This window comes from Talpa occidentalis, unplaced genomic scaffold (assembly GCF_014898055.3).
Source record: "Talpa occidentalis isolate TD23 unplaced genomic scaffold, MPIMG_talOcc4v2.1 talOcc4.3, whole genome shotgun sequence".
Classification (NCBI taxonomy): Eukaryota; Metazoa; Chordata; class Mammalia; order Eulipotyphla; family Talpidae; genus Talpa; species Talpa occidentalis.
In genome coordinates, this window is record NW_023603184.1 from 36,682,871 (window position 1) to 36,754,959 (window position 72,089).

Sequence of the window (72,089 nt, forward strand, 5' to 3'; positions counted from 1 at the left end):
CTACCCTGGTGGTGCAGCGGTTGAGTGCTGGGCTGCGAAGCTGCCCGCAGCCTCTGCAGCGCCAGTTCGATCCCCAGCCACCAGGAGAGGGTACCACATGGCACGCAGACCTCTCCTGCTGTCCACTGCTCCCCTCAGCAGTGTACTTCGGTCCTTCTGCCTGTTCTGCTCCCCGCTCTGGCTCTGGTGAATTCTCTCACCCTCCCGTGCTTCTGACTATACCCAGTCCTTGTATAAATAAATAAATCTTAAAAAAAAAAAAAAGAAAATGGACTTTATCATTATCCTGAGAGATATTTTGTCAAAAAGATTGTAGTAATGACTTTATTGTCTTGTTGGTGATGCCACAGAATAGGCAATTTTAGTTAATGGCATTATTTATGTTATCAACTCATCAAAAATTTTACATTTGACAGTTATCAGTAATAAATTAGCCATGACCATTTAAAGATAGATTTGGCTAAATTAGCTTCACTCTTTTCCTGTTATTGACTCTAATGCATTTGCAAAGTTTCTGATATCATCAGCAGGCCAGAGTTTGGTCCTCGACAGACAAAAATGCCATCAGAGTCAAAGGAATGTAAGGATAAACTTGGAAGGATAAACTCAGATAACTATCAGGCTGAGTCAGGATCCTCAGGACAGTTTTTAATTTCACAGTAGTTGGCTTCACAAGATTGCTCAGCCGTTGTTCACAGAACTAGAAGTAACTACTCAGTGATGAACTGAAGAGGAACATCTTACTGTGTTTACTTGGAGTATTGCCAATGGCTCTTTATGTTTTATTTTCTGAATTTATAAATAGCAGAGGGTCTTTCTCTTTCTTCTCCAGTAAACTATGGAGAAGTCTATTGCAATCTAATAGACTATGCTTTTGTAAACTAAAATTAAGTGTATTAAAATTAACTTGATTTTGATTGAATTCTCAGACTTCACAAACTTTATTGAGTAGCCATTGGTTTTTATGACAATGTATTATTTGCATACATGTATTAGGAATCTGACCTTATTTTAACCAAGAAAATTGATAAAATTGGTTATGCAACCAAGGATTTTCCTTGAATGCTTTGTTGGAGAACATTGCTCATTTAATCAGATATTCCCAGCCACATTTGGTGATTGAAGACTATTATGGAACTAACGCCAACAAAGCCCTCTAAGGAAAATTGTCCTGGTTTCTGGTATAGCGGTAATAAGGAAGGTTGCCTCCTGACAAGGGAGAATCCTAGAATGCTTTACAAACTTTAAGAAAAAAAATATTGTCTTAATGTACATGTACATAGAGGAGCTATTGATGAACAGAGTATCTGATATGAACTTCTTAGCATAGGTAGAGCGTATGAAGGCTTTAAATGCCTTTAGAGACCTTAAATTGAGATTCCAAATGGAAACTGCCAACACTGAAATTAAAGAAGGCCCTTATGGTAATTAACATTCTTATTACATGTGTGAAGATAACAAAGCAAAATTGGAGAACCTTATTTTGTGACCAAGATTTTTTCACTGAACTATTTTATTAAAATTGTAGTCACATTGTAAGGGAAAAAATTGTTCTCCAAAGGAAAACTTCTTTATGTGTAGTCTATCCTTATAGGTTACCTGATTTTAATTATGTGCAGACTAAGTATTAGGTTGCCCGAGATAGTTTCCACTCTGTATACTGCATGTACAAATAGAAATTAAAGCCATTCATGTTGTAGACATGTAAATAACTTCTATCAGGTGAAATTTCAATTGACACCCATCCCACATTGTAGAAGAACCATATTTGTATCAGTTGCAAACATTCCAATCCTGATATGAGGTGAAAGATGAACATTTCCCTTTTGTGGGTTTGCCTTTGAATGTATCCTACATTTGCCTACTTCCTTCATTAAAACGAAGTTAAATGAGATATTTAGTGCATGCTCATCTCATATCTGTGTGAAAGACATGATTTTAACCTTTTTATGAACATTAATCTTTATCATGGCTTATATTATTGCACCAAAGAGACAGACTATGTGCACAGATAAGGCACTAAATAGAGTTTCCCTAGAAACCTCCAAGATAGGAAGCTGGATACCCTGAAAAACTTAAAAAATGATACTTCAATGCATATAACAAATGAATGAAACACTTGATTTTTTTGTAAACTGTGTATGAGCACAGAGTGTGTTTATGTGGGGGTACACATTTGTAGGTGCCACTAAACATCTATCTCTATTTTAGTTTCTGGGATGTATATCTTATATAGGTCAACATTGTGTGTTGAAGAAGGATATTTAAATCAAGAGGCAATCATCAGTCAAGGTTCCCATGACATTTTGTTAAACATGATTTTTAGGTGTGTCTAACAACTGTGATTCCAAATGAAATTAACATTTGAATCCATGTTTTAATAAACCATTTGCCGTCCCTAATATGGGTAGGTATCAGCTAATCAGTTGGGGGTCTGAATAGAACAAAAGAGTAAAGGATTTAAGACTTCTGTTCTTCCAGAAGATTATTTGAGTCAGATTATTTGAGTTAGCATGTCTTTATTTGCCATTGACATCCTGGTTCTTAGGCCTTTGGACTTGACTGAAATCTGCACCATTACCTCCCTTGGTACTCAGGTCTTTAGATTTGCACTGAATTACACCACCAGCGTTCATGGGTCTCCTGCTTGTAGATGACAGATTAGGGACCTTCTCAGCTTCCACAGTTGCATGAGCCAATTCTTATAATCACTCTCTCTTAATATATTATTGATTTTGTTTTATTGGTGAAACTTAACTAATACAAAGGTATTGACAAGATCAAACATAAAAATATTGTTAATTCAGATATATCTATCTTAATTTAATTGATTGATGACATCTATAATTTGAACATCAGAGCAACCATTTTTCTCCAGAATGGGAGATAATTGCTGGACCAGGGAGTCTGGAAGAACAGCACTGGTTTAGAGTCTTTTATGTCTCCAGAGTCTGTAGCTAGCAGAACTTGGGTGCATTTTATTAAGCATGCAAGTAATTGTATAATTATATTATATTTATTTGGGATATATTTAAAACAATTTAATGCATAAGAATTTAAATTTGGTGCCTTTTGTTGTGAGTTCAAGGTCCTACTATGGAAAATAAATGCTATATGGGTCAATATGTAGAAGCCCTCTTAACCACTTATATTGCACCATAAAATGAAATGTTATTCCACCATAAAAGAATGAATAACTAATATATGCTACATCAGTATGCTGAGTGTAAAATTAAGTCACAATTTACCACATAGATTATTACCTTCATAGGGAATTTTTGTGAAAAGAAAGAGAACAGGTAAATCTATTGAGCCTGAAAGCAGATTAGTGGTTGCTTCAAACTAGGTAGAGAATATGGAGGAAGGTAACAGTTAAAGAGTATGAGATTACTTCTTGAGATAATAAATTGACTATTTTGATGGTTGTATATATCTATTAATATATTTAACTGTATACTTTAAATGGTGCATTTTATAGTACCTAAATAATATCTCAGAAAGGTGTTAAATTTTCAAACAAATATAACAATACTTAGCAAACTAGATTCCTGAATATTGTTTCTCAGAATAAAGGAATAGAGGAAAGATATACTATGTCTAACATTAATCAAGAGGAATTTAGGGACTCTATATTAATTTAAATTAGCATACTTTAAAATGAAAAAATATCAAAGTTAAAGAAAGGTATTATATGTTGATTAAGTGATTGTTTAGACAAGGAGATATGCAGATCTTAATATCTATGTACCTAGCAACAGAGTAACAAATAAGTAACTGCAATAAGCCTAATAGAACATCAAGAAGTAGACAAATTCATTATGGCAGCTGAAGCCTCTCACATCTCTATTTCAGTAACTGACAGATCAAAAGCAAAAGACGAACAGAAGCCTAGGTCTCAGAAGTAGCTAGACTACGCAGATTATGAGGGTCTCTGTAGGATTCTAGATACAGAACCAGGATATTTCTTGATTATTTGTGAACTCTCCAAATCTGTTCAATTATTTTGACTCAAATTTGCTTCCTTTTATACCTCTGAAAATGTTCTGAGATTCATTTATTTATCATTTTCTCTTGATAGAAGTCTTTTTGCTGGGAATATTTTTCTCTCCCAAAGAGAATATCAAAACATGCATTTAAATATTTTCATAAGAAAGTCAAGAGCATGCGGAAATATTATTGATGTAGACTACAGTATCTTTCACACTAGACTAGTTCGTATTGAAATCTAAATCTTCAGAAACTGAGAACTTGACATGATATAATGAATAACGTCACTAGATTATTGATTAAATGAAGCTTTCAATTTCATGACAATTTACTACTGATTATTAGAAGAAAAGTCACAGTTATGTTAAAATTTGCCTAACATGGGTTTAGTGACCCTATTTACTCATATGTCAATATGAATACAAAATAGAAGCATAATTTTTCTATATAGTCAAAAGATAAGGTCCTCTATATTATAATTGATATTTATATCTAGTATCTTAAAGGTAAAATATTATTGTAATATTTAAATTCAATAATCTGTAGCAATATGAAATACTATCATAAATATATATTTTACCATCTCCCTTATCTAAATTTTCTGTTGCTTGAATTTCTTAAGGATTCTGTCATGAATCTGCTTGGTCTTGACACTGTAGACAATGGGGTTCATGAAGGGTGGAACCAGCAAGTAAACATTGGCCATGAGCACGTGGACAATGGGGGATGCATTTTGCCCATAACGACGGATCATAGAGAGCCCAATCATGGGTGTATAGAATGTGAGCACTGCACAGATGTGGGAAATACAGGTATTGAGTGCTCTCACCCTCTCTGTCTTAGAGGCTATACTCAACACTGTGACAAGGATGAGGATATATGAGAGAAGGAGGAGCACTGAGTCAAGTCCCATAGAGAAGATAACCACCATGAGGCCATAGATGCTGCTGACCCGACGGCTGGATACAGTAGTCTTTATGAGATCCTGATGCAAGCAGAAAGGGTAGGAGAGAATATTGATAGCACGATATTGAAGTCTCTTTAGGAGGAAGGAAGCTGGAAAGACTAGAGCCAAAGCTCTTCCAGCAATAGCCAAGCCAATCCCAATGATTACACCATTGGTTAAAATGGCTGCATAGCGCAGGGGCTCTCGGATTGCTACAAAGCGGTCAAAGGCCATAGCCAACAGCACAGCCGACTCAATAATTGAGAAAACATGAATGAAGTACATCTGAATGAGGCAAGTATTGAAGGAGATCTCCCGGGCATGGAACCAGAAGACGCTGAACATGGTAGGCAAGGTTGTAGTGGATAGGCCCAGGTCAGTAAGTGCCAGCATTGATAAAAAATAATACATTGGTTGGTGAAGGGAAGGCTCAGATTTGATGATAAAGAGAATAGTAATGTTTCCTGCAATTGAGGTGACATAAATCAAGAAGATGGGGAGGGAAATCAAGCCATATCTGCTCTCAAGGCCAGAGAAACCTGTCAAGAGGAAGCGAGGGTACAGGGAAGAGCTATTGAAGACGGACATTGTACTGATGGAAGCACCTTCAGTCTAGGCCAGGAGACAAAAACATGGAACAGTTAGGATAACAGTCAATATCACAAGAGAAAGCAATGTTGTTTCATAAATTGTTCTTTGTTTACTGTTTTCAGTCTTCCCTCTGCTCATTTTACATAACTAGTCTTGTATTTATGATTTTACCAAGTAGCATATCCCTTTCTTAATTGCACATTTATAGAGAACATGTTTTACAAAAGGAAATATAGTGGTCCTAAAATATAGAGTAAAATTTTAAAATGCCTTCAAATACAATGTAGTGGGTAGAGAGAGCTAAATTAAAGTATTTAATACATAGTTATAAAAAACGCAGAAAGAGATAGCTAATCTGAACCAAGGAGGTTAGAACTACCTCACTGCAGGTAGTTCTCAAGTTAAATTGCCACTATATCATAAGAGGGCAACAAAAACCTGTAATGAGTATTATGTGCTATGACTGCAGAGAGGTTTTAGTATTACAAATATAAGTAAATAGAATTAATCAAAGTTATAAGGTAGAGTGGCTCTTCGGGTGTTTATTGTATCATTAACAATAACTGCCCTCAATTTGACACTTGCACATGATTACTTTTTTCCTTCTTGATAATCTCCCTCAAATGTTTCAATAGTTTTCAGAGTCTCCATCCTGCCTATATATGCCAGTTCTTCCCTCTCCGATCATTCTCTCTTACTACAACACATCATCAAAAACTATTAGCTATGGGCACAAAGTGCTCTGCTGTCAGTGGCTCCTATTCTAGAGTCACAGAAAATCTGATGACAACTGTCATTCACTACTCTGCTGCTTTAGACAGCTCTAAACTTTGATTATAAAAAACTAGGAATTGTATTACATTGTATAATCTGTAAGAGAATAAAGAAATATATCTAAAATGCTTGGCAGAGTTTCTGCAACCTAGAAGATTCTTTGCACTTAAGTAAGACAAAGTGTTGATCAAGTTGCTGAAGTGGTCACAATCTTAAGCGCATCACCAGACCAAGAAACAGAGATCCAAAAAGCAGGTATGACCTGCAGTGCCCAAGGAATCCCTTGTAAAACTGTGGCCCTTTAGGGCTTCTCTTGAGAATTAGTTTGCCTCCTCCTTTTTTGGATCATAATTTCACTAAGTGTGTATGATATAATTGAGTGAGATAGGGGAGACAGTCAAATCATCATTAACATTACTGCCATAATTATTCAGCAATACAACTATTACTTAACAAAGTTTTGAGGATCAGAGATTTCAGTACATGGATTCCCATCAGACATACTATGCATACCTGGAGCGTGTCTACACTGGCATCTCCTCCCAGAGCTCTTCTGAGCAGTCTTTGAGGATGATGGTCTGGCTCCTTTGGGAGAATGACAATTTGAACCTATGACCTATTCTGTAACATTGATTTCACATGAGCAATGAATGGTCTCTCCTCTTGGCTTTCTCTACCACTCCCTGCATTCTTCAAACATACCAGATACCAATCTCTTACCCACTATTCTCACCTCAGAAGCCCTCCTTGAGGCATAACTAAGCATTCAGATGTAGATAACCATTCATGCTGCTACAGGTTGGCTTGAGTTTCGGTGACCAGAAGTAGAGATGTCTTGAAGGTAGCCACTGCAGATGGGCATAAGAGCAGAATAAAAGGCGCAGTGGAAGCAAAGTCTGACAATTCTTCAAGGAAGCATAGATATCCCGAGTGAGGCACCTGTTTCTCTTTTCAACTGCAGATCTAGCCAGGCTCTTTATCAGAGCACATCCTGTGCCTTAAGCACTCTCAGCTGTCTTCCCCTCTGGATTAACCAATTCTCTGTGGGTTTTTATTTCTTAATTCAGCCTCCAGGGAGGATAAATGAAGTCACTGCCAGAGAGCTCTTTTCTCCTACTGAAAGGGGATGATGGTGGTCAATTTCCACTCTCAGATTCCAGACTTGGTGACCGTGAGAAATGTCTCTCAGATCATCATATGGAGAAATAAAAGAGACTTAGTCAAAATAGTGTACCCAAAATCACAAACTGTGCTTAGAATAATGACAAATAGCAGTTACTAGCTGTCATATGCTGGTAAACTAATCAGAATTTCTAAACTATACTTTTCTCTTTTCAGCTATGCAGCAATATACCCACTATGTTGAGGTGTTGTGAGGAACGCTACATTTATGGAGTGTAAATTCACTGCTCAAAGGTAACGCTTATTATAAGAATTATAAATGAAAAACTATGAAATTCACATACATTTGGCCCATAATATTCAATGCTTTTTAGGAACACCTAATATACACTAATAATATACACTGATAAACAGCTAATAATATACACTGATAAACAGCTGAGCAATGCTAAGCTGTTTTTTAAAACAGGAAAACCCTGCAATTAGATGGAAAAATATCTGAATTTTATATCCTAATATAGGGTAATTCTTAATTTGCTTGATTAGCTGTTCAAATACATCTTTTTGCTGAACCAGTTTGTTAATTTCTATTTATTTATTTATTTATTTATTTTTATAGGCACAGGATTTGGTGCAGTGGGAAATAGAAAACAAAGCTACTTCCCTCAAGATACTTCTTCAGGCTAAAGCAAAACTTCACTCAAATAAAACTTATACTAGTATCTAAGATAAGCACAAAGAAAAGAGGAAAAAACAAAAACAACTAGAACAGAGAATAATTGCTACTTGAGGTATATTCAAAAGTTCTAACATATGGAAGAGATTAAAGAGAGAAGAAAATGACATAGAACAAATACTTAAGAGACAATGGCCCACAAATTTCATCTGGAATATATGTTTTGGAAATTATCAGAAATTTTATGTCTTTTTTGAAATCCTTATTTAAAAGTTTTGCAGAGAGAAAAACATGAGTCCAGATATTATTTTTAGTGAATCATGTAAAATACCTAAGGAATAACTGACACCTTAGCGTGTTTCTAGAGAAAACAAAATGAGGGAATCACTTCTTACAAAGTTTTCACAGGCAAAGCATAACCTGTATTTCATAGCAGAATATGGAATCACAGATTATGAATATTTTTTTAAATAATAAATTTTATTTTTATATTCCCCCATACAATTGCAAAAGCCCCATTATGACCCCAATCCTTCCCTTCCCGCCCCCACCCCCAAAAAGTGTCTCTGGTTCATAGTTTTTTGTTGATTTTGATTTTCACTTTCTTATATTCATTTTCCTGGTCCCTTATTTAAGTTTTCTAGATTCCTGCTATGAGTGAGACCATCCGGTATTTTTCTTTTCTTTCTCGCTTATTTCACTGAGCATGATCCCTTCCAGCGCCATCCATGTTGCTGCAAATTGCATGTGTTTATCTTTTTTGAATGCTGAGTAATATTCCATGGTATATATGTACCACATCTTCTTGATCCAGTCATCTATTTTGGGCATTTGGGTTGTTTCCAAAGCTTAGCTATTGTAAACAGTGCTGCTATAAACATAGGGGTGCAGGTGTTCTTTGGAATTGATGTTTCTGTGTCCTTTGGGTAAATACCTAGGAGTGGAATTGCTGGATCATATGGAAGCTCTATGTTTAGTAGGTCCAGAAATCTCCACACAGCTCTCCATAGCGGTTGGACCAGTTTGCACTCCCACCAACAGTGCAGAAGAGTTCCTTTTTCTCCACACCCTCGCCAACATTTGTTGTTGCTAGTTTTTTTAATATGTGCCATTCTCACTGGTGTGAGATGGTATCTCATGGTAGTTTTGATTTGCATTTCCCTGATGACAAGTGATGTTGAACATTTTTTCATATGTCTGTTGGCCATTTGCATTTCCTCTTCAGAGAAGTTTCTTTTTAGCTCTTCTGCCCATTTTTTGACTGGATTATTTTCTTTGTTGTTGCTGAGTCTCATCAGCTCTTTGCAGATTTTTGTGATCAGTCCTTTATCATTAGTGTTGGGTGCAAAAATGTTCTCCCAGTTGGTGGGGTTTCTCTTTGTTTTTGTTATTGTCTCTTTTGCTGTGCAGAAGCTCTTTAATTTGATGTAGTCCCAGCTGTTTATCTTTGCCTTCACTATCACTGCTTTGGGTGATGTGTCTGTAAAGATGTCTTTGATGTGCAAATCCCGTAGTGTTTCGCCTATGGGAATAAATCTAACAAAAGAGGTAAAGGACCTATACAAAGAAAACTATAAAACACTGTTAAAAGAAATAGAAGAAGACACAAAGAAATGGAAAGACATCCCCTGCTCATGGATTGGGAGAATAAACATTATTAAAATGGCCATCCTACCAAAAGCAATATACAGATACAATGCTATTCCAATCAAAATCTCAATGGCATTCTTCAAAGAAATAGAACAATTATTGATGAAATTCATATGGAATCACAAAAAACCCCGAATAGCCAAAGCTCTCCTGAAAAAAAAAGAAGGGAATGGAGGCATCACACTCCCAGACTTCAAACTCTACTACAAAGCCATAATCATCAAAACTGCATGGTATTGGAACAAGAACAGACATACAGACCAATGGAATCGAATAGAAAATCCAGAAATAAACCCACAGATTTATGGTCAACTAATCTTTGACAAGGAGCAAAGACTATGCATTGGAGCAAAGAAAGTTTGTTCAATAAATGGTGCTGGGAAAACTGGGTCGCTACATGCAAAAGAATGAAGCTTGACCACTACCTCACACCATACACAAAAATCAACTCAAAATGGATTAAAGAACTAGACATAAGACCTGAAACCATAAAATACACAGATTATGAATATTAAGAGCCAAAAGACTCTATAAAATTGATTACAAAATCAAAAACAAAATATTAACAAACCTAACCCAGTTATTTACACACACACAGAGTGTAATCATATTGGATTATATGATCACTAACAAATTTAGTCAAATAGTTTTTCTTGTTAAATTTAGATTATCAAAACTTATACCCTTTTTGTGCATTTAATTCAAGCATCAAAGTTGTTTTACATGCAAAAATCACACAATGTAATTCATTATAAGTAACACAGTGCTAGTAACTGAAAAGGAAATCATTTGCTAATGCACATAGAGGAAGAAAAATATATGATTAGTTTACTACCTATACTTAATAAAACATATTAACTTAGAAAAAGAAGATAATATTCTTGCTTTGCGTAACTTCTTCAACTTTTCCTATATACCAACAATCACTTTCCTATATAAAACAATGAAACAGTAGAAACTGTACTATAGTATAGTTCTCTCCCTGCCAGACTCAGCCCACCTGAACCTCAGAGCAGTGCTCCTTCTTCCAAGCCTTGTAAGGCAGTCTCTTCATTCCTGCCTTGACCCACCTACAACATATAGGTATATTTCTTGCTTGCCATGGAAACTGAGTAAAGGTCTCTGGCATTTTGGGGCCACAACCAATATTTGCCAATGAATCTAAACTATGACTTGAGGAGGAGTCCCGCAACTTCAGAATGATTCCTCTTGAATGTTCTGCCTTAACTTTGGGGGATTATTTACAGTTCTCTCTACCCCTTTCAAAGTGCATTCCTTGGTAAAGTTAAAAAGTATGTGCATTACCTAATCCTGTTCAGATTGGTGTGTGATTTCTGTCTCTTGACTAGACCCTAAATTATGTAATAGGCAAGAATTTCTCAAACTGAAAAAACACTAAGAAACTAAACTTTTAATTTAGACTTAATTAAAATTAAGAACATTTCTGCACATCAAAATATACCATTGAAAGAGTATATATAAATGTATATGATGTTGTAGTACATATATTTACCAAAGAATTATATTCAAAGAATGTGACTAATTCCTAAAAGTAACACTATGGAAAAAGAAAATATTTCTCTCTTAGTGAGTTTTTTCTATGTTCCTTAGTGCAGAGATTTTCTGGCTCAATGTTTATAATGAATAAACTTCATTTGTTCCTCCAGTGTATATTAGGTGTTCCTAAATCTTGAAGTCTAAACCTAAAAGTTATTTTAAATCCAAATCACAGAGGTTGGGAAAAAGTGAATTATTTTAGAAATTACAGTTTTATTTAATAATGCCATTTGAAATTTTGACACAGACAGCATAATAAGTAAGAAGTATTTGGTTCCATGTATATATGAACTGTCCTGTTCTCAACTAAGGCAAGTGAGATCCTATAAGACTCTTTTCTGTCCTTTCATTAATGACCTAGAGTATAGGAATCAGTGTACTGAATTACTTCCATTCTCCCAGGTCTATACTGGGCTTTAACTCATACTTTAGATTTAGAGAGTCAAAAATCATGAGTCTGTCTTCTTATATTCTTTTCATTCCATCTGCCTACAAAAGAATGTCTCTGAGAATTTTATTTCATCTTCCACTTATATCAAAGTTTTTCTGGAAATCTCTCTCCTTCGGATGCTCTGGAAAGCAGAGAGTGAGATAAAATTTAGGTGAAATATGTTTAATAAGGAGAGTTATCCACATAAGTACTTCAAAAGAAAATGAATGGAACTAAAATTGTGAGAAGTCAAGCTCTGAATTTTATGGCTTGGGTGGCAGCTTTGGTCAACACTTCACAGAGTCTGGAAGTTTAAATTGTTCAACAAAATTATTCTGAGCTGACTCCAAAAAGCTTTTGCACCTCAATGGCTGATTGAGGATCACGGCCATGGACAAAGTACATTTCTGAAGTTGAAGCAATTCCTGAAGGAGCTTAATGTATTAGTCTTTCCAACAGCTCTTCCAGCAGTTCTGACTCTAAGCTCTTTACTGAGGGGGGTGCTAGGCAATGCCCCTCCATGTGTCACAACCCATTTCAGAGTCCTTTCAGTCCTTTACATGAGATAGTTTGGGCAAGACTTAAGTTTCTCCTGGACATGTGAGAGTATTACTAGTATACATGATCTTTCTACATTCTTTGTTTTTCCTCAAGCTACCTCCTCTTACCATAATGTCTTATGTAGTGTGTGCTGTGCTGATAAGTGCTTAACAATCAACTCTTGAGGAATTTTTTTAAAACCCTGGCATGTCTTATGTTGATACCACTCTTCAGCTTGCCCACCCCTGGTAGAAGAGATGTGTGAGGCTGGGCAGGACAGGTGGGGAAGCAGTCTAGGACTCGAGACCATGGGTATACCTGCAGGCTGCCCTCACAGCTCAACTTCTAAGAAACAGGCTATATTCTACTAACAATTGCAACAAGAACTTATCAAGGAAGAAAAGTTAAGTACCTGCCCCATGCCCTTAGAGGCCTTAGCCTTGATTGTCAAGCCCTGTTTATTGGGGAAACCCAGTGGTAATGACATTCTGGTGGTGGGAACCTGAAATAAGTTCTGTAACAGAGAGGTGATTAGTGCTAAAATAATCTGTTCATTCAATAAAATTGGTCTTTTGCTGCAAACAGAAAAAAGAAAAAGAAAAAAACCCTGGCATGTCATATTTGCCAATTTCTGCTGTGTAAATACCCCCATCACGACCAACTTCAAATTATCAATGTGACATACTAGAGCATGGAGTTGGACCAACTTACACACAGTGACTTAAGTAAGTCAATAGAAGCCAGTCTCAGCTCGCTACTTTCTTCCCCACTTTGTCCAATTGATGAGAACAAATGGACCCACAAGGCACACCTGAAGTGCCAACTACTCCAATTCCTAGTTCTTAAATCCTCAACTAAAATTGACCATTCTTTAATAACAATATTATACTGTTTATCTGTTTCAATGAAGCATCTGTTAACTTATTTTTACTAAACTCTTTACATGTACATCTCTAGTATTAAAATTGAATCATTAATGTTAAATGCATGTGTTCTTTTGATTATATAGCCACAATATTGAAAGCAATAACTGCCACAATCCTTATTTAATGTTTCTCTCTATTTTTTCTTGAATGAATGAATAAGCCATGACATTTACAATTATAATTATTTTGTAAGTACTCATGAGGCTGGCAGAGAACTGTCCCATTGTGACAATTTGGTATGGCAGTCATTACACAGTGCTGACAAACTGTGCAATATCACAAAGAAAAAGTGAACATATGTTAACTAATAAAATATCACCAAATGAAAGTATTTGTGTGATTCATCTTAGTGACAAAGAAAAAAGTAATGGATTATGAACAATAAGGAAACTGAGAAAGAGCCAATAATATTAATGATCCATACAGACATGTAGAACAAGAGGAATACATATTAGATGATGAAGGTTGATAATTGTGCACAATTCCCAGTCCGTTCACAGATCAAGATCTGAAATCCAGAGAACAGAAAATCTACACATTTGCCTAGATTTTTAGAAATGCACTGTTAGGCTTTCTTGAGCTATTCCAGGTTGTGTGTTGTCAGTATTTGTTGGTAAGTTGAAGGAGCTGACAGACCTTCAGCAACAGTGGGAATAAGGACAAATCACTGACCACTAGACGAGATGAGGACTTAGTTCATATCCAACAGTCACAGAAGTATTTCAAAGTCTTGCCAGAAACTAAAGTTGCAAACTTACCCTATGAAATCAAGGCTATTTTCATTAACAGTATGACATTTTAACATGATAAACAAAATATGGGCAAGTCTATTAGAAAATGAGAAAGATGGAGATTTCTTGAGTTTCAGATCATAAATATAGAACATACTATAGAGAACATAAACATAGACAAGTTTATATATATATATAATTATATTCCCTAAGAACAGTAACTACTATTATTCTCATTAATAAGAATGATTTAATAATATTAAAATTTATAGTTATAATAAAATTATTTTTTCCATATATTATCTAGTGTACATCTCATAATGATCTTAGGAATAGAAAAGGCCATACTTATTAGCACAACATGGCCAAGAAAACTCCAAATTTTCAGTGCCGATGATTAACTGAAATTATATATCTAGAAAGTGAAATAATTAGAAATTTAACCCAATGATCACACCCCAAATATTTTACTTCTCATATACTAAATTATTGTTTCATTGGGAAAACTGGAGGGTAGAAGATATTTAAAGCCTTCTCCCAAATCTAAACTTACGGAGAATTCCTAGACGAATCTGCTTTGTCCTGACACTGTAGACAATAGGGTTAAGCACTGGGGGAAGAAGCAAGTAAATGTCAGCCATAAGGGTGTGGACTATGGGAGACAGGTGCTTCCCAAAGCGATGGACCATTGATACCCCAATAACAGGCACAAAAAAGATAAGCACCACACTGATATGGGATACACATGTGTTGAGTGCCTTTAGCCGCTCTTCACGAGATGCAATGCCCAGCACAGCATTCAGAATCAGGACATAAGAAAGAAGAATGAAGAGAGAATCCACACCCAGTGTGGCGATAACAACACACAGCCCATAAACACTGTTGACCCTGGCATCTGAACAGGATAATTTCAGAACATCCTGATGCAGGCAGAAGGCATGAGAGAGAGCATTGACATGGCAGTAGTGATAGCGCCTCAGTAGCAATGGTGTAGGGAGTACCACTCCCATGCTTCTGAACAAGCAGGCCAAGCCAATCTTGACTATTATACTATTGGTGAGGATGGTGGTATAGTGCAGTGGACGGCAGATAGCAACAAAACGGTCAAAGGCCATGGCCAACAGCACTGAGGACTCCAAAAACGTGAATGTGTGTATGAAGAAGAGCTGAGCATAGCAAGCACTTGCCTGGATTTCCCGAACATCCAACCATAACACAGCAAGCATGGTAGGAAGTGTGGACAGGGACATACCGAGGTCAGTGAGTGCCAAGATGGAAAGGAAGTAATACATGGGCTGGTGGAGTGAGGACTCTACCCAAACGACAGAGAGAATAGTAACGTTACCAACAAATGCTACCAAGTATGCAAAACAGAATGGGATTGAGAGCCAAGAGTGAACATACTCCAGTCCAGGAAATCCCTTCAGGATAAATAAAGGCTCCATAGTATCACTGTTGTTCCAGACCACCATGACGATGCTTGGCAGAGGGAATATTTTCTGTTATTCTTTTTTATGTTGTGAACAAAAGCTGTGCAATCAGGATACACCTCTTTCCCCTGACTTTGCAAAGGAAGGAGATGACTCTTACGGTTCACAGGTAAGAAACATTCCCTGGTAATCAAGAGCTTTGAACTCTGAAAGAAAATGTGCACCACACAAATCCAGTCAACTCTGATAAGTATTCTGATGGGTTTGCTTAGCGGTCACTGAAAAAAATGAAGCTGCAAGAGAGAAGAGAAAGAAATCTTTACTGTGTATTATAACAATGGAAATAAAAGTCAGAGCAAATTTTCATGAATTTGTGTAAGGATTCTGCACCAATGTGCTTGGGTTAATCATTTATTGCTTCTAGGCTACATTTTCATCCATAACAACAGTTTCCAATAAGTCAATATAAATTTCCCTTCATACTTACTTTATTTAACAATTTATAATATCTGAAAATTGAAAATATCTGAGTAACAAAAAATACCATTATATGAAAAAAGAAAAAACTCCATACTCCAGCATACTTACATATTTTTTAGCTGTATGTGTAATAACCTTCTTAATCTAAATTCACAATAGAAAAATATATATATATGGCATAAGGTCACAATGTTACTATTTTTTTAACGACTCCACATTTTTTATTAATGATGTACCATTATTTTACCTCCTCATTTATTTTTTCACAATATAGAATTTCTCCCTCAGGTGTGGTCGACAGTTTTCCCACCGCCAAAGTGCCCATAGTCCCCCACCACAGTCCACTGTGCTGTCATCTCCCTGTTTTCTCCCATCCCCCACCATTATTTTATGCCTTCTCACAGAAAAAATCAGAACAACATAGTTAGTTTAGATGTCTGTGATATATTTATGTGTCTTAAATTAATAATAATGGGAAATTCACTTTATTTGTGTTTATAACTTCTTCCTTCTTTTTCTCTCAAAATGATGCCTGAACAGATTTTTAAAATACTGACTCAAATACCATGTTTTTCAGTTTTATGACCCATTTGTACTTACCTCTATGAACACATAGTAAGTTCAGAAATAGAGCTCTAAACACTCACTATCAGTGACTACTAGAAACACTCAGGCTATTTTTCCTTTTTCAAAATAGAATTCTAATATCCGTTTTCCTCTTCCTGAGCAGTCGTCATTGTGATTGCCTTTGGTGATGCTGCCCTTGTTCCCACTCGGGTTGGATGGAGCTGGACATAGCAAGTAAGTTCTATGGGATTCTCTGTCCCTTTAGTCCTTTGGTTTCTTACTTTAGCCCTAACCTCATTGACCTTGGGAAAATTCTTCATCTACCTCAGCCTTTAGAGTTTAGATTTCCAGACCTCAGGGACTTCAGGCTTCTCCACCGCAATGTGTCAGCATCTCCCTCATCTGTCTTTATATACCCTAATCTCTGCCCTCTTAAAAGTCTAAGATAAATTTCAGCTCTGGCCTGAAGACCTTTCCAAACGTAGCGTCAGAGATTCATCACAGGCTTCATCTGTCCAGCTGTTACTATTTTATTTCATAGAAACGCTGTTGGTATTGTTCTGGTTGTTTGTTTTTCAAACTTCCCCCTTCTGGCTCATTCTTATTTCATTATGTAAATACGGATCGTTCTCAGACTAGACAACCTATATTTCCAAAAAGGATTTTGACTTAGAATCTATATATTAGGAACAGAAAGCAGTCCCATCCTCTCTATGAAGTAAAGATTTCTCCCTTTCTCCCTATTTCCCAGCCTATGTATCCCCTGTCCCCTGAGTCTGGTACCTCCTGGTTCTCTTCTCCAGCATAAGTGGTTTAAGTGGAGTTTTCATGGAGTCCTTGAGTTAGACAAGGCTGTCAGCTACAGAATACCTGCTCAGCACTTTTCTTTTTCTTTATCTCTAAGCAGTCTTTTTTCTTTTTATTCTTCAAAATTTTCTTAAGTTTCTAGTTGAGTTCTCCTTCTTCCTCACTTAGAAACTTAGTTCTAATTTCCATTCTATAGCTCAAATTGTCAAAACACTTTAGATGGTAACACTGAAGTATATAGAATATGTGCGCGCACACACACACACACACGTACAGAGATCACAGTGTGGCCACAAACAAAATTAACTTATTTTACCCCAGGCAAAGAAATTATTTTATGTTTTTTTCCTTTAGTTCTTCCAACCTTGCTAGAAATCACATTTTCTTCAATTAACAAATAAGTTGTAGGAAGTAAACTAGATCACTATTCTTTGGGAATGTCTTTCCCCTTGCTTTAAGCACTCTAAATACAGATGATAATATTTAGAAAATTTCCATTGCAATCCTGTCCATTAACTTAAAGTCAGTATAGGCAGCAATATCCCTATTTATGTTCTCTTTTTCTTTTCTCATTGACCCAACTGTTATGTCTTTCACTTTTTCTAAGGTCCTTTATTGTCCATTCTATTCATTTTCTTCTGACTCTATTTCTTTTTTTTTTTTGTGGGACCCTCGCCGGTGGCTGGGGATCGAACTGGTGCTGCAGAGGCTGTGGGCAGCCTCGCAACCCAGCGCTCAACCACTGCGCCACCAGGGGAGGCCCACTTCTGACTCTATTTCTATGTAATTAACAATGATTCCTTGGGGCTTCTTTGCTACTTTAAAACTTAGTTATAGTGCTATGAGAAATGAAGAGTAGATAGAGTCTATGACTAGTAACAGCATTTATTTCAAAGGGCAAAGGCTTGAATTGACTCTCATCACACATTCATCCATTCCATGGAACTAAGGCAGAACCTCTGAAGATAAAATTAGAACATTTTATTAGTCTCTGCAGCACCTAAGCTTCAGTCCTCAAAAACTACCTTCCAGCCTATCTTAAAATGGTTGAAACAGATTACAGTAGTACATTACAATGTCATAAATTTCAAAATCATTCACAAACATGACAGTACCTAGTTTCCCCTTCTGCATAAACTGTATATTCTAATGGTGTTACTCTGTTCAGCTCTAGTATCTTAACACAAATTTAACACAGCCTGTACTAAAAAAATCTACCTGCTATTTATTTGTAATTTAAAAATTAACATACCTGAAATTTACACATAAGGCAGTGACATCAGTTTGAATGAGAGGCATGCAACCAATCGCCCAATTTCCTAAATGATGCTGTTTCATTTTGTCTTTCTCTGCCTAAGCTTTTCTCCATTGTAGGAAAAGCGTATTCTCTTTCTGTTCCTGCTTTCTCTGTCTCTCTGTCATTTAATTTGCTTTCTTAAACATCTTTATCTTTCCTATTCTATTTTCTGCTTCCATTTCCTTCTATTTTGCCTTCCTTAAATTTATGTCTTTTTAATACTTTTATTTCTATTTGTTTCTATTCCTTTTATTGCCTCTATTCTTTCTTCTAATTTCTCTTTTGATTTCTGTGCTTTCACAACTCCTTTGTTTGATTTATACCTCACCTGAAAGAGTTCCCATCTCTAATTGAAAATCACACTTGTATTGCTTACAGAGGCTACAACTTTGATTCTTATGGACTTCAAGTCTTATAAACCTGTTTCTCTGAGTAGTGAGACTTGAATGCTTTCACCACCCCTATAAATGTTCCTGCTCTCTCCTGGGGCTGAAAATTAGGCACTGGTGTCAGAGTCTGCTGGATCTCTGGAGATTAAATTAATATAAACACTTTACAATCACAGTTGTGCCAAAAGCATATGATTATAGATACTAGAATTATAGAAATGTGTCTCAGCTCTACCTCCCACTCCCAGGTCTTTCTTTCAATGTAGTAATTTTCTCAAATGACTCATGAGAGTGAATTTGTGATAACTACCCTAATCGAGAGGAGCATTGAAATTTCAGCTTCCTTAGAGGCATCCATCTAGAACCATGGTTATTAAGTGCAGTAATAATGCGCATCACTGTTATAAGGTGTTCAACATTTCTCATTAGTCCTATGTTTAATAATCATTTATTAAGCAGCAACAGAATTCAAGACTCCACATTAAACTCTGTAATGACAGAAGTCATTATCTGGTTCACCATTACTTCCATAGTACTTAAGATGGAGCTCAACTTCTCAATATAGTCTTCTTCTTATATCTTGATTATGTCTTGGCTTATAGCTTATATATCTATCTTTTTGCATTTATATATAACTTTCAGAAATAGTTTATTAATTTCTATCAAGACATATTCAATATTGTGAGTTTTATTGAGAATGTATTGAATCTACACATGAATTTAGAAATAACTCAAATATTTAGGATATCAACTTTCTTGGGATCCACATTCTTGGAAACATGGATCTCAATTGAATAAGGTCTTAATTTTTAATCGATATTGTGTTAAACTTTTATGTCGAGAGATAATATATTATAAATCAAAATTATTTTTAGGGATTTGATACTAATTTATGTAATGTGAACAGCACTCATAAATTTTCTTTTTCCAAATCCTTGGTACTAATATATTAAAATAAAATCAATTTATATTTGGCATTTTTCCTAAAAAAAAAAAAAGATTTTTTTATTTTTAATAAGAAATCTTTAGACCTTATTTTGTACCAGTCTTACCTCCACGTACTGTGGAGGTCAGCTTCTTTCTCCCTTATTTCCAATTCTTATATTTATATTATGTGTATTGAGTTATTGCACTACTTGAGATATTTGATGCAATTTTTGGAGGAAGTGATGAGAGTTATGTTGTTTCTCTTTGTAGATGTCACAGGCAATATTCTCAACATTTCACCTTTATAGCATACTTGATAGAATTTTTTTGTAACTAACCTTAATCAGAGAATATGCTTATTTCTATTGTTTTCTTTAAAAATGTCTTATCAAGAACAGAAGTAAATCTCATAAAATTATTTTCTGTTTCCATCAAAATTTATGAAATTTACCTTGATTGCATTCAATTAGTTTTTTGGGTTTTTTTTTTTTTAAATGTTTGCTTCTCACCATTGAAATCCTACACCAATGTTTAGATTTATAATGTGGTCTAGACCAATGTCTTATTTTTGTTTGTTTAGCCTCCTTTGAGAGAGCAAATGACAATAGAAAGCATACTTAATATGTTGCTAGTTCCTCTGAAATAAAATACCTCAACTTACCTGCTTTTATGTGTACCTTTGTAATAGCCAGTAGATGGTACCTTGTAAGCAATATTAATTGGTACCTGCAGAGAAATGATCTCTTGATTTATTATGTGCAATCCTTTTTCCCATAAATTCTTGGCCAGACCCTGTCCAGCAACACAGGGGTGTTGTTTTGAGTGCTACCACAGTGAACATAAGGGGTCATTTAGCCAGATTTTCAGGGCATGAAAAATACACCAATTGAATTAACTTCAAGTAATTGGCTTGAATTTGCTAGTAGCTAGGAAGTGGCTTTTAGGGATGCCCAAGATTGAAGGGGGTTTTTTGGGCGTGGGGTGGGGGGTGCAGTTTAACCATTTCTGTAGATGTTGACAAGGTAGGGTTTGCCTTCTTTTTGCCTACTTCCAGATAATTGTATCCCAAAAAATGTGGTTTTCCCTATCCTACCTTTTCAAAAAAAAACCAGTGATTTATGTTCTGTTCCTCAATACAAGTAAAATTTGTACAAAATTATCTTCTACAAAAATTATTTGTTATCTGTAGGCTTACTACCTGGGAAATATCTTGAGATGTAAAATCTCATCCTTTGAGATGTTGCGTTTTTGTTTTCTCAAAATAAATGTGATATTTAAAGTTAAAAAAAGTTATCCAGGGGTAGTTACACCTTTATAATAATATAAGAACAATTCAGATGTTTTCCTTTGTCAGTTTTGAAACTATTTGTGGTAGATGTAATTTGTTAAAATGATTCTTTTATGAAATCTCCTTTTATAAGATTTCCTTTCCTCCCTTTTTTACAACCGCCTTTAAAATCTTTCCTGATCCAGTTTTGAAATAATATATGTAATATACTATCTTAAATACCCTGGACAAATACCTTTGCTTCAGCTTACTGCCCAAATCTCAATTTTCTCATATCAGGCTTTTCATTACCAAGGAATATTACATGAGACAGAACAATCTCTTGTGTCAGAAGATTCTCCAATGTCTTGATTCTAAAATAAGATACATGCTTATGTGTTGCCAGGTAGGGGGATAATACTTCAGTCTAACAATTTGTATGGACTTCTATGTATCTCATTACTTGCTGGTGCTCTATCCATCCCACATTCTCCATTCAGAATTTCTCCCTTAAATACAGATAGTGAGATGCAAACTTTGCAGTAGAAATGTGTATCTAGGGGCCTCACTGGTGGCTCAAGGGGTTAAGATGCAGCATTGTGAAGCTACCCAGAGCCACTGCAGCATTAGTTTGATCCCCAGCCAGGGAGGTGACCCATATGGCGCAACAGACCTCTCCTGTCTCGCCCGCTGCTCCCCTCAGCAGTGTTTTTAGTGAATCTGCCTGTACTGCTCCCCACCTTGTCTCTGGTGAATCCTCTCACCCCCCGCACCTCTGGCCTGTACCCCAGTTCTTGTATGAATAAAATAAATAAATCTTTTTAAAAAATAAGAAAGGAAATGTGTATCTAATGCATCAACAGCAATATTAATACATCTAAAAATATTGGTACTATGCACTGATTAAAGAGGTTTATATTCACTGTATCATTTAACAGTAAGCCAGTAAAGTTATTCTAATTATTTAACGAATGTCAACCTGAGTCATAAGGAGGTTAACTAACTTTCCACAAGTCTCAAAGCTAATAAGTAGTTATGCCACCATCTTCACAACTGTCCATAGCTGCAATTTTCAATGTGGCATAAATAACATTGCTCAAACTTTACCCATGTGGTACAACATACAAATTGCCTATTCCTAATTTTATTTTTCCTTACCATTTGGGTAATTCAAAAGTTCCTTGCCGATCTCTGCTAGAGTTCTCCATTCTACTATACTCTTTTCTTCCATCCCAGTCAAAGAGATTAACTCTCTCAGTCATTATAGTATAGTCCTAATTACATAAAAGAAATTTCCAGTTTTTTTCACTCAGAAGGGAAGAGGGAACCGATGAAAGAAAGGGATAGTCTGGGATATGGGGGGAGGAGAGTACAATGGAAGGCGGTGGAGGATGGTGGGCACTTTGATAGTAGAAAAACTATGTTAATAGCACCTGAGGGGAGAAGTTCTATATTTTGAAAAAATAACCAAAGATTTTTTTAAATGTTAAAAATAGAAAAAAGTAAAATAACATGCTCAATTAGGAAAAAACATCATGCCTCAAATTAACTTGAGTGATCAGTAGTGACTGAATTGTGCTGAAAGATTAAGCATGCACTTTCTTCCACACACAGACTGAACATATTAAAACCTACTATGCATATTGGACATATCAGTCATCTGCAATTCACATAGAGTATTAAAATTCCCCTATCATAAAGTATTGCAAGTAATGTGTAGAGATAAAAAGTTCACCTCAAAAACAATTGTTCTATAACAATTAAAATTAAATTCAAAAATTATAAATCATTTATATTTTCATTTACTATAGAGTCCATAAATTATCTCTTTTTAATGTGTATTGGGTAAACTGTTTTTACTCAAAATGTTCAGTTCACTCTATTTACTACTGTTACAATCTTATACAGTATTACTTTGTATTGCCTCCATCCTAAATCAATGTGCAAGTGATTTAACAATCATATATTAACTACTGTCTTTGTCAGTACCTAGCAAAATACTTAGACCATTCTAGTTGCTCATTATATGTTTTTTTGAAAACTGCATGATTTTAGTCCGTTTTAAAGATATGAAATAAAATATATGATAGTAAGACCAAAGAATCAATTGAACTACATCTGGGAAATCTTATTAATGTAGAGCTCATTTACCCTACATACTATTTGGAACAGAAAATAAAATACAAGCAAGTGAAAAGAGTACTTAGAAGTCATTTAAAAATGAATTAAGGGCCTCCCTGGTGGCGCAGGCGGTTGAGCACTGCACTGTGAAGCAGTCCGCAGCCTCTGTAGCACGGGTTGGATTTCCGCAGGCCCGCGAGAAGCCCACATGGTGGGGCAGACCTCTCCTGTCTTGCCCACTGCTCCTCTCAGCAGTGTATTTCGTCAGTCTGCCTGTTCTGTTCCCCTCTCTGTCTCTGGTGAATCCTCTCACCCTCCTGTGCATCTGGCCTGTACTCCGGTTCTTGTATAAATAAATAAAAATCTTTAAATAAATAAATAAAAATGAATTAAGTTGATGGATACATAAGCTCTAAGTAGACCCACACTGAAAGTTCTCTGAATTTAAAACTACTTCTAATACGAATTAACATTATGAATCCACACTCAATTCTGAAGTTTCTCTTTCAATTAGGACAGATGGATAAAGGAGAGTCCTGGAGCCCTCAGTGGGTTGGTGAACTACTTAAAGGTATTCCACAGGCATTGGAGTGCAAGTTTCTGAATTATGACCTATGCCATTAGTGTACTGGAGAGAAAACACAAAGAATACTCAATATAAAGATACCTATAATTTAAGACTGAGGTCAAAGAGACCTTCTTTCTTCCTAAACTCAAACCAAAATACACTAGCAATTGACTCTACAACAGGAGAATGCATGATAGTACCAGAGTGTGTGTTTAAAAAAATTTTAAAAAGGTGCGCGAGAGAGGAGAGGTACCCTTTTTAAGATAAAAAGAACAACTATTTATGAGAGACTAAGTAATTTGACTTAGGTTACATAGCCAAAAGTAAGTATCAGATGTTAGAATCAATTGACCTGTGATCGGAATCTGTCAAAATTTTCTCTCCTGCCAGATCATTCTCCAGGTCTAACTAGATCTTATTTATCCCAATTCAGAAAACAAAATCCATAACTAGAAACAACCTAACATCCAGCCGACATGCAGGACGGATTTTCCCTCCTTTACGCTTGTTTTTTTCTCAATGCTCAGGGATTCCACCGTCCGCCATGACCTCTATCTTCAGCCAAGAGCCTGGAGAACTCTGTGGGGAATCTCGATCTCAATAGAGGCCCCTAGAGAGAAGCTTCTGGGCTCTTCAAAAAGACCCGGTGTCTAAGGCAGGGAATATTCTTTAGCTGAGCTACCGTCCTTTCTGAGCTTATACAGAAAATATGTCTTCCAAGACCTTTCCATTCTAGCCACTGGTTCTCAGGTATGTATTACAAAAGAATCACAGGGACTAGCCAGGGACGCAGAGGTAACTGGGCCACACAGTTTCCCAGTCTTCATTACTTGCTAAATCCCCACATGAAATTATTTGAGAAAGTTTTGAGTGGCAGATGCATTAGAGATAGATGGTCTAATATAGATGGTCATAACTGTGTCACTAGGGGTGATTTTGTAAGTCATTTAATCACTCAGCAGAATCCTTGCTGGATCTCATTTCTTTTCTCATCATTTAGAGATTCATTTCTTCATCTTTCAAATTGAAATTATAGTCTTTAACTTCCTTACCTTAAGATTGTATTATAAGAAATATTAAAATGGGTTTGACAGTGCATTGTAACAATCAAACTTTATACTAATAAAAGGTTATTTATTGTCCTTGAGAGTAATTTTGTAGAGTGTCACCAATCCATATTGCTCATCTTAAACACCTTTGTGGCCAACTACATGAGGAATAAAGTCAGAGGCAGTCAGGCTGTCATTGAAATCACTGCTCCACCCATCTCTCCTTTATTTCTGCCATCGACCATATAGGATATCCCTTTTTCCCAGTAAGTTAGAGCCCTTTGAAGGGAGGATCAAGAGTGTGAGACTGGAGTCTAGTGGAGGGTTCAGCTGATACTTCTCTGAGCTATTAATCTGGATATAAGCGCCTTTGAGAACAAAATGTAAAATGACTGCACGAAACATTGTTCTATTTAATACGTAATACATTTCACCTCTCCCCTTATCTATTCGTTCATGCATTCATTCAACAAATTGTATTAGTTTCCTAATCTGTGCCAGGGTTGCAATGTTCTAGAGATACAGTAACTCCATCTCTCCAGCGCTAGTTATAATTCATTGTGATCTTTGTTGCCTAGCACACACTTGCCTCTTTCCTATACCCAAAATATAATATGCAAGGACTTCATTTGAAAGGGGCAATAATAACTGAGATGGCATAGCATAGATGCAACTTCTTACTAAGCAGGCAGCATGGTCCTTCTCTTCTCTGTCTGGAGACACAAGAGTGAAATAGATGACTGCTAAATGTGTCCTCCCTTTCACAAACTCTGAAATGAATCAGCGTGAGCTGGATGAAAACTGACATGACCGTTGAGTCTGCTGTCTGAAAAGTAACACATATGTTTAAACTCTTGTTTGCTTCTCCACTTAACCAATAAGAACTTTTTCCTTCTTTATTGTTTTTTAAAAAAAAAAAACTTATGTTACCATTTTCCCTCTCAATCACAGTTCTCAGTGTCAGAGGGAGATTGCTTTGCTGTCTATGCCCCCCACAGCCTGCTGTCCAAATTCTATTCACTTTTTTTCTTCATAGCTCATTTTATCTCCAAGTCTCTGCTTCCCCCTTTAATTTTTTTCTTCCCAGCTGTCCCTTTTTATATCTTTTCCTTGTTTCTCAGTTACACTCATAAAACCACAAGGCTATATTGTTATATTAAGTACTGCATTGTCTTATTTTTGCTTTTTTTGAAGTGTGAATGACAAATCTGGAATGAACTTTTCTTCTGTCTTTATCCTCCCTCAGATCTTCAATGTCCCTCTACCTTAATGAAGAAGAAAAAGACTTTTAAAATAATAGTCTCAAGTCTCATTTGTCTTCCTTAAGGTCTCTTTTTCACACATCCTATGTATCTATCTTAGAGGAAAATTACAAATAATGTAGACTTTTTATTTATCCCTCCCTACCCACTGGTAATTTAAGCCCCTGTTCTCTGGAAAATCAGTGTCGATCTCATCATTATGAGTACAATGCCATTTTGTTCTTATAATTAATTTCTTCATTTGTATATATTTTACATCAGGTGTATTCCCCATAAAATTTCCACCAGCAATTCACAAGTGCACCATCACCTTAGTCCCTTGTGCTCTTTCCACCCTCATTTTGATCCCTCTCCATCCTCCTCCCCTGCAGTGTCTCTGATTTATAGTTGTCTGATTATTTTTGCTTAGTTTCGTTGTGTTTTTTTAGATTGTTGTTATTTTTTCCCTGATCCTTTATTTTGTTCCCTATATTCCTCCTATAAGTGAAACCATCTGATATTTTTCTCTTTCCTTCTGGCTTATTTCACTGAGCATAATCCCTTCTAGCTCCATCCATGTTGCTGTGAATGGCAACAATATCTTCCTTTTTTTGCTGAATATTATTCTATTGTGTATATGTACCACATCTTTTTGATCTAGTCGTCTCTTTTTGGGCTTGGGTTGTTTCCAAGCCTTACCTATTATAAATAGTGCTGCAATAAACATAGGGGTGCAGGTGTCCTTTAGAATTAATGTTTTTGTGTCCTTTGGCCATTTTAAAACACACTTTCTACCTCTTTTTCTTTTTTGTAGTAGACAGTGTTTTGTAACATTGGTGCTATTATACACTACTGCTTTCACCCTGTTTGTCTCACTCTCCATTTTTTGTCTCTCTCTTCTAGCTCTAATGTTATATGCTACCCTCACTTAAAATAGTTCTCAGTGGTCTGAACTGAAACTACCATTGGAAGTCCCTTTCTTTCCTTTTCATGCTATAAGTGCTGGCATTTTTCTCCATGTTCGTGGAAGACACTCTATAATGCAAGGCCTCACTCAAACCAAAGATCACTACATACAAAATCCTGTAGACAACTGTCTCCAAGAATTCCCTTTAAAGTTTGCACTCAGCATGTCCCAGACAGAGCTCAGTTCCTCCAGCATATTTTCCAACTATTGTTACATATCTTGGCTCATCTAATGATGTTTATAATAGGAATGGCTAGCTACAGATGCACCACGCTACGTAGAAAAATCACAATTGAGTTTTTAATTAATTAATTAATTTTCAGATTATCTGACTTTTGTAAAAGTTACAATCCTGTGAGGAGGCGTGAAGGCTGAGAGCAGTGTAGACGCTGTAGGATACTGTGAGGGTTTGAATTCCATACTCAAACCCTACTTGCTTTAAAAACTTACCCAGTTCACTTCACTTCTTTGTGTCACAGTTGTCTCACCTGCAATGTGTTCCTTAGAATAGAATTTCTTTCATAGGACTGCCTAAGAGCTAAATGATGTAAATATATTGAACACTTAGAAAGGTGATAGGAACATAACATTCAATAACTATTAAGTATGCTAAGCTTTTCAGAATGATGTCAGTCTGTCCTGAGGCATATTTCACTCTAAGTGTCTTAAGATTTATAAGCTAAATAAGGGCGAGGGGAGCAAATATTGTTTAAAAATGAATAGTGATGTAAAAAATAAAAAAATCAAAATCAAAATCAAAATAAATAAATAAATAAAATATAACGGAATCCAGTTAAAATTGAGAAATAATTTTCAGCATTTCACTCCCTATAATATAGAAAAATCTCCACTGAGGTTACTCTCAAATGCAACAACACCTCCATTGAGGAACTTCCTCTTATTCATTATTGTTACTTATATTTTTAAAATGAAAAGAAATTATGACAACTCTGTTTCAGTTGTAGTTTACTTCAGAAATTGATGTCTTTAAAGAGTGCCATACTTATTTTTAAAATAAAAGGTCATAGAAAAAAATAGATTTATAAGCTAAATATTAGAGACCTTTCTGAGCCATTTCAGCTTTCTCTTTGCTATTTCCACTTCATCTCTGATGCCTGCTCCTCACTATCTCTTAACCTCCCTGTTGTCAGAAACACACGTCTCTCCTGCTGTCTCTTAGAACTAAGCTCCAAAGGATACTTTCCCCATGAATATGATACAAATTTTAAATGTTTTCGTGATTGAACTGGAGATTGTTTTTTAGAGAGGAAGAAATGAAAGAGGTACCCTCTGAGGTGATCTCAGTAAACCTCTAAGAGTCCAACAATGGAGGAAATGTCACCAAATGGATAAGTTATATGATATCCATGGTCTCTAGAAATTCCTTATAAAAGTTCCTTTTCTAGATCCTTCAAGAGATGCTAAAAGATCAGGTACCTCAATTCTCTCCCATTTTTTCTGCAGATCCTTCCTGACTCACTGGTCCCCAGGGCACCCAAGTGAGTGAGAACTTAGCCTGGTACTCTAGGAATCCCATTCTATATTGCAGGTTGCTGAAGCCAAGCTTATAAAGCCATGACCATATTTTACAATAGCAGCCTGGATAAAGCCACTTTCTTCCTGACGGGCTTTCGGGGTCTGGAAGATATCCACGGCTGGATCTCTATCCCCTTCTGCTCCATCTACTTGACAGTCATTGTAGGAAATGTTACCATCCTCCATGTCATCCGTACTGATGCCACCCTCCACGAGCCCATGTACTATTTCTTAGCCATGTTGGCCCTCACAGACTTGGGTCTTTGCCTTTCAACACTGCCCACTGTATTGGGCATCTTCTGGTTTGATGCCAGAGAGATAGGCATCCCTGCCTGCTTCACTCAACTCTTCTTCATCCATACTCTGTCTCTAGTGGAGTCTTCCATCCTCTTGTCCATGTCTATTGACCGCTATGTGGCCATCTGCAACCCGCTGCGTTACTCCACGGTCTTGACACCTGCACGTATTGTCAAGATGGGTGTGGGCTCGGTGCTCAGAAGCGCCCTGCTCATCCTTCCACTGCCCTTCCTCCTTAAGCGCTTTCATTACTGCCGCACCCACGTGCTGGCCCATGCCTACTGCCTGCACCTCGAGATCATGAAGCTGGCCTGCTCTAGCATCATTGTCAACCACATCTATGGACTCTTCGTTGTGGCTTGCACCGTCGGCGTGGACTCGCTGCTCATCTTCCTCTCCTATGCTCTCATCCTCCGCACTGTGTTAAGCATTGCATCCCGCCAGGAGCGACTTCGGGCCCTCAACACCTGTGTCTCCCACATCTGTGCTGTGCTCCTTTTCTACATCCCCATGATCGGCCTGTCTCTTGTGCATCGCTTTGGTGAGCACCTGCCTCGCATTGTACACCTCCTCATGTCTTATGTGTATCTGCTGGTGCCACCGCTCATGAACCCTATTGTCTACAGCATCAAGACCAAGCAAATTCGCCAGCGGATCATTAAGAAGTTTGAGTTTATGAAATCATTTCGGTAATTTTTTATTTTTTTGATGCTCAGGGAGTTTTAGAGAAGATATCCAAATGGACAATTGGACAACAACAAAAACAATTTTCACTTCTCAAAAGAGATAATGATGCTATGGGTAGTCACTCACTATCTGAGTAACTAGTCAAGGGTCTTCCTGTAGTTATTCTCTTCATTGCTGGGATGAAAGGGTGGGAGAAAGGCATCCACATTTTGATTTTGTAATATGTTTCCCTCATAGCTGTGTCCAGCCATATCAAACAACCTACATACAAACGCACATGATTACATCAAGAATTGAAAAAAATGTAATATGGTAGAATAAGTCAATGACAAACTGATGAATAAGCATTGAGACTTAAACCCTAGGCAACCAGGGAGGCCCTTAGAAAAAATTTATAAAGAAAGACTAATTGTGTCAGTAGTCTCTATAAAAATACATTTAAATTTAAACTCACATGAGGTAATTATAGATTAACATGCATATTTTTTCCAGTTTGCCTGAATGATAATAAAAAAATGGTATACTATCACAACCAAAATGATATAATCCAGGGACTCCCAGTGGCTTAGCAGGTTGAGCACAGCACTGTGAAGCTGTCCGCAGCCTCTGCAGTTGGGTTCGATTCCCCGCCAGCCAGGGAGACTCCCACATTGTGCGGCAGACCTCTCAGCAATGTGTTTCGGTTGCCTGCCTGTTCTGCTCCCTGCTCTGTCTCTAGTGAATCCTCTCACCCTCCCTCGCCTCTGGCCTGTACTTCAGCTCTTGCACAAAAATAAATAAATATTTTTAAAAAATTGATATAATCCACAAATCTCATTCAGTTTCTCCACTTTCATTTACACTCATTTGTTTGCATTTGTTTATTTGTCTGTAGGTCTCATACAATTTTTAACCTGTGCAGACTTGTTTTATCCAAAATACTGAAGCATAATTCCAACACCAAAACTATACATTTTACTGTCCTTTTATAATCTACCACTCTCCAACCTCTTGCATCCTTGGTACCTAAACAATGGTAACCACTAATTTGCCCTCCATTTCTAAAAGTTTGCCTCTTAAAAGGTGTTTTATAAGTGGGATGTTTTATTATAAGTAGAATGTTTTATCAGTGGAATTATATAGTATATAATTGGATTTCTCATTCAGTATAATTCCCTTGAATTCACCCAAGCTGTTGTTGTATTCAGTAGATTGTTCTTTTTTATTGTTGAGTAATATTCCATGTTATGTACATAGTGTTGTTTATTTAACCCTTCACCTTATGAAGTACACCTTAACTAATTCCAGTTTGAGGTTATTACATGAACATTCATTTAAGTTTTTGTGTGAACATAAGTCTTAATTATCTGAGGTAAATGCCCAAGAGTGAAATTATTACCCAGGGAATTACTTTTGTAAGAAAGTAACCAAACTCTTTTCCAGGTATATATGCTATGTTATATTCCTGCCAACAAAATATGATAATTCAGTTTCCCTGAATCCAATGTTAATGACAAAAAATAAAAGCATTGTGATGCATAGATTGTGAATTTTAACTCCAGATAGATCTTCTGCACTTCTTAAAGCCCTCGGGAGCAGGCTCTTTCTTAAACACACTTCCCGTCTCCTGTGCTACAGTTACATCTCCACTTGTATGTAAACTTTCATTGAATCTAAGCACTGTAAAAGGGAGAAATACCACAGTCTCTCTGTTCCTAGGGAGACTGATATCCTTTATTTCTTCCCACCTTCACCTCTCCATGAAATACACAGGAGTCCTTTCAGCAGAACTGAAACTAGTGAGTTTGTAGATTCCATTCCCAGATACCAAATCTACGTTCCTTCATTAAGAAGATAAGTTACTAGGTGGCCCCCACATGAGATGACGCTACTTGTCTAGTCCTTCTGACTCTAGGAACTGCCTTACCATGGCACATCTGATTCCTTTATGACTGGGTTATTCTCAGAACAAGAGGACCAAGAGAAAATTCTTCAAATTGTGTGTTGCAATAAATATAGGAGAGCAGGTTTCCATTCAAATTCATGGTTTTGTGTCCTTTGGGAGGATACCTGGGGTAGAATTGCTGTGTCATGTGGCAGATCCATTTTTAATCATTTGGGGAACATCTACAATGCTTAAAAAGTACTTTTTAGTGTTACATATGGTTATATAGACTACATGGTCACATCCAATGTACATAAACTATACAATAGGATGCATCATACAGACATTATCAACATGTACTCTGCTATCTTGGAGTTATGGGATTTCCAAAACCTTCGCCAGATTCTTCACTGTAGCTACTAGTTCATGGCAGCCTCTGGGATCCCATCTAGACTTCTCATATGAGCACTCTGTTTGCTTTTCCTTATCCCCAGGGAGGCGGTCCTGGTAGAGAATTGATTAAAGAGTCTTAAAAACATCTCAGAGGGGACCTCAGTCCGTTGCATAAAAATCAGGGCGTTTACCATCCTCCCTCCAGTCTCTCCATTCAAAGCCTCTAGTTTTCACCTTCCTTCTTCCCTGGACCTTCTGCATCTTAACGTTGGTGTGTGAAGAGTGGATCTAGGGGGCAGGTGTTTGGGGCTGAATTGTGATGGTAACGGGAAGTTGCATAAGGTGCAAGCTGAGTTCTGAACAGAGAAAAGGTATTTTGAGACAAAGGAAGGACAGTAAAAGGTGCCCGCTGAAAGTGGAGTCTGCTTGGGCAGATCTTGTTAGGTTGGGATGACCAACCTACTTTTAGCACAAAGAAAAGAGACAACAATTTTCTAACATCTGTTTACTTCCTTGGCTTCCTGTCCAGACAGCTGTCTCAAGTATGACAGCAACAGTAAGATACTGCTTAGTCCCAAGGAGAGAGGAAAGTTAGGCAAGTAAGTTAAGGTGCAGGAAATGAGATGTGCTCAGTTAGAATGGTTCAGTATCTAAACCTTGGCCTCAGACACATGGTTAGCAGAATCAGAACTTATTTCCGAAAAGCAAATCCATTTCACACTGTCTCAACTTTAAAAACTGTCTGTTAACCTAAATATTTCCAAATTTACAGAATATGCTTTTGGAGCTCCAAAGACCTAAGTTTGCATTGTAGGTTCTGCCACTGACTGGTTTTATAACCGTAGGCAAATTCTCCAATCTTCTGTTTGGCAAATTGAGATAATAAGACTACCTTACAAGACTTTTCTAAGGTCTAAATGCTATTACATTTACAATGTTCCTGGTACAGTTCCTGGCAAATAGTAGAAGTCCATCAGGAATTATAGTTCTTCTTCACCACTCTATTTCTGTGTCATTTCAAAAATATTTTCTACCAGAGTTTGCTTTGATGAACATGTGGTGACCACTGATAATGGCCAAAGCAGAGGCTAAGGGACATAGCATGAAAGTCCATCCCACCTTCACGTAGGTGTGAGTTAGTGATACCAGCTCTGAATTTTACTGATATTTGGAGTAAGAAAGAAAATGTCTATGCATATCGTTGTGTGTATTTCTCCAGGAAATCTATCAGTCCAGCTAGAGTCTGCACTTCTTTTGAAGGCTTATTAAGCTTATAATTTTATGTTAACTGTTGCTAGCTGACAGTGGATTATCATCTATTGGGATCATTAAGTGAAATGGTTGTTTAGAGCCTGGAATCTAGAGCAAAATCATAGCTTGCTTTTAATTTTTACCATTTACTAACACTTTGACATTTAACATTTAGAAATGTTAAATTTCTCCATACCTGTTTCTTCATCAATAACATGTTGCTATTCATAGATCTTTAGTCAAAGGATTTTTAAAGGAGATAAGCTATGTACCAAATGAAAACTAGCTAAGTAAATAAAAATTCTTGTTCATGCATAAAAAGATACTGAGTGCCTACTGCATGCCAGTTTGCACTGTAAGCTCTCCCTCACAGAAGTAAACAAAGCAAACCCCATTCTGCTCAGATTATTATTTTTTTAATTTTTTTTAAAGATTTATTTTTATTTATTTATATAAGCACTGGGTACAGTCAGAAGCGCGGGAGGGTGAGAGAATTCACCAGAGCCAGAGCGGGGAGCAGAGCAGGCAGAAGGACCGAAGTACACTGCTGAGGGGAGCAGCAGGCGGCAGGAGAGGTCTGCGCGCCATGCGAGACCCTCCTCTGGTGGCCGGGGAGCAGCCGGGGATTGAACCGGCGCCGCAAAGGCTGCGGGCAGCTTCGCAACCCAGTGCTCAACCGCTGCGCCACCGGGGAGGCCCTCTGCTCAGATTATTAACTGGGAGTAGGAGATCACTGACTTAGAATCAGGAGACCTACATCAACACATGGCCTCTGCCCATGTCCCCTCCTGAGCCTTTATTTCTCCCTCTATACAAGATGGAGGACTATATCATAGTTTTTTGTTTGTAGGCTCTCATGAATGTGCCTGTGGTGGGGCACATGAATATGCCTGTGGTGGTGCCTATGGTTGAGGGTGCTTCCTGCCACCTCAGTTCAAAGCAGTTGAATTCCTGCATTTCTGGGGAATAGTTTTTGATGTATTTGAGAATCAGGACTTTGATATCTTACACTGGTGGTCAAGAATAACTTTATAGACATCCCTTTATGCAGACTCCTGTTCTCTCTGAAGTTATATGAGCTGAAGAGTAATTACAAGTTACCAGCATCAGACTAGGTGTCTATAGCAAGAAGATAAGAGGAAAAGGAGAATGGAGGATTAGTCTGTATATTAAGAATAGGGTTTACATGTTGTTAGTGACATTAAAAAGAGAGAGAGAAAGAGATTGAGAGAGAGAGAGAGAGAGAAAGAAACGGAGGTGGAAGAAAGTAAAAGAAATAGCAAAGAAAATAAAGTAAGAGAGGGAAAATAAGCCAAAAGAAAGTTTGGAATGTCAGTAAAGGTCCTGGCAGAAAAGAACCATGAGAATGTTTGATTAATTAGGACAGGAGAAGTTAAGTATAACTAATAGAACTATGGAAGATGTATCACCAATTAGCCTGAAGAGCAAGGAGAGCAATTACAGGTACCAAGAAATGTTGTTCTAGTAGAAAGATTCCCAATAAAAGCTGTGGTCTTCAGTCATAGAACACAAGCAGTGTCAGCTCACAGAGCCACCCGGCATGAGCCTCAACTCTTCAGTCTCCCATGCCCTTACATCTCTTAGCTGTTTCTCACTGACTGAACCTAACAAAATCTCCATAGGGTGAGAGAGCTGGTTGCTATAGTTCCAAAGAGTTCAGTGCAGACTGAAAAAGGCAGAGGCGTTTACATACAATATCCAACTCACACATTTTCGCTCTTGGAAGTCACATAGCCTGAGCAAGTCCCTTCACAATTCCACATCTTCATTTTCTTTTCAAAACTATAAGACAAAAACAATCTCTAAAAAATATGGAGAAGAAATCAGGAACTAGGAAAATAAAATGATCTCTGCTGGAGCTACACATTTTAGGTTTAGCTGATTCTAACCTTTTTATTTTTAATTTCTTTCCAGGTACTACCATCAGGTTTCCTTGATTCATTTCAGAAATTTGGAGGGAATCCAACTCCCCTTTCTCTCGGCTCACAATGAAATTGGAATTTCCAGAAAATAGCAGCAGAATTTCCTCCAGCTTCCTGCTGAGTGGCATTCCCGGGCTGGAGCACTTGCACATCTGGATTTCCATCCCCTTGTGCCTTATGTACCTGGTGTCCATTGTGGGCAACTGCACAATTCTCTTTATCATTAAAACGGAGCCCTCTCTCCATGAGCCTATGTACCTCTTCCTGTCCATGCTGGCGCTGACTGACCTGGGGCTGTCTCTTTGTACCCTCCCTACAGTGCTGGGCATCTTTTGGATTGGGGCACGAGATATTGGTCATGATGCCTGTTTTACACAACTCTTTTTCATTCATTGTTTATCCTTTCTGGAGTCCTCTGTGCTACTGTCAATGGCTTTTGACCGCTTTGTGGCCATTTGTCGCCCTTTGCACTATGCGTCCATTCTCACCAACACTGTCGTTGGCAGGATGGGCCTGGCTTCTCTGGGCCGTAGCGTAGCACTCATTTTCCCACTGCCCTTCATGCTCAAAAGATTCCCCTACTGTCGTTCCCCAGTGCTTTCTCATTCCTATTGTCTCCACCAGGAAGTAATGAAATTAGCCTGTGCAGACATCAAAGCCAACAGCATCTATGGCATGTTTGTCATTATTTCCACGGTGGGTTTAGACTCACTGCTCATTCTTTTCTCCTATGTGATGATCCTGCATGCGGTGCTCTCCATTGCATCCAGGACCGAGAGACTCAAAGCTCTTAACACCTGTGTCTCCCACATCTGCGCCGTCATCCTCTTCTACACCCCCATGATTGGCTTGTCCGTGATCCACCGCTTTGGGAAGCACGCACCTCATCTTGTCCAGGTGATCATGGGCTTTGTGTATCTTCTCGTGCCTCCTCTGATGAACCCCATTGTCTATAGTGTCAAGACCAAACAGATCCGGGATCGAGTGACCCGTGCTTTCTGTTGTTAGTTGGTCTAGTTTTTAAGGCGCTATTTTATTAAGTGTACCCTCACACCTCTATCTTCTATAATATCAAATATACATGATGTGGAGAAGAATGTTGCTTATATATTCAACAAATACATGCGGGTTGAGCAGAAAGTCACAGATTTCATAGGATTCTCACTCTGGTGTTAGGGAATGTGATGTAGCAAATCATATTTTCCAAAAATGGTCAGAGAAATATTTCAAATCCCACAAATTTTTTCACTCTTATTCCTCTTGATGGAGGAGAAATTTGCCTTTGCTCCATCAAGAGTGAAGTCTATTTCTTCTCCCCTTGTAACTGGATAAGACTTTGTAGTTGCTTCAATGATTTCAATGTTGTGGACATTCAACAACATTCAACAATGTCTGAATGTGTAAGACATCCAAGACTAGGTCAGAAAAGCTGATAAATTTTCATTGGTGTCCTGCTGCTTATTCTTTGTCTCTCCCTTTTTTCTATGTCTGTATCTATATCCATCTATACCACAATCCACTCCACTCAATGCATACTCTTTAAACCCAGCCACCACACTGAGGGGAAACCAGACCATGTGGAGAGACTGCATGTAGGTGCCCCAGCCGGTGGGTCCAGCGAAAGTCTCAATCTTAACTAGAACCACAGAAAATGAGTGAACAAGTCTGAATTATTACAGCCCTCTTCCTTCCATGCTCTCCCACTGCTTTCCAGTGAAACGATCCTACTCTGCATGGAACCTAAATTATAGATTTGTAAGCAAAATAAATGTTTTTAAGATACTGAACTTTGGTATGGTTTATTATACAATCACATGTTAACTGTGTTGCTCAAAGAAACCAAATGTTGATGAAGGGGCAAAAAAGAGATATCCTCCTTCAGCTGGGGAAAAGAGTATCAAGACAGGTATCTCTGAGTTGACACAGTAGCCAGCTTTGAGGGACATACAGGAATAAGCCATCAAAGATTATAAGAGAAAAGAGGAAAAACTGTGCTATAGTCTAAAGGAGCAGCATGTGCAAAGCTGAGGCAGAGGTGAGAGGGGACAGCATGTTTAGGAAACTATTTGAAGGATTGATTGTTTTGTTGCTGTTGCTCCCTAGCTGGTCAAGGCAGGGTAGAGAACAACACAGGGGCGGAGCAACATTCTGAAAGGTGTGATGGAGTGGGATATGAAAAGGCTTAAAGGCAGGACATTCCCAGCGATATGTAAAATAAGCAACAGTAGTACAAGAATGAATGTAAGCAGGGAGAAGTAATAGGGTAGGTAATTACTCCAGTATTTAGCAAAGCAGATAGTAAATTTCTGGTGGATGCTGCAGCTTGTCCTTGAGCTTGACGCGATTGTGGCAGCAGGAAATGTGCTGGCTGAGAGAGTGAGGGTGTGCTCTGACATGAGGTGAGCGACACAGCAGGATTACAGACCTGTGAGAGCAGATTTTCAAGATTTAGAGCTTAGGAAATGAGTAGTATTTTTGTTTCATGAAGGTCACTCACGAATTCACAAATTGACCTATAAATATTTACTGAGGCCTTCTTTGTCCACATGTGCTTTAAGCAATAGGGATATAAAACAAGACATTTAGACATAGTATCCCTGAGATTTACAACTTGGAAGAGGCAAACTACCTTTTAAATAATCAAAGACTAGTGATTGTTGGAATTAAGTTGTAGAAATCAATACTTGAACTGCATCTACAAATTATGCTTTCCCTGTAAAGTAATATTCACAAACTTCTGGGATTAGGATGGTGAAATATTGGTTGCGTAGGGGAGGCATTATTCTGTCCAAGGCAAATGCATTTCCTGTAAAAGTTAACATATTTCTGATATAAATTTATTCTACTTGGAGCAGGATAGTGTCAGCAAAGTATTACTGGAAGAACTATATGAAAACTGGATTCTGCCAAAGAGTTAGATGGGAGAAAGAGGAGTAAAAGAAATGTATTTGTTTTAGAAATAACAATGCCTCCCTATCACCAAAGGATTTCAGTTTTTTTTAAGATTTATTTTTATTTGGGTTTTTTTTCCTGGTCCAGGAAAAAGACTAATTATAATAAAGAAAAAATCAAAATCAATAAGGAACTATAAACCAGAGACATACTACAGTTGGGGGCAGGGGGAGGAGTGATTTGAGTCAAAATAAGGGGGGTGGAATTGTATGGGGAATATAATCAAAATGAAAATACAAAATGCATTGTGCAAAAATGAAGGAAAAAAAGATTTATTTTTATTTACTTATGCATATAAGAACTGGAGTGTAGGCCAGAAGTGCAGGGGGGCTGTGAGAGGATTCACCAGAGACAGAGTGGGTGAAATTTAATAATTGAAATAAACTGCTAAGGGGAGCAGCAGGGAGACAGGAGTGGTCTTGCTCATGGTTTCAAATATCCATTCTTAAATTTTAATTCATCGTGGTAGATGTTTGTTCCAGAGGATAAGTTTTCTCAGCAGTGTTTCCAGAATTTACTTTTCAAGGCTTTTCTAGGTACTCCAAAATCTGGCTTACACATACTATTCAAAAATTAAAATTAAAAATAAAATTAAAATTAAAATTAAAAATTAAAAATTAAAATTAAAATAAAATTAAAATTAAAATTAAAATTAAAATTAAAATAAATAGAAATACTACATGACCCAGCAATTCATTCCTGGGAATTTATTCAAAGAACATGAAACCATCAACTCTAAAATCTATATATTCTACCGTGTTTGTTGCAGCACTATTTATAGCAGCTAGGACATCAAGACAACTGAAATGTCCTTTGATAGAAGTTTGGATGAGGAAAATGCACATCCACACTATGTAATTCAGCCATAAAAATGAAATGACACTATTTACAGTAAAATGGAAGAAACTCAATGGAATTATGTGTAGTAAAACATGTCAGAATGACAAGGGCGAATATTAGACATTTACACAGTGAAAAAATGGTATTTGATAAGAACTGAATTAGGTGTTAAGGATTAAATTTAGCATAAACTGGGTCAACTATCTAGGAATTTACACTCTGGTGATGGGAAGAATAAATCAATTAACTGAATAAAGTATGACAAGTTGAAGTGCACATACAACAAACAGCAGATACAAGAATGGCAGTCTGCCAATTTTAAAGGACAAAGGAAAGCTTCCTAGAAGAAGTAAAATCTAACATAATTCATGATTTAACAGAGAATAATAAATAATAACAAGTAAATAAATAAGATATACATGTGAATATACAATAACATCCTAGTTTATAAATATATGCTGACTAATTAAAAAGAGTCAATCAGAGATTATATAATCTCTCATCCCTAGTATTGTGAATGATTTTTGTTATTTTTTAACATCTTTCTGAAAGTTTATATGGTCACAAAGATTATTATATGTAATATATGACAATTCATAATCAGAGCAACCTCCAAGTACATTAAATACATTGTTTAAAATAACTGGAAAAGCCCACAGACCTTATTAACAACTACTATAGAGATGAAGTACACTGATGAAGTATTTTTAGCACTGAACAGGCATTTGTTATACAGCAATTACATTTTGAACCTGGTACAAAAGTACATTAGGAATAGTGAAAGATTAAACCACATATGGCAGACTGTTTTGATACTGAGCTTCAAAAAACTGAAAGAATGATTGTACATTTTTACAACTGTTCATCTAAAACTCTTGGAATTCAAAATGTTTCATACTTCAAAAGGCCCTACAACCCTTGAGTCATTGCTCTGTATTCCATCAGCTATGCTTCTAAAGGAAAATGTGTTAATATTCACTCTATGTTGAATAAATAATGGCCACAAATATATTCACATCAGTTCATGGTAGCTTTTGCTACTATTATATTTGGTGACTGAATGCAGGACATTTTTTTAAAAAATATTTTTCTAGGTGTTTTTAAATTTATGAATTGTGAATAAATTTAGGGATCTACAAAGGAAGACTTTTAGAAAAATCTTCCAAATAAGCAATTAAAGAGTGGTTGATATTTGGTGAGCACTAAGGAGGAAAAGTTGGACAGTTAGATTAGGGCGTGGTCTGGGGTGTTCATGTGGCCACAGGTTGATTTCAGGGTCAGAGTCTCCTTTGCTGTGTGATGCTGACCCTAGAAAATTGCTTCTTGGTTCCGTTCCATAGTTCTTTGTCTTCACCAGCTTTCTTGGGAGCTGTACAAATTCTCTCGCATCCCTAGGCACAGCAACATCAGCGCTCAAAAGCAACAATATTGAAAAATACTGTTTGGCATTTTTTATGATTCTGAAGTCCTCAGAGAATACCCTGCAACCTCATCTGGCATTTCCACCATATCACAATGCTGTGAGAGTTTTCTCTGCCCCACCCCTATTACTCAGATTTTTAGCTGACTTCACAAAGACTCTTACTCAATCTTTTCTTAAGGTGATTTTATTCTAGATTTAATAGCAAGCTGCTGATTAGGAAAGTTTTACTTCAATTTTTGTTCTAGAAAAAGTTATCTAGTTGTATTTTATCCTGTTGAAAGTGTTATAACCAAGAGATACTTGGCAGCAACAGAAAAATGGGAAATTGAAATAGGCAACACTGAGGTGTGGTATAATGTCCCACAAATGCACAAGCCAGGAGAGGTTCTGGATGCAATGCTGGCCTTGGAATCTGATAAACTGTTTTTTCCAACTGGATGGTCACACTATGGTTTTTTGCTTTTTTTTTTTGCCACAATAAATCTCTGTCACACATACTCTGTCCTTTGTTTAAGCAAAACTGGGAGATATCAAAAATACTTGAATATGTTATATAAGGAAATCATACAATTAATTTTAACTATAAAAGGGAATTTGGGCAAAGCAGAATCATGAAGTAGTCAGCACTTGAGCTCAAAAGAAAACCAAGGCAAACAATTCAGAGCTTGGTGCAGCATTGTCTCTGCCGAAAGTAAGCAGTTGATGCGGGGGGGGGGGAAGATGGTGACTCATATCAAAACACCTGCTTGATCCACTGTGCTCAGTCATGAATGATCCTGAGTAGAAATAAAGTTTCATAAATCTGTGTGTGAAAGAAAAATGAGGACAACTTCCCCACTGTCCTATCAACCCTATCCTGATGCTACTTCTTCACTAAGCATAGATCATTCATGTTCATAAAGGGGATCCAAATATTTCCTGTTAAAAAGTATGAAAGTCACCATGCAATTTTACATTGACCAGTGCACCAAGGAAGTTAACAGCGAAGCAGAAAACCCAAGAAACAAAGGCAAATGGGGGGAAATGAGACAGAGTAGACACCGAGAATGGCTTTGGAATCAGAATCAGACTGTATTAGACATCTAGAATACCTAGGCAATGGAGAAAATAAAATACAATGGGTAATTTTATATATCGGACCTATTGGCGATGTAACAAATGGTAGTAACAAATGTGAAAGTTTCACTTTTGCTAAGGAGAAAAATGATTAAAAGAGAAGATAGAATAATATTCCATTGTATATAATATTATTCAGCGATCAAAAAAGATAAATTCATGCCATTCGCAGCAACGTGGATGGAACTAGAAGGAATTATGCTCAGTGAAATAAGCCAGAAGGAAAAAGAAAAATATCGCATGGTTTCACTTATAGCAGGAATATAGGGGAACCCAATAAGACATCTGTGTAAAAAAAAAATAACAGTACAAAACACAACAAAGCAAAAATGGACAGTTATAAACCAGAGACATCCTGCAGGGGACGAGGTAGGAGAGGGATCAGAGGGAGGAAGGAGGAGCACTGGGGACTGAGGTGATGGTGCACGGGTGCACTGGGGAAGGAAACTCTATGGAGACTACACCTGAGGGGGTAGGGGGAAGCAAATACTGTTTAAAAATGAACAATGATGTAAAAAATTTAAAAAATTAATATTAATAAATAAACAAGAGAAGAGAGAGGTATAGGGAATGCATCTGCAAGGAAATGAGGCTCTCTAGAGGCCACTCTAGGAACTGAAACCAATGTGCAAAAATTTCCTGCAGTTTTAAATTAGAAAATTCTTATGAATGCCTTTGTGTACACATAGAACTTCCACTTACTATCTCAAGGAAATCTGCTCTGTTCCTGGGAAATTTGACCACAGAAATAAATGATTTGTTCAGCTGAATGCAAAAAAAAAATTTGTCATTTATTTATGATCTAAAAATTACCATTTTAAAGCAGAGAATCAAATTATTCAACTGGAATAAAATGACCTTACTGGGCTTTTTTTTTTTTTTTTTTGTGGGACCCTTGCCAGCAGCGAGGGAATGAACTGGCGCTGCAGAAGCTGCAGGCAGCCCAGCGCTCAACCGCTGCGCCACCAGGGGAGGCCCTTACTGGGCTTTTAATACGCATAGGGGTTCATATAATTGTTTGAAATGTTTCAGGGCTATATTCACAATTAATTTGGTTCTGAACTGTAGAATTTTTTTTTAAAAAAAGTTCTTTGATATGTTTAAGGGAAAATTAATTCACTTCTTCCTGCTCCTATAATTTAACTGGAACTCCCTTAGTAACCAAAATGCCTGAGGATCACATTGGCCCAAGTATTTTTCCTATATAAGTATAAGTTATGCACTGGCAATTTTTCTCCTTCAAAGAACCCTCCTTTAAGGCCCCTCACGTTGAGGCTCCCTGAATCCTTTTAGATCGAAGCAACTGAAACATAGCCTGACGAATGGTCCTGGTCTTCCAGCTGTAGATGATAGGGTTCAGGACAGGCGGTAAGAGCAAATAGATGTTGGCCAAAGTACTACAGACCACCCTCGGGGTGGTGCTGAGGAGGCGGTGCGTCAAAGACAGGCTGATCATCGGCACATAGAAAACAGTGACAGCGCAGATGTGACAGACACAAGTGTTGAAAGCTTTTTGTTGCTTCTTCCGGGCCACAGTGCTCAAGACAGTACGGAGAATCAGAACATAGGAGAAAAGAATAAACAGTAAGTCAGTGCCAGTTAAATAGAGCTGAAGAAACATACCTAAAAAACTACTGATCCAGGGGTTGGAATGTGTGTACTTGATGATATCTGGGTGGTAGCAAAATGGGTGGGAAAGCTCCTGGCCCCCGTGGAAGGAAACATTCTTCAAGGCTAGGTACATGAGAAAGATAAAAATCACTTGTCGTAGGCAGATGACCAGGCCAATCACCATGATTATCATGTCTGTGAGGACCGTGGCATACTTCAGTGGGTTACAGATGGCCATGAAGCGGTCAAAGGCCATGGCCGCCAGAACCGAGGACTCCAGGAAGGAGAAGACATGTACCAAGGACATCTGAATGAAGCACGCTTTAAAGCTGATCTCCCGGGCGTGAAACCAAAGGACCCCAAGCACGGTGGGGAGAGTCGAGCCAGTCAGACATAGATCGACGGCTGACAGCATGGAGATGAAGTAGTACATGGGCTTGTGGAGACCCCTCTCCATGCTGATGACAAACAAGATCATGCTGTTCCCCAGGAGGGCGATGGTGTAGAGACAGCAGACGGGATGGAGATCCAGACATGAGCAAGTTCCAGCCCAGGGAATGCAGTAAGGAGGAAGTTTGTGGAGGAAGATGTGGTGTTGTTGAAAAGTACCATCGTGGATGGAAGGCACACCTTGAAAAGAGAGATCAAAATGATGGCGCTCAGCATTTTGATCCTTTTATCATGTTTCTTCCCAAATCACACAATTATTTGTATTCAAAACCCCCAAACTAGAATCTCATACTTTTCTTGTTAAAACCCAGTCCTATTTTTCTTACTCTAGCCTCCTTCAATTTTTAGACTGATCCCCACTCTGCTGCCCAGTCTAATCCTGACTGGAAGTAGGAAATGTTCACAGACATATGTCATCCACATGCACACACTCCAGCAAAACAATCACCACCGTAATTATAACTAATGGGTCTTTGTATTAAGTCTGCAGGTTATAGAAATTGCTCCTAAAGTAAGGGAGAAGCACATAACAGCCACTGGGCACCAGGCTCTAAGATGTGCCTTCTGGAAGCTGGATTGGGATATTGTATCCAAAGATGTCCCTGTAGCTGAATCATCAGCTACCTGCTCCTGCTAGGCTCCATTAGAAATCTCCTTTTCTTATCAAGCTTTCTTATCCCTGTTCTGTAATGGGATCAATCCTATAATACCTCCCTTTTCCACTCCACAGCTGTATGGAACTTAGATCCATTCTGTGCTCTATTTCTGCATCTCTGTATAGTTTTCTACCTTAGCTGAAATAACCAGGCCTTATACACCATTTTCTCCATCTTATACCTTGGAGTACATGTTTCTACTCCTTACCATGGATACCAACCATGCAGATTTAACTTACTCACTATGGGTAAACTGCCCTAATGAATTCTCTGAGAAATTCCAAGCAGTATTTTGGAATACATGGTTTCAGGTATCCTAACCTAAGATAATAGGTGAACCTAGACAAGACGCCTGTGTAAAAGGCCTGGCAGACATGGGGCAATGTGGTCTTGCAGAAAGCACAACTGGAATGGAAGTAAGAACTAAGAAGTTAAAGGGAGTTACTAAGGGATAGACAGGCTGAGGTGGCATCACAAGTTGGAATATCAAGTAATTCTCCAGAGGAGAAAGAAGGCCAGAGAACCCAGAATGAAGACTTGCTGGGGAGCTTGGAGGCCTCCCGGCCTCATGGCCCCCCAGCACCCCTGCCTGCTGTGTACCTGGTTGCTGTACTACATGTAAATGCTCAATAAAAGCCTGAGAAAGCCACCGAGGGCTCCAGGACTCTCCTTTACCTGTCTGCTCCAATCATAGACAACCTGCCCTGTGTCTTCCTGCCACTACACAGACCCTGCCAGTTGCTATTATAAGGATAAATATGAGGGTTTCTTAGATGTTTTCTCCCCCTCCTCCAGTGGACTGATGACAGACATAATCATTTGTTGCTTTAAAGGAAAAAGGATTAATTATTTTTTTCTGCTATAATATGTATCATTATTACACTTCACATGTCTAAGATTTGGTTGGCAAAGAACAGAAGAATCAGGGAACCTAGTGCCAAATGATATATGGATTGCAAACATGCTGAATTAAATCAACTACCCAGACACTGACTGACTTGGTTAATACTAGGTATTGTGTTGATGGACAGGGAGGCAGAAACGAGTAAAGAACAGTTTTTACATTCAAAACTCTCTGAACCTGCAGGAATTGAATGTGAGCAGTCAAGGGAAATTATTAATAGAGGACTACATAGGAAATGAGGGAAAACTATATAAATAGACAAGATGACACCATTTCTGAAGTTTCTGTTTCATTCTCTCCTTCTCAGCCTGTCTAAGCCCATATATTAGGAGTGAAACTACTTCTCTATGATAACCATCAAGGAATCTCTCTCTACAACACAAAATCTCTCAATTTATTGACCCTTTTCCAACAGTACTTTACACATGCTTTTAATAGCACTGAAATTCTACTGTTTGATCATATTTCTGTCTCCCTCTAGAATGCTGGATATCTGGGAATATGTCTTTCTTTATACTTTCTCCATAGACAAGCACAGTGATTAGAACATGATAAAACTCAATCTAATCTGATGTATTAATGGGTAGGGAAATAAATGATAGGACATAGAGAGATGAATAAGGACTAAATGAGAGGTATAGATGAAAGTTAAATCTTGAGGGAAGGATGAGCCAGAGGAAAATCATTTTGTTAGACACCAGAGAGCCTCGGAGAGAGGTAACCCTCACTCACTGATTGGCAGGGGGGAAAAAAGAGAGTAGGTTAAGACAAATGGGAAATAATTAAGATTCTTTGTAAATGTCAGACATTTTTGATAGTCATTTTATACATAACTTTGTATAATCCCAGGAAATTTGATACAGATATTTTTCTCCTATTTTAAAGAAAGGAAATGGGTACAGCAAGGTAAGATATTATATCAAATGTAAAACAGATAGACTCCAAATCCAAAACCAGATTGATTAACTACATTGTCTGTTACTTTTTCCTGAGTCATAGACTAACAGAGAAAGAAGTCAGGCTGATGAGACAGTGGAGAGCCGGGCAGTATAAATTCCTTCTTTAAAAACACAAGATTTGCATATTTTATATTAAATATCTATATGATTTAGAGACAGGATGGAGATGAGAAATAAGTAAAAGAGATAATGTCCTCATGCCTTGTTTAAAAAGAATATTTGTAGAGTCAATCCATGTTTATTTTAAAATGTGTTAATGTCTATATATATTTGTAATCTGTGTGTCTCCTTGGGCTGGCATAGGCAGAGATGTGTTTAGGGATGGAAGAGTTATTGATAGATAAGATACTCATAAAGCAGACACTAGGCAGCTTCGGTTCTTGGAATTGTAGCTCATAAAGGACAAAAATGTGTAATGGATGATGTGATAGGGTAGGAGCAGAGGAGACAATAATTCATTTTGCAGCTAAATTATTGTTTCCTATGAAATGCACATATGTTTACAGGAGAAGGAGCAGAGGGCCTTTAGTCTTGGTCCAGAAAACCCAAACTCTCTGGAGCCAATTATAGGATAAAGTTCAATGCTCCAGGTTTTCTCTGTACTACCCACTAACGAGAATAGTCTAGTGTTCTTTGTCTTTGTGTCCCCATCTGTCTGCCCAGGAAGAAGGTAACATACATCAATTCATATACGGAAAACTAGATTAAATGACTTGAATAATATCTGGCCAACTCAATCACTTAATGACCCAAAGGACAACATCTCTACTTTCTTACATTAATAATAGTATAGGCCCACCCTCTTAATTCATCAACCTCTACTTTCTGTTCCTTTGTCAACATAGAAATTTATTCTTTATACAGTTTGGAGCCTGCTCTAAGAGTTCCAGTTCATGTTTACCTGAAACATTCCTTCTGCTTCTAAATTTCTACACCACTTACTGTTTGGACCTTTCATTTGATTCTTAACAATTAGGTGGAGCTGACGTTGGTAATTTATATAGTCTGGGGCTGTCTCTTTTGTCTGCCTGGGGTCTAAGTCCTTAATGGTTGGGGCTTACAGGTTTTTTCCTCTATTTAGCTACTAAGTTAGAACAAAGCTTCAATTAGTAAAGTTGACAGGAAGAGCGGTCTGAGTCCTATCTTTTCTTATTTTTCTTACTTCCATTCCTTCCTGTCCTACACCCCTTATCTCGACTTCTTCCTGGCTCCACTGGACTCCTCCATTTTGTTACCCCATCTTATTTGTAGCTTCCATTATTCATTTCTCCCTTCCCTCCATCTCTAGAATTCTTCATTCTTAAATCCATTTCCCTGTGTCCACTACCCAGCTATGAAATCTTCTTACCTGCTCACATCAGCAATAAACACCATCTCATGCTCTTCAATCCCATCACAGAGCAAGGATAAAACCATTTTCCAATGATTGGGACTTTATAGGCAGCTTAGTAGAATCACCTGACAACAGTGAGCTATCTTGATTAGTGAGTGTTTGGCTGTAGTTAAGAGTTATGGGACCCATATGATTATACGCCTTTATAATAACTCCAATACATCTCTCAAACACAGCTTCAAACCCTGCTCCCAGGTCTTAGCAAAGCCCATGAATCAGGAGCTGTAAGCAGAGCCTTGACCCTGGGGGCTGACAATAATGGGTACCTTTATAAACTTCCTGACTGGATCAGATACTACCTACATTTCTCTTCACCTTGCCTTAGGCTATAGATTCTCAGCAGGGGAGCTCCCTGAATGTCAGAGCAGGATCAGGAAAGTGCAAAATCATCCCTCTTGTTAGGGGGGAAAGATGTCCTGAGCTAATTCCATACAGGCTTTGTGGACTCCACCCCCACGCCAGACCAAAGCCATCAGGACATTGGGAAAGACAAATCCCATCACCACCAAAGGGAAGGTTGCTGGGACCTGAGGGTGGAATTAAGCAGCCAGGTTTGGTATAAAAGCCAGACACATGGGCCTAGGGAAAGCTGCCCAAATTCTGAGCTTTTTTAATTGAAACTTATAACCAGATATTTCAAGGTTTAGAAGATCAGAAAATCTTGCAGAGATCAGAAAATTCTTGCAAAGATGGGGGTTGGATCCATAGAAATGATGCCTCCTGGCCCAGGCAGACTGGAGTGGGAGGAGCCGTTAGCAGGAGTAGGACACCCCAGAGCAGGGCAACAGCAGAGAAAGGCAGTGACCACTGCAGTCCCACCGGACTGGCCCAGAGGCTGCTCCTGCAACATGTGTCTATGCATTGAGGAAAACACGGAGGGTTGTTAAAACTTCCCTATCTATTGAGAGCATAATCTTCTGGGAGTTTTTGCAATGCCATAAAACTTGAAGTTTGCCTTTCTTTGGCGTTAGTGATTTGCCTAGAGACACCTTTTTCTCACTGTCAACTCAGCTTCTTCACAAGACCAGACCAGCTGTGCCTTTACTCTTTGCCTAATAAACTGTCTCAATCGATTGCCTAGGTTAGTCAACTTTCAGAGTCTTAGAATATTGTGTTATTGTTGTATTTATCCAGGTTTACACATTTTTTTCTTTCCTTTCCTTCTTTCCCTTTTTTATTGTTTGTTTTTTTTTTTTTTTGTAATAAGGATTCACCAACCTCTTTCGTTGAAGTGAGCAGAAATTCCTCTTTTGCTAGTGATTTCTTTCTTCTTTAGAGTGTCTTGTGTTAAAAGGAAACAAAGAAATGAGACAAATGGTGGCAATTTCTTTTTTTTGATAAAAAACATGACATTATGTTGGATGCTGATAATCAAGTAAAAGAGTAAAATTTCATGAAAAAAATGGTAAAAATATTGTTGAATTAGTGTTCCAAAGCAGACATAGGGAAAAGATATATAGTACAAAACCGGAAAGATTGCTTTCCGGTTACAAAGAGGCATGCATATTTCATTTAGTTTACATAAGGTAACAGAGAAATCACTTTTAGTGATGAGTATCAATTTTAGTGAGCAAGAAAATGTGTTTTGGGGCATTGGATATTGTTTTCTGACTGTTTTGGTTTTCATAATGAAGTAAAATGCAGTCATCAATAAAAAAATAGGATTTGAGCAAGAGGTAAAGGAGTAGAAATTTTGTTAAGAGTGATTGCTTGCAAACATTAATGGAGGACATAAGGTCTTTGGTAATAAATTTAAAGTGAGACTATTGACAAGATTGTGATATTTTCTGTAGTCAAATGTACTGTATAAATGCAGATAAAAAGCAAAGGGAATAACTGGATTTAACCATTAAAAGTCATTTAGTAGAAAATAACAAGGAAATGTTGAAAGAACAGGAAGTTTAGACTTTCTCTAAAATCAAACAGCTGAAGAGTTAAAATTGATCTCAAGTAAGATGTAGCTGACTTCACAGACTCTGGTCTTTCTGAACTGTGTCATTTTGGGTATGGAGACTTTGAAAAGTTGGGCTTCAAATAGTATAAAATTCTGATTGTTAGAAAAATATAGAAGTCCTCCAGCGCTTATGCTAGAGGTAACATCCATTTCCAAAAGTAGGAATGAAGTAAGTCCTGATGTCTTCAGAGGAGTCAAGTCACCAGTTAAGCACTCAGAAGGTCAGTTCAAGTTCCTCTTGTCTCTGAAAGGACTCCAGGGAGACTGATGAGCAACTGCACTCTTACAAGAAACTCCTTGATGCAAGTACTTGTACATTAACTCCTTACCTTCATGACTAACTGTACTTAAAGAATATTTAAAAAATAAAAACTCATTTGGATGTAGATAGATATAGCTATAAATACAAATGATAGAGATGGAGATGATATAGTCAGTTCCCAGAGTAGGTCACACCAAAATGTACCAGCCAGCACACTGATTTTTTTTAATGTGTGTATATATAGATATATATACACATACACATTCATATGTGTGTGTGTGTATATATATATATATATATATATATATACTTTTTTGCATAGAAGAACTGGGGCATAGGCCAGAGGAGTGGGGCATGAGAGAATTTACCAGAGTGGGAGCAAAACAGGTGGATCTACTGAAATACACCATTGAGGGTAGCATCAGGTAGGGGAGAGCTCTTCTGTGCATATGGGTTAGCTCCTAGGCCAGGAATCAAACTCAGGTTTTGGTGGTAATAGACCTGAGACTTAACCCCTAGGCCACCAGGGAGGCCCCCACACTGATTATTTTAAACAGAAGTTGCTTGAGAAACAGCCAAAGCAAAAATTTCTCTGATCCCCTCTGTCTTATTAAAATCAGGAAATAAATTTCTTTGTGACAATGTTACATGTATTAATGATATAATTCTACCTGGCCCAGATATTATATATATTGACATTGTATGACCACTGATAAAGAAACTCTTAAAAGGCAAAGAGATTAAAAATTTCACTCTGTCTAAAGGTCCCACCTAAATTAAAATTCACAGGTGTTACTAATAATACACCTCTAAAAAAAATATGCAAAATTAAGCCAATTTGACATGCTACTGACTTTCCCTTCAAGTAAAAATCATGATTTTTTAAACTTGTTAGGAGAATTCCTCCCACTCTGACTAACCCATTTTATCTATCTCCTGTGATACAGATGGAGTCTAATGTTCCAGGCACAGGAATTCTGCCTGGGTGAGCTTTGGTCAAGAAACGATGTGTAATATATAAACATATAAATAAAAAAAAGAAACAAATTGATTTGTGACCTGACACATTCATCTGGGAATATGCAAGATGCTCTCCCTCAAAGGGTCACTGGCATTATCAAGTGAGATAACAGGCAAAAAGTTCTGGTATTGTGACTTTTACTTAATGGATAGACCGTAAGTACAAGTTATTTTATCTTCTTCCATTCGATATTCTTGGATGCATAGTTTCACAGCACTTCACAGTTTACAAATAATTGTACCAATATGATAAAATTTAATTTCATAACAGCACTGAATACCAAGTGGTAATATTTCCATTTTCAATATAAAGAAATTGTAATTAAGAAAAGCTCAGAGGAAAAAAAATAATAAAAGGTCTAGAATACTCAGTGCTACCCACGGAAGAGCTAAGCTTCATCCCTAACCTTTTGATCCCAAGTTATACAACACAAGTGGCCCATGCTCAGTTGTATACATTTATAGTCTTAATCCTAAAATTTGATCACTTCTCTGATTCATATTTTAATAATGTATTATCCCCAGGTGTTCTTTTATTATCAAATGAGAGCAGTTTATTTCTCCTGTATTAGACTAATGAAAGCTATTCCTAACTCTGGAGCTAGAACGTTAAATTAATTTAATAGCTTTAATTTAAAAGGCATATAACTTATGGCCTAGTTCTGTTCAAATGAGTTATTAAACATGGAATTAGCAATAGTCCCTCCCTTTATCTTTTCTATGGCAACTCATAAATTCAGTGTTACAGGACAGTACATGATATAGGTCCTATGAGATGTCATTCTAGCTACACTATGTAAAGGACAATTTGGCCCAGAAGGAAAGTGTGCTGTGAGAGCAGAAAAATATCTCCTTGCTCAATTCAAACCCACAAGGGAAATGTGACAAAATAGAAACTTTATTTCTTATAGTCACGACCGACCTTTTAGAAACTAGATGCTTTCCCTCTCAAAGTGCTGGGCCTTACCCCTCTACAATAATCTTAGACCGAACAAATATCTGGATGATCTTCCTTCCTATCTCCTATGGGGTTGAGCACAGGGGTATGAGGAGATAAGCATTAGCCATGGGGGCATGCATCAGTAGGGAGAGGTGCTTTCCAAAGCGATGAATGACAGACACCCTGATGTGTGTTGAGCGCCTTCAGTCACCTGCCCCCCAAGGTGATCGCCATCACTGTGCAGAGTATAAACACATAGGAGAGGAGGATGGAGGGGGTGTCAGAACCCTTGGTGAAGATGACCGCAGTGAGGCTGTAAAGACTGTTGACTCGGGTGCTGGCATGGGCAAGGCACATGACATCTTAGTGGAGGCAGAAGAAGTGAGAGAGGATGATGGAGCGATAAAAGGGGAGTCGCCTGATGAGGAAAGGTACAAGGAAGACCAGGAAGACTGTCTTCATCAAGATAATTGCTCCCTCTCTGCAGACCACACCATTGGTTCAGATGGTGCCCTATCTCAGTGGGCTCCAGATCACCACGACTCAATCAAAGCCCATGGTCATGGCCACCAGCACGCCAGATTCAGTGGCTGAGGTGTCGATGAAGAACATATGAACAAGGCAAAGGCAGGCATCAAAGGTGATGAACTTATAGTTAAACCAGAATATGCCTAGCACAGAAGGCAAAGTACAGAGGGCAAGTCCCCTGTCTGCCAAGGCCAGCATACACAGAATGCAGTACATGGGGATACGCAGGCACCATTCAGAGTTGGTGGTAGAGATGGTGATCCCATTACCAAAGAGGGCAATGACATATGTAGCAATGCCATCCAATAATACCTTTGCTCAAGCCCTGGAATTCCAGTTAAGACAAAGTAAAGGTGTTAGAAGTAGGAGTGATTATTCTTTGCCAAGAAACCAATGTGACATCAGCACAGTAAAGACAAGCTACTGCCAGCCGCTACAGCACTATTTTGATGCCCAGCTGGCCAGGGAGCTAACCCACATGGTGAAGCAGACCTCTCCTGCCTCACCCGCAACCCCATCAGCAGTGTATTTCAGTACATGTGCCTGTTCTGCTGCCCACTCTCTCTGGGGAATCCTCTCACCCCCGCACCTCTGTCTTACACCCCTGGCTCCTCATCTTTGGACTGTAAGGTAGTATTATTGAGGAGGCTATTCAAAAAAGTGGAGTGTGTGTGTGTGTGTGTGTGTGTGTGTCTGTGTGTGTCTGTGTGTGTCTGTGTGTGTCTGTGTGTGATATTTGAATGGTTGGGGAGCTCCAGAGGTGGGGTAGTGTTCAATTACAATCTCTTAACACCTCACTCTTTCCATGCCCTGAAATGAATGGTAAGTGATTTTATTTTTCTCAAAATGTAGCAAAAGTAAAAATAGTTAGAAGACTGTGCAATAGGTGAGATTTTTGTGCTCCTGTAAATTTAGAAACTCTCTTTAGTTGCTTTATTATCATGACTGAATACTAATCCCATTCATATCAAAATCTATTTTGAATATTCATATTTCCAAACTCCCACTCAATATTTCTCTCACCAAGTTTGATACAAAAACCTTTCCCCTACTTATTCCAAGAACTTGTGGTAATTTTATTTATGCTTATTTATTTATTTTATACAAGAACTGGGGTATAGGTCAGAAGTACGGGAGGGTGAGAGAATTCACCAGAGCCAGAGCGGGGAGCAGAACAGGAAGACGGACCGCAGAACAGACTGAGGGGAGCAGCGGGCAAGGCAGGAGAGGTCTGCTGCGCCATGTGGGGTTCTCCCTGGCCAGTGGGGAATCGAACCAGCACTGCAGAGGCTGCGGACAGCTTCGCAGCACGGCTCTCAACCGCTGCGCCACCAGGGAGGCCCTGTGGTAATTTTATTCAATCTTTTTCTGTACCCTCTTCTCTTAGCTACTACTTATTTTTAATTAGTTAATGATTTTTCATTAAATTAACATTGGTTTACATAGTTATTTGTGTTTTAGAGTTATAAGATCACCCCTTTCAGGTGTTTTTGCTACACAGTGCCCTGATCAAAGCAGCCATAGTCCATGCCCATAGTCCTTTGTGTTCCCTCTCTACTTTGTTCTGGCTCCTCCCTCTACCCCACACCTATGCTAGTCACTATAATCAACTTTCTAGGGTTCATTCTTGACTTTATCTGAACTTTTGTTTAGTATCACTAAATGCATGCTCACTAACTCTTTCCTTCTCAGAATTTAAGTCTATTGTCTATGCCTTGAACTCCACGTCCTACTTGGCCATGTGCTCTGCTCATTCTACCATCTCCCTTGATACAGGGCAGGGAAAGGGGCAGCCCAGACCCTGCAAACCTGCCTGCTCTAAATAGGTTCTGCCATCCTATGGCAGAACATCAACACAAAACATATGAGACTTTAATGGGAAGGAACTTTAACACAATTAGGAAACAATACAGGAAAGGCAAAGAATCTAGTTTCTAAATGAAGCACCCAAAGTTACCCGTCCCCTCGTGGGTAAAAGTCCATCCAAATGAGATTGACCCAGAGCAAGGCCCCAAAGCCTGCCACAAGTCTAAAGCATCTTCCATTGAGGACCCACAGAAAATGATCAGAAATAACCAGACAAGTCTGGAGGGAAAAGAGCAAAATCAAAATCAAAATAAAAACCACCACTGTCACCTCCCCATGGGTCTCTCACCCACATCTGTGTCACCCAGTCCACCACCAAAAGGCAAGCGCAGTTTCTTCACATGTCTCTGCTCCGTGTGCCTCCTCCAGGTCTCCTTCTGACTCTCCATCCTGCTTCCTTCCTTCCTCAGTCTCCTCTGCTGCTGCTTCTCCCTTCGCTCAGCTCCACTCTCCTTTTGGTTGGGGTAGGAAACCTGGAACCTCCTCTTTCCTGGGGACCACCCTGTAACAATCCCCCCTTACAACTGAATTTACTTTATGCATACATGCATGTGTACATATACGAATGCAACACATTTAAGGAGATTTTTCTAAATCCATATCTTTGATACTGATCCTTGTGTTGAGTTTCAGATGCTGACGTGTATCTGCCTGGTGGACATCATCTTCAATGCTGTATAACATATTTATCAAAATCTACAAATTAATACAAAATCTACAAATCCATAAGTTTAAAAAGAAACGGTTTGCCTCCCCTGTCTACCTTAAATGGCTATGTCTCTAACTTTTATGTTTCAGTTAATAGTACAGTACGCCTATAAATCTATCCGTAAAGAGGCAAATATGTCATCCAATATATAGGTGCTTATGTTGTCGTTTTTGGAGTCTGTGGGTTTGGAGTGTGGGGTCCTTAGGTTGACTGTGGGAAAAGTTTCACCAGAGCTACCAATTTGGCGACACATGGCGAGTTTCCTGGCAAGTTCAGTTTTACCTCTTAAATATTTCTAACATTATTCCTTTCTTTCTCTATCTGTTAGGGGGGAAAGGATGTCCTAAAGCTAATTCCATACAGGCTTTGTGGACTCCACCCCACCCCAGGCCAAAGCCAAAGACCCTGGGAACTCCAAATCCCATAACCACCAAAGGAAAGGTGGCTGGGACCTGAGGGTGGGGTTAAGCAGCCAGGTTGGTATAAAGCCAGACACGTGGGCTTTGGAGGGGTTTCCCCATTTTGGCTCTCCACCAGCTCGAAACTGTCCGGCCAGCGCTGAGAGTGCCTTTGGGTTTCCAGGTCGTCGGATCGGGTAGGATGCATTAAAGACTTTATTTCCCTATTTTCTCCCTGAGTTGTACATTTTCCTTAATTCCTTTTCCCTTGTAAATAAACCTTTTATTAACCTTTTGTGTGTGCCTGTAGTGGAGTATTAATAAGTCCCTTTTAAGCACGCGGGTGAAGACCCACAGCTAGGAACCCGTTCAATATCGGGGCTGCCCTATAACAGTGCTATCCAACTCCAGACCTACTATTTCTCCCATGGCCATTTCATCAGTAACATCCTAACTTTATACTTACATAAAAATAAATTGCTTTGCTTATTTTTGTTTTTTTCCTTTTCCTTCTTTCTCTCAGTTAAGTATGAGAAAGGCAGTTTCTATTATTTCTTGTCAACTTTTTTAGAAAATATTGCTCTAATAATATTTGGCATTAAATTTGATTTAGACAGATGTCTTATTAATCCAGATAAATTATTTCACTGCTACATAAATTTGATTTTTATGAAAATCTTATGAAATATCATAATCATGAAAAGTTGTAAATGTATTCGCAAAGAAGTTGTAAGTGTATACAATACATCTTGTCTATCCTTAAGCAGTTTTCATAACATCAAGATAATTTTTAGCACCATGAAGGTGTTTATTTCTTCCAAAACATATTATGTCTTAGTGACTCATTCTTAATAATTTTCTGAGACATTTACAAAACTAGATTATTAACATTTGTCAAAAAGAGATGGCACTGTCTATAACCCAGACCTAGTTTATGTTGTATGATCAATGTGATCCAAAAATATTTGTTGCATAAAAAATGACAAGATGGAAGGATAGAAGAAAGGAGGGGGGCAGGAAATCATGGGAGGAAAACAGAGAAAATGGGAGAGTGAGAGAGAAGACATCAGAAGAGATGGATAATCTTTGAAAGATAAATTTTAAAGAGCTGAAATTACCAAATGTGCTTATTGATGGAGGACAAGAAAAAAAAAAAAAAACTAAAAAAGGAGGCACCACAAGACCAGAAACTGGCTCACACAAGGAGGTGGGGGAAGGAGAGATTAGCATAACCATCCACACAGTTGCAGAAACTAGTATCCCGAGGAGTGGACCCCTAGATAACAAAGCATAACATCCAAGCAGCTATCTGACCGCTGTCTAGAGCACAGGCCCAAAAGAAAAGAGATGGAGATTGAGCCCATTGTAGAATCTCTGGTCCCTTTCAAATTCTATAGTTATCCCAAATTAACAACCAACTGATGGCTCACAAGGAGTGACCCCTCCCAAACAGAAGACTGTATCATTGCAGTCTCTGCACAGGCTCCGGGCAGCACTCCCACCACCCACCTGTGACTAGGCTGGTGCCTCTTTTCACCAACTCTCTCCCTCTGCAGGTCAGCAGCTTCCTTTCTGCCCATGACCTGTCAAGGCTGCTGGCCTGTGACCACGCAGGCCTCTCTCAGCAAACCTGTCCCTTCTGGGGCAGCTCTTCCTGCCCACTTGCATCTATGCAAGTGTCTATGCAAGTGTCTGTTTTATCCCCTCCCTAATAAACCTGCCCTTTAAATACAACTAATGTCTCTGTCTCGTGGAGAAACTCTCCGGGAAACTTGCTGCGAGTCGCTTGAAGGGGAGCTCTGGTGACACATTTCCCAGAGTGAACCCAAGGACCCCGCACTCCAAACCCATAGATTCCAAAAAATGACAACATTTATGAGAGCCTTATATTTTCAAATTTGTAATTCTATCCACTGAAATTTACTTTTTATTGTGCAATTTTGACAAATGCATAATCTTAAAATCCAGAAACAGAAGAGTTCCATAGACCCAAACATTCCCTCAGTAGACAATCCAAAATATCCCCCTTTTTTAATAGAATTTTTTAAATTATTTTTTAAATTTTTTTACAACATTGTTCATTTCTGAACAATGTTCGCTTCCCCCCACCCTCCCAGGTGTATTCGCCATAGAGTTTCCTTCCCCAATGCACCCGTGCACCATCACCTCAGTCCCCTGTGCTCCTCCTTCCCTCCCTCTGATCCCTCTCCCTCCCCCTCCCCTGCAGGATGTCTCTGATTTATAATTGTCTGTTTTTGCTTTGCAAAACATTACTTTTGTAGACAAATCTCACTCACAAGCCCTTCGCCCATAGCCCTGACTTTAGCCCTGACTTTTAATTTTGGTTTATGACATGGGTTGTCATATTTCAAATATGAAATATTCCACTTAATATAATGCATTATATCAAAACTTTATATTATATCAGCTCCATATACCACAGGATTAACTTCAGGTGGAGATTTTTAGGGCCGCATTTACGTCCAATAGATCATACTTGCTACAAAAGACTGGGAGGAAGTGAGAGGAGAGATGCAGTAACCTGAGTCGAGGACAAGAGACTATACCCTAGGGAGAGAAAGATTAATGTACCATTCCTGAAAGTGAGTAGAAGTGACAGGGATGAGCCAGGATAAACCCATGAGCTGGGATCTGATTACCCAGGTCTGCTACAGGGATTACAGAAACAAAAGCACCCCTGAAAGTTATCGGGGAAGGAGGTGCAGTGGGTGGCATGACACATGACCAGGCTGTTTGCAGAGATTTGGGCTGATTACATCCAGGGTGTGAAGGCAAAGCCACAAGCTGGTGTGGGATGTCTGATGATATTTGATCTATTGGAAAGTAGGACATATATAAAAAACAAGAAATGTCAAGGAGAATGAGAAAATGCAAAGTTCAGGGAGGAAAGAGAAAAAGAGTGATCAAAATAACTGGGTCAGAGGAATGAGGGGCCTAGCCAAGCTAACTGCTATATTTCAGAGAAATCTAACAATATGCACAGCTGTGTGCATGGACCAGGAATGGGGGTCAGACCATAACAAGGATAAGTAGTCACTCCACCAAGGTAGTCTTTTAGTGGATTCTGGCCTTAGAGGAAGGATGTAAAGCAAAGTGACTAAGAGGTCTCTACAGAGATGCAAACTGTGACCTTAGAATCATTAGCACTATGTAGTATTTACTCCACTGAGCTAATGGCAATTAGTGAAAACAAAGACCAACAACAAAACCAGAAGTTTTCCCTGTTGAATGAGCTTGGGACACCCTCTGGGGCTCATTAACTGCTCTCTGGAAAAAAAAAAAAAAAATGACTGGAGAGAGGTTGCCCTCACATCAAAGGGCAAGACAAGTCAGGGCAAGACAAGGCTTGGGGGCACTGGGATTGATTGGGCCTAGTAGCTGAGGATTAGTGTGGTGGAGAGGGGCCTGCTTCACAGGCTATGACAGCAGGACTGGAGGCTGGGCATGGAGGGATTCTTCCATTCCTGCTGCAGTTCAAAGGTCATCTTGGTGCTTCCTTTGGGCAGAGCAACAGGCCCTTAACTAACCACAGCATTCTCATTGAGGCTCCCATGGGGCTCTTGCAACAAGATACTGGACACCTGTGTTCACCCTTCCTGTATCCCACACCCCTCTCGCTCCCCCAGATGTGGTGCAGCAAGGTAGCATAAAGAATACAGCTGAGGCAGTCAACTAGAACAGCAAGTGTGTGAGGGGCACTGGGAGGACCGCGTGTGGTGAGTGAGCTACACGAAGGGAGAAGCCGGTATGGGAAAGGGCTTTGAGACTTGGAGTGAGAGATCAATAAATGACTTGAGGGAAGCAAGTGAGGAGATGAAGCAAGGAAGGGAGAGAATAGGAAGACAAATAAGTTGGGGAGGGGGGCTGCTATTTATGAGCTTAGAAGGACAGAAGGGAGATAAGCAGAAACATTTGGCCATCCTCAGACAGTTAAAAAATTTTGATGAGTTGGAAAGTAGGTTGTGCCTGGGAAAATGAGCTGGAAAAGATGGACAAATCAGAAAAACACAGAGTCCTTTGTAGAAGAGAGAAGTGAGGCTCCAGATCTAGGTAATTAAGAGAAACTACTGTGTAAGCAGACTGTTTGAAACAGCTCACGGTTTTCAATAAACTTATTTAATGTATAAAGATACTATTATAGGAATGAAACATATGAAATATAGTATTAGTCTTCAAAGATCGCACAGTGTCCTAGGGTGCATGGAGGTAGCAGGTGAAGGAATGATTCATTTGGAGTCGTGATATGTTAGAAAGCCTATAGGAGCTGTTAGCATCTGAGTTCTAGTAAGGCTAAGTTGCCTGCTGAAAGGAAAATGAAGAGAAGGTGGCAGTAAGTTTTGGTGGGAGGTCAACCAGCACGTGGTATTTAAAACTAGGTATAAGTCTTGGAGACTAGAGATAAAGAACTCTAATATTTAATACCATACTTTTCAGAATGAAGAGCTCACTTGGAGCACACTTTGATGACCAAACAAATTGCTGAGGGGTGTCTAATAGTATATATTTCTAAGCTTACTGGTGTCCAAGATCTCTGGAAGGTGGAACTTGGGGAACCTTGAAAATTCAGTGGTGGTATCCTCCCGTCCCTGTATATAGACAGACTTTCTGCCTGCCTTGCCCGAATGATAAACTGCTGGAGTCTTTTTCTCCAGATTCTTTGGGTGCAAAGCTAATCCTCATAGGTATCCCCTTGAATATAAGGAGCAGTAGAATTGATCAGTGCCTCATATTCAAACTACACACAAATTTTTGAGGCTAAGAATATGGTTATTATATAAATGTAAGCCCTATATATTTTACCTGATCATGTCTCTGCCCTAGGTTGTTTCATTCCTCAATCCCATGCACCGTGCTTGTTGTTTTATGCTTCTTAGATGCACACATCTCTTTTCACAGCAATATTCTTTAATGTACCTGATTTAATCTTTTATTTTGCCAGGGAGTTTTCCATGGGGTGACTTGAGTACCCAAATTGCTTGGTGTTCGGTACTGAAGACATCTCTTTTAGTAGAGTCAGGGTTAACGTGGAGACAAATGGGAGATCTCTCAGGATACAAAGGGGCAGGAATTACCTTGAAGATAAAAATCAACACTTAGCAAAAGTAACAGCTAAGATAACTTTGAGCCAGTTCTTCCTATTCCGGTCTGTCCCCTATAATCCAACTCTAAGGGAGTTGTTGCTCTAAATTCTCTCACACTGGTCACTTCTGAAGCCATTCTAATACTGCAGCTTCCACCTGCAATACAAGACCCTGTGTGACACAGACTCATCAATGCCAGTCTGATAAATCCTAGGGAGAATTGTAATGACAGGTCCTAATAGCCAGGACTAGATCTGCATGCAAATGGAAAGCAAGCAAATTTATTCAAAATAGTCTGCCATCTCAATGTGGCTGCTCACATTTCCCCATTATACCAGCATCGAAACACCCTATAACCAAATAACCTATGCCCCATCCCTTTAGTAACCTTAATCATTTGTCCTGCAGATGGAAGGAAACTAATCCCATAATAAATGAAGTTTCTGTCCTTTCCTAGAAAACATCAATCCATACTTATAAATATCTTTTGATGACAATGTCCATTTTTGGTTTTGAATCATAAAGTTATATTTATGGAAAGCGAGATTTCATTTTGAGGGAAAGGAGAGTTTGTTTTTGTAGTAACCTTTTCAGATATTTGAAGTAAACTAAGAATGGTCTAAATTAAGAATGGCTGGGCCTCCCCAGCAGTTGGTGAGGAGGTGGCACAGCAGTTGAGCGCTGGGCTGCGAAGCTGCCCACAGCCTCTGCAGCGCCGGTTCCATCCCCGGCTGCTCCCTGGCCACCGGGCGAGGGTCCCACATGGCGCGCAGACCTCTCCTGCTGCCCGCTGCTCCCTTCAGCAGTGTACTTCGGTCCTTCTGCCTGTTCTGCTCCCCGCTCTGGCTGTGGTGAATCCTCTCACCCTCCCACACTTCTGACTGTACCCAGTGCTTGAATAAATAAATCTTTAAAAAAATAATAAAATAAAATAAGAATGGTCTAATGAAGTAAAATAAGAATAAGAACGACGGTCTAATTGAGTGGTGTGAGATTTGATTGTAAAATGCATGTTTAAAATTCCCTACATTTCTGATGTCTAGAGATGCATGTATGTGTGCTGCATACAAAGGTTGTTTGTGAGCATCTAATGAGTGTGTGTGTGTCTGTGTGTGTGTGTGTGAAAAGATAAGAGTCATTCATTGTCTGCATACATGTGTTTGGGAAAATGATTGAATCTTTGCATTTCTCTGGCTGTGATTATGTAAAGTAGCACTGGATAGGTTAAAAGGATTTGCCATTCACAATTCCTGGAGATAAGTGTGTATATGATAATAACATATATGTTTATACAGGTACTTTTGTTTTCACATACCTCATACGTGAGTACACGCATCTCTATCAGCACATACTTGGAAGTAGTCTGTCCTAGGGAATGAGAATCTCTGCATTTCTACATCCTTAAATGCACGTAAGTTACACTTTTATTTGAATATATGTCAATTTGATAGGTAATATGCCTCAAAAATATTTCTCTTCAATAATATAATACTTTTTCATATGAGAGCATGTGTTTCAGTTGCTGAGAGACAGTGTGGACAGTGTGTGTGTGTCTGTGTTGTGTGTGGGCATGCACATTGATGTGAGCATCTTTTTTGCATATAAACAGTGCAAATGTTTATATGTGCTTCTTGCATGCTTTCTAGGTATGTACAAAGTGACCTTCAAATTTCTGGAGACGAGTGCACCTATTAAATATGAAGGTTTCCTCTTGGTGACTAAATACCCCTACAAAAATTTTTTAGGCTTTTCTTAGCAGGCACCTGCTCCAAGCCTCTTTCTGCACTACCTTCTATCAAGCATATCCCTTACCTGACCTATTTTTAATGAACAGGGATGGTCTATGAAATGTATGGCAAACATTAGAACCTGTGTCGTCCTGATTACAAGTCTGGATACTCAGAAGTTCCATTTAGGGGGCACTTCACTCAGAGAAGCAAAGCAGCCACAGGAGAAGGTGGACACTAGAAACATGTAGCAGAGAAAGGACTCCAACAAAAGAAAAGAAATATTTTGGCGAAACTTATTTGAGGTGTGTACGAAGGGTAGATGGGAAAATTTTGAGAGGAGATCCTTATGGAGTAAGAAAACTAAATGGGGCAGTTCAGAAAAGGCAATCAAATCCAGAAGAAAATTTAAAGTAACCAAGCACATATTTTTACAGTTTAATATAAACCAGCAACTAGATCCATAACAAAAGTAAAGAAATAAAGAAAGAAAGAAAAGAACTTCTCTTGAGGAAGTTATGGTCTATTGAGGAGGTAGAAATATTAATAACTGAGAATGACGGGATTATATTAGAAAATGTGCCACAGTATGATAGAAGTGGATAGTCTATCCCAGGGTGTGCTTGAGCACAGGGGTTCAAGAAAGCAGGAATTCAAGGGAAGAGAGGAACCCGTCTGAGTTGGAACGTCAAGACATAGATGAGATAAAATGACACAGAGTGGAAGAAGGAAATTACACTTTAAAAATGTATTTTCTGAAAAATCAGTGACATATCTGAGAAATCACAGTACTTCTGGTAGGCTAACATACATGGGTAGAAATAGAATAGAAATGGATTAAGCTGTAAAGGTTGCCTGGGGCCAGATGGTGAATGGGGTGTCTATGACAAATAAAGATGTGGTCTTATTTTAAAGCAGCAGAAAAATCAGATAGTTGAAAGGAAAGACACCACAATCGGATTATCCTATTGCAAATTAGAAACAATGCAGTGGAGTCTGTATGAGGAAGAATTGGAAAGCAGAACTGGCAGCAAGGAAACCAGTCAGGATAATGCAAATGACAGTCTAAGCAAAGATCACAGACCACTGGAGAGGGAAAGAATGGAATACAGGAGAAAATCTTGAGATCAGACAGTGGAGCTTATGAATAATTGATATTACTATTGATATGAGAATATATCTTTCCAAGAAAAAATAAAGTTTTAGGGTTATGGCCAAAATCATCTTTGAATCGTATCCTTAACTCAGTATCCTTCCCTCTGTCATTACTGTTTTAATCAGATGAATTTAATGCAAATCCATTCAGGAATATTTCTAGACACTTACATATAAATGAAGCTCTCTGGGAGATAGAGTACTTTAGGAGGCTTTTAAAACATGTATCATGGCATAACGCATAAATTATTACACATTCTTTTTTAACTGAATAATAGTTATCTTCACTCTTAACTGTTGAAATTATTAGGCATCATGACCATCTCTGATTAATTATCAGAATAAGAAAAACTATGAACTCTGTATTTTTTCCTCTTGCATAAAAAAATGTTTTTATGCCTCATCATTCAAATGACTCTTTCTGACTGATAATATATCAAAAAGCAGAATTGTCAAATCAAGTAAATTTCTTACTTTAATGGGATATCCCAAAAAGGTTGCACAATTTTATAACTTTGACAATTTTGATTAAGAGCAAGTCTTTTTCTCAGCATGCAATTTTATTAAATCTTACAATTCTATCCCACATAATGGGTACAAAATATTTTATCATTAAAAAACATGTAACTACTGAAAAGGACTTTATTACACATTTGTTTACAATTGTATTTATTCTTTTAAGTCACTATTCATATTTTGGCAGACTTTATATTAGATCACCTATATATCTTTCTTATTTATTTGTATTTCCAATTCTAAACTGTTTTCAGTAACATAGATTTCAAATATTACCCCATTCTGGGACACTTCTTTTTTTCCCTCATCTTTTCATCCTCTGTATGTTGTATGTGATTATTCTATAGAAATTTTTTGCCATTTTTTTATATTTATAAAAAGCTTAACATAAAATCTAACCTCTTAACAAGATTTTAAATTGTTAACTGTAGATAGACACGCCCGCATGCAGAAAATCGCTAGACTTTGTTCATTTGCACACTCATTAAGAAGTTCCCTGTGCCCCTCTCCTCACAGCTGCTGGCAACCACAATTCTCCTCCCTGTTTCTCTGAGTTTATTGATAAACCTCATGTAAGTGGAATCATGTGGTATTTGTCTCTGTCACAGGTTTACTTCACTTAGCATGCTGTCCTCGGCGGCGTCCACCCATGCCACAGCGTCAGGCAAGATTTCCTTCATCTGTAAGCCTGAATGGCCTTCCATTGTTTGTGTAAACCATGTATTATTTATCCAGCTTTCCATTCATGATCTTTGAGTTGTTTCCATATCTTGACTATTGTGGATAATGATACAATAAATTTGGGAGAGCAGATAACATTTGAGATCCTGATTTCTGTTCGTTTGGGTAAATACCAGAGTGGAATATATGGTAATTCTATCTTTAATTGTTTTTTTTTTTTTTTTGAGGAATCTTCATACTGTTTTCCATAGTATCTACACTATTTGACCTTCCCACTCAAGTGTGAAAACATTTCAATTCATCCACATCTTCACCAGCCCTTGCTATCTTTTGGCTTGGGCTTTGTCCTTTTTATCACAGGTGTGAGGTGATATCTGATTATGGTTTTGATTTGTATTTCCCTGGTGGTTAGTCCTGCTGGATGTCTTTTATATACCTCTTTCCCATTTTTGGAGAAACATTTTTCCTTTTATAAATTGGGTTCTTTGAATTTTGTGATTAAGTTGTAGGAGTTCCTTATATGTTTTGGTTATTAATCCCTTATCAGACGTATGGTTTGCAAATATTTTCTCATTCTATATTTGCCTTTTCATTCTGGGGATTATTTCCTTTGTTGTGCATAAGATTTAACTTTGATGCTGTCAAATTTGTCCAATTTTGCTTTTGTCACTTGTGTTTTTGGCACCATCAACAAGAAAGCTGATTCTAACATCATGAATTTTTTCCCTGATATTTTCTTCTACTTTACTTGTGGTATGTTTTCTTTTACACATAGTTCAAATGCTTTTAATTTCCCTGATTATTTCTCCTTTGATCCATTGAGTATTTAGAAATGTATTGTTTAAGGTCCAGATTTCTTGTTATTAAGGATCTCTAATTTAGTTTTATTATTGCTAGAGACAGACTGACATGATTCAGTGTTTTAAAATTTATTGAGGTTTATTTATCATCTAACCTTTCGTCTATCATAAAGAATGTTGTGTGTCTGACAAATTTTATATTTAATTTGTAATGTTATTTATGACTTGTATTTTCTGGCTGATTTTCTATTTTTTTTTTTAGTTATTGACACAAAGTAGGACAAACTGTGAGGCTTTTACTTTGGGAAATTTGTGAGAATTGGTGAGTAGTGATGCCACCAACTCACTTAGAAAACCATAATATGTTTCATTTTTTGCCATTATGATTTTCCACCACTGTCTCCTAACTGAGGAAGCTGGAAGAGGTTTTAAGATGCATGTGTTAATATTTGGTTTTGTTTAATTTAAAATGCATGGGATATCAAAAGTAGTATTATCTTATATCAGCTATAAGATAATCTAGGGGGATATATTTGTGCTTCACCAATTTAAAGAGTTTAGCGATGAGAGTAGATAAACCACCTATAAAAAAAAAAGAAAGTCAAAGAACAATCCCTTAGAAACCAATGTATAAATTGGAGGGGACACAGCAAGTTGAGCAAATGTCAATACTGAGAGGCAGAATTCAGAAGAAAGTAGATTCATAGTAGCCAAAACTCATTAAGAAATAGATCAGTTTAGGAAAAATGAGAGCCCCTTAATATAGTATAAAGGAGGAAATGGTGGCCTTAAAGAGAGCAGTTAACGTGAACTGAAACATGAGTGTGTTAAGGCAGCACAGAAGTCAGAATGCCTGGGATTGAAAGAAATAGATCTGCTTATAGGAGAATAAAACCTCTTCTCAGGCGTTTGATATCCAGGGAGGGAGATAAGTGAGAAACTACAAGGAAAGTCAGGATGAAGGGAAAATGAGAAAGACAACCTAGCAGGGGAAAATCTTTTGAGGACAATGGAAGAAAAGCTCTAATACATGGTGTGACTGGGGTGTAGATACTAGAATGCATGTGGGTATAGGTGGGAGTGTACGTGGGCGGGAGGGGAAGAGACAATCTGTTTTAGAAAGATTCATGAAAATATATCATAACATAAAATAAATCTTTTTATTCAGTTTTCAGATTCTAGAGCTCAAAGCTAGATCCTGAGCTATGTCAACATTCCCCATCCAGGCAGCCTCCAATAGCAGCATTTCAATGGACCCCAACTTCCTGCTGGTGGGCTTGCCAGGCTTGTCAGCTGTACCCTCCTTATGGACAATACCCCTCATCACTGTCTACCTTCTTTCTGCCCTGGGGAATGGCACCATCCTCTGGATCATTGCCCTGGAGCCCACCCTCCACCATCCAATGTACTTCTTCCTCTTCCTGCTTAGTTTGTCTGATGTTGGTTTGGCCACATCCCTGATGCCCACCCTGTTGGGTCTTGCTCTTGCTGACGCTCATGCTGTCCCTGCCTCAGCCTGCCTCCTACAGATGTTCTTTGTCCACGTCTTTTCTGTCATGGAGTCCTCTGTCTTGCTGGCCATGGCCTTTGACCGTGCGCTGGCCATCTGCCGTCCCCTCCACTACCCAAGACTTCTCACTAATGATGTCATTACCAAAATCGGCCTGGCCATTGTTTTCCGATGCCTGGGTCTCCACTTACCGCTGCCATTTCTTCTGGCCCGCATGCCCTACTGCCGCCCACAGGTTCTGACCCATTCGTATTGCTTGCACCCAGATATGGCCCGTCTAGCCTGCCCAGGAGCTCGGGGTGCAGTCTACAGCTTCTTTGTGGTCCTGTCAGCCATGGGGTTGGACCCCCTCCTTATTTTCTTCTCCTATGGCCTAATTGGCAGGGTATTGCAAGGTCTGGGATCCAGTGAGGATCGCTGGAAGGCTGGCCAAACCTGTGCCACCCACCTCTCTGCTGTGCTGCTCTTCTATGTGCCCATGATCCTCCTGGCACTCATCGACCATCTGAGGGTGCCAATCCCACAGGCTGCCCATACTCTACTCTCCTATGTCCATTTCCTGCTTCCTCCATTGATGAACCCTATTCTCTATAGTGTGAAGATGAAGGAGATTAGAGAGAGAATATTCAAGAGGTTGCAGCCCAGGAAAGTGGGTAGTTCTCATTGACAAAGATATCTCACCACATCAAAGGTGCGTTGTTACCTGATACAGAGTTGTCCCTGACTGAGAACTCATACATAAAATGGACTTCCATTTACACGCAATCTCCTCTCCATGACGGTATCTGCTTGTCCCTAGAAGTGTGTGCCTTTGTATATTGATGAAAGCACACAAGCCTCAGAATCTCAGCAGTCCACCCCTTAGCACCCTACAGATCAATGGCATAGACAGGGCCAGAATCAAGAACATGTCTTGTTATTTTGTTTTTATTAATTTCCCCACCACATCAATTCCCTAATAACTGAGGAAGTTAGAGGAGGTATGCAGCTACATAGCAAAGAAAAGAGAAAACAGAAGCTTCCCCACCCAACTGGATGGGGGCCTTCAGTTAATGCTGGAACTTCACAAAAATAGAGATTCTGTCTTATCCACAGTGACTGGGCGAATGAGGAAGACACACATAAGAATCTGCACACTAAGAGCTATGCTGTCCTTACAACTCTGATCAGGGCAATGAAAAGAAGAGGGAAATAATTTTTTTTTTCATCCTTTGTTAGTTTACAAAATGCTAGTGTAATATTTAATATATGTGTACATTTGTAATTCAAATTTCAAATAGTTTAGGAAAAATAAAGATTACCCTAAGTTATCATCCAAATGTAGCCATACTTATTTTATTAGTATATGCTCATAAAAGTAAAGTTTTCTGTAGATGGAATATTACATATAGTAGATCAAGTTTTGGGTCTTAGTTCTTTACTTTCTGGTAGTGGTGTTAGACACCTCCAACCACATCACAGGGGTCACAGTGGGCAGATTGTATTTCTCTTCACACTCATTTTTGAGCTGTTCTGTGAGTAGCACTTCCTCTGTGCTATAAGTAGTGCATACCCTACGTAGGAACTGTCCCAGAAGGAGTCCCATGACGTGGTCCTGAGCCAAACCAACAACCCGGAGCTAATGCCAGCTGACTGGAAACCTAAAGCAAAGTCATCACACCAAAGCAGCCTAGAGCAAAGCTATCTCTTGTCCATAAACCTGATGGACAGCGAGTATTACAGTAAATGCTGCTGTTGCAAGCAACAGAGTTTGTGATTCATGTGCAGCAAGAGTGGACTAGCAGTATAATGAAATCTATTCTGTACCATAATTTCTTCATTTTTTTTCCTTTATGCCCTAAATTATTAATACATGTATGTGAAGAGCACGCTTTGTATAACAAAAGCTGAATATTATATAAATTTTTCTACATCTTGTTTTTCTTATGGTAGAAATCCCACCAATATAAGTATGGATATAATTCATTCAAATGGTTATAATATCCTATGGAATAGACGGCAATTTATTTATCTATTTCCTAGGAATGGGTATTGGAAATTGTCCTCAGTTTTATGCCTCTCAGAACAATACTATAATAGCCATTTTTTAACAGCTCTTCATGTGAATTATGCTTTTATTTCTGTAAGATCTCTAGGTGATCACTGCTGGCTTCAAAGCATTGTAATTTTTTGATTTCAGTATGTATTTGTGGATTTTTTTCCCCAAAGGCTGTATAAGTTCATATTTCTAGCCTATGTGACTTTTTCTTCCATACCCACCAAAATTCACTGTTACCACTATTTTTTAAAATTTCCATCAATTTTGCTAGTGAGAATTATCTCATTTTATTTTATGGTGAATTTCCCTATTAAGTAAGTGTCTCTCATATGTCTTCTGATTATTTTGTTTCCTCTTACATGAATAGTGTCCTCAAATTAACTTCAATTTGATGAATGGATTGATTACATCAACTCAATAAATTTGTTTTTTTTTTTAAACTTTTTTTTTTTTTAAATAGAGGCATGCTTTATTTATTTGTTTGCTGGTTTGTTTGTTTGTTTGGTTTATACATGCACTGGGTACAGTCAGAAGCGCGGGAGGGTGAGAGAATTCACCAGAGCCAGAGCGGGGAGCAGAGCAGGCAGAAGGACCGAAGTACACTGCTGAGGGGAGCAGCGGGCGGCAGGAGAGGTCTGCGCGCCATGTGGGACCCTCCTCAGGTGGCCGGGGAGCAGCCGGGGATCGAACCGGCGCCGCAGAGGCCGCGGGCAGCTTCGCAACCCAGCGCTCAACCGCTGCGCCACCGGGGAGGCCCAACTCAATAAATTTGATTATTTATGATCTACTAAATTTTGCAAGAGCTGGGCCTCCCTGGTGGCACAAGGGGTTGTGGCAACCTATGAAGCTGTCTGCAGCCACTGCAGCATGAGTTCGATCCCCAGGCAGGGAGCTACCCACATGGCGCAGCAGACCTCTCCTGTCTCGCTCCTTGCTCCCCTCAGCAGTGTATTTTTGTCAATCCACCTGTTGTGTTCCCCACTCTGTCTCTGGTGAATCCTCTCACCGCACCCCCCACACACACCTCTGGCCTGTACCCTGTTCTTGTATGCATAAATAAATAAATCTTTAAAAAAATTTTTTGTAAGAGGTCCTAATTTCATGCATTTACCAATGTAGTGTTTTCTTTGGTCTTGCCTAGGCAGCCAAATTTTAAGAAAATATAGATAGTTTATATACTCAAATCCACCTTTATTTTTCCTCACAATTTTTGTTTTTTATGTCGCTTTTTAAAAAAGTATCTTTTACTTCTATGTTCTATATATAGTCTATTATGTTTTTCTGTTAAAATTTCCATACTAGTTTTAATTTTATGTTTCTGTATCAAAAGCCTAAATTTATATTACTCAAAGGTGAATATGTACTAGTGGCAAAATCATCTATTAAGCACATTCTCTTTTTTCTTTTAAAGATTTATTTTTTTTAATATGAGCAATATTTCTGTTTTTATTTTCCTATAATTTAACATAAAGTAGGAAAAATGTCCAAAAACCTGATTTTGGAAATAGGAACATGCTCTATTTGTTGACATTTCAAGCACGAGACAATAATGCACAAATATTCTTTATAAAATGGAGCGAAACTTATACTTATGAAAAGCATGAAGAATGTCTTGGCATCAATCAAAAAAGAAACTGCAAACATCAAGGAGAAAGATTGTTCCCAAAGAATAAAAAATTGGTCAGGAAAGCACATGCCAGATTTTAGCAACATGTATTGATAGGTTTGTCTATATAGAGACTTTCAGAGAAAACTTTGAGCTCCAAGGATTTTATATCCTGCCAGGTTGTCATTTACCTATATGGAAGCAGCCAAAGACATTGCTGTTTTCTATGGACTTGAATAATATTTCTAATTTTTTTTTTCATATATACTGAGCCTATGTGGATTTGCCCACTTACCACAGCAAAAAAAAAAAAAAATGACAAAAGAGTTATTATGAATGTAAGTTAATAAATAACTAGTATTCAATACAGGAAATATAGGAGAGTGAAATCTCTGTGGCCAAGATGCATGATGTATACCCAAAAGAAAAGTAAGATACCAAGGATACTAGGGCCCTTGGGCATCTACAAAATGTTACTATGATATTCCCTACAATGCTGCCTGGGAAGTCACTGGCCATTAACAAAACAGCAAAATGTCAAATTTTTATACTTTAAGAAATTAAATCAAATTGCTAAACAATTGATACGATAACAATGAAACTAAAAAACGAATTATAAAATATTTATAATATACAGTACTGTTGGTTTCATAAAATGTGTTTGGAAGCATTTCCTCTTTCTCAATCTTTTGGAAGAGTTTGAGAAGGTTAGGTAGTGGTACATATTTGAAGGTTTGGTAGATCTCACTAGTGGAACCATTGGGAACTAGGTTTTTATTTTTGGGGAGATTTTCGATTACTCTTTCAACTTATTTGCTTGTAATTGGTCTTCTGTTTTGTTTTTTTTTTTTTATCTCTACCTGATTCAGTCTCTGATACCAAAAGCAGGTGAGGGCATCAAACTCATCCCCTTTGAGTCATACTGTTGCTCCAGACGTACATGGTTCAAGTGTTTCATTTTGAAAACTTGGAGGAGGCAAGTCCAGTACATCCACTGCCTTCATTCTGCCACCATCTTGCCTGATTTGTTTTTTCTCTTTTGCTTTTCTGCTATTCTTATTTTGAGAACACATATTTTCAGAAAGAAGAGAGACATGCAAATGATCCTCACTCAAGGGAAGACCTTAGACAATTTCCCTGCTTTGAAGATCTATGGCCTCACAGGAAATGTCGTCTCTGCTCATTTGGATTCTGTGATTTCTCAAAATCATCCAAAACAAGAAATGTCTGAGAAACTGTCACACCAGGTGGAGCCTCAGGAGATGCGATAATTGAATGAATATGATGTCCTAAAGGGAATCCAGGAAGGAGCTGCGTCATCAAGGCCAAGTTCCTTCTTTCTCATTAAGATTTCGCCTGATCTTAAGATTTCTATCTTGTTTTTTTCATTTGAAACATGTTCCTCCGTGTCTGCATTTTGCTTGGCTTTGGTCCCTCTTGTGCAGGAGAGGAAAGCACCTCAGCCTGGAAGGCCCCCGAAGCTCACGGCGCTTCCCAGGGGAGCTCTGGCTGTCTCCCCGTGTCAAGGTCCAAACAGCCCATTTTATTTTTAAAAGTTCCCTAAAGATTTATTTTTATTTATTTATACAAGCACTGGGTACAGTCAGAAGCGTGGGAGGGTGAGAGAATTCACCAGAGCCAGAGGGGAGAGCAGAACAGGCAGACTGTCAAAGAAATACACTGCTGAGGGGAGCAGCAGGGGCGGCAGGAGAGGTCTGCGCACCATGTGGGACCCTCCCCAGTGGCCGGGGATCGAACCGGCGCTGCAGAAGCTGCGGGCAGCTTCGCAACCCAGGGCTCAACCGCTGCGCCACCGGGGAGGCCCACCTTCTCTTTTTTCTTAGTGAAATAAAATGCTGTGTACGCTACCATGTGTGTGTACTGCTTTACATATTTTAATGAATCTTGATATATATGAATGTCATATATATATGACCCAAAAATATATGGTAACTGTTTTGC

At 38.3% G+C, this 72,089-nt stretch overlaps 6 protein-coding genes across 6 annotated transcripts; 3 read left to right on the forward strand and 3 right to left on the reverse strand.

Annotated features, from left to right (window-relative positions):
• Nucleotides 1-4,579: 4,579 nt before the first annotated feature.
• LOC119254671 (olfactory receptor 51G2-like) lies at nucleotides 4,580-5,524 on the reverse strand. Its single transcript, XM_037521771.1, has one exon. It carries the CDS (start codon nucleotides 5,519-5,521, stop codon nucleotides 4,580-4,582), a length of 942 nt encoding a protein of 313 aa, XP_037377668.1. The 5' UTR covers nucleotides 5,522-5,524.
• An 8,930-nt stretch (nucleotides 5,525-14,454) lies between these two features.
• LOC119254672 (olfactory receptor 51L1) lies at nucleotides 14,455-15,402 on the reverse strand. The gene has a single exon (XM_037521772.1). It carries the CDS (start codon nucleotides 15,400-15,402, stop codon nucleotides 14,455-14,457), a length of 948 nt encoding a protein of 315 aa, XP_037377669.1.
• A 13,213-nt stretch (nucleotides 15,403-28,615) lies between these two features.
• LOC119255019 (olfactory receptor 51G1) lies at nucleotides 28,616-29,566 on the forward strand. Its single transcript, XM_037522039.1, has one exon. The coding sequence runs from the start codon at nucleotides 28,616-28,618 to the stop codon at nucleotides 29,564-29,566; it is 951 nt and encodes a 316-aa protein (XP_037377936.1).
• A 5,511-nt stretch (nucleotides 29,567-35,077) lies between these two features.
• On the forward strand, nucleotides 35,078-36,019 carry LOC119255020 (olfactory receptor 51G2). Its single transcript, XM_037522040.1, has one exon. It carries the CDS (start codon nucleotides 35,078-35,080, stop codon nucleotides 36,017-36,019), a length of 942 nt encoding a protein of 313 aa, XP_037377937.1.
• A 6,587-nt stretch (nucleotides 36,020-42,606) lies between these two features.
• Nucleotides 42,607-47,291, reverse strand: LOC119255021 (olfactory receptor 51T1-like). The gene is given in 3 exon segments (XM_037522041.1): nucleotides 42,607-43,475; nucleotides 43,478-43,583; nucleotides 47,271-47,291. Coding segments are annotated over 2 exon segments (957 nt in total). The 5' UTR covers nucleotides 43,566-43,583; nucleotides 47,271-47,291.
• An 18,821-nt stretch (nucleotides 47,292-66,112) lies between these two features.
• LOC119254673 (olfactory receptor 51S1) lies at nucleotides 66,113-67,150 on the forward strand. The gene has a single exon (XM_037521773.2). It carries the CDS (start codon nucleotides 66,179-66,181, stop codon nucleotides 67,148-67,150), a length of 972 nt encoding a protein of 323 aa, XP_037377670.1. The 5' UTR covers nucleotides 66,113-66,178.
• The last annotated feature ends 4,939 nt before the right edge of the window (nucleotides 67,151-72,089 follow it).

Coding starts and splice junctions, on each gene's coding strand:
- LOC119254671 (XM_037521771.1), bottom strand. CDS start 5,521: ATGTCCGTCTTCAATAGCTCTTCCCTGTACCCTCGCTTCCTCTTGACA.
- LOC119255020 (XM_037522040.1), top strand. CDS start 35,078: ATGAAATTGGAATTTCCAGAAAATAGCAGCAGAATTTCCTCCAGCTTC.
- LOC119255019 (XM_037522039.1), top strand. CDS start 28,616: ATGACCATATTTTACAATAGCAGCCTGGATAAAGCCACTTTCTTCCTG.
- LOC119254673 (XM_037521773.2), top strand. CDS start 66,179: ATGTCAACATTCCCCATCCAGGCAGCCTCCAATAGCAGCATTTCAATG.
- LOC119254672 (XM_037521772.1), bottom strand. CDS start 15,402: ATGGTGGTCTGGAACAACAGTGATACTATGGAGCCTTTATTTATCCTG.